Source organism: Acipenser ruthenus, chromosome 6 (genome assembly GCF_902713425.1).
Source record: "Acipenser ruthenus chromosome 6, fAciRut3.2 maternal haplotype, whole genome shotgun sequence".
In the NCBI taxonomy this organism is placed as follows: domain Eukaryota; kingdom Metazoa; phylum Chordata; class Actinopteri; order Acipenseriformes; family Acipenseridae; genus Acipenser; species Acipenser ruthenus.
The window spans coordinates 6,014,195-6,086,283 of NC_081194.1; the positions used below are offsets into that span (position 1 = coordinate 6,014,195).

A 72,089-nucleotide genomic window follows, 5' to 3' on the forward strand; every position below is an offset into this window, starting at 1 on the left:
TATTTCTGTTGAAATGTCTCATAGTAAAAATATACCTTTACCTTGTTTACATTTTGCTGTTCTGTAATCCATATACTACTACTGCTATTTGGTTTATGCCTGTGGTGTTCCACTTGAATTCATTATGAATTTCTATTGGAGCAGTGAATTGCATGTGTTTCCCTCAAACACCTGTTTTTTTTTTTTTGTTTAGTTTTTTTAACTCATTAAAAAAAAATCTCTGAAAGCTACGAGAGATGTCAACAGCAATAAAAAGAGTATTTTTATTTGTTCGATGAACAGGATTTATTTTATTTATATGCATTTATTGCATTTATGTAGCGCTTTTTATACAAAAGTATCGCAGGTATTTCAAGTCTTGCTCCTGTTTGCTACAAAACTACCATTTCATATATTATATACACGCAATGCTGATACTCAGCTCCTGCGTTGATATCCTGCACTTTTTTTTTCAGCTGTGATGTGAGTTGGCACTGCTGTACTGAGCCAACTGATTCTGAGGAGACACACTACAAATATACTGGAACTAAAATTATAAGCAAAATAAAACACATGTTAAGAGCCACCTCCTAATTCAAACTAAACCAAATGTATTTGAGCCACCAAATGTATTCAAGTACTGCAAAAGACACAGAATTTAATACTGTTTGTTTAAGAATGTTAGTGTGTTATATTTAGAGGTTCCTTAACCCATCAAGTGCCATTGTGCTTGTTTGAGGACTGGCTATTTTGTAATTTTGTAGAGCATTTTTAACTGGCATTTACCTGTTATTTGAATTTTCTCTTTAATTTATTGTTATGTGATAACTCCCTCAAATTGTGTTAACTGCAAAAGCTAAGTCTAAATATAATGTATCAAATTACATAAATACAGCTTGTGTTCTGATTTTTTCAAAGAAAAAAAAAAATACTACGGTACTTAATAGGTCTGTTTTAGAGTTTATTAAATGGTTCCTGGTTTTCATACCTAGTGGACAATGTGATTGACCTACAGTATACCCTGTGGGGATAAGCCACCCCTGGGTTTTATTTGAGCCCTTTATCACACTGGATTGCATCAACAACCTACCGGGGTTATCCTGGGATTCACCAGCGATGTGAAAAGCTCTAATAAACCCTAGCTGTGGCTTATCCCGGAGGATAAAAGGCAGAGCAAATCGGGCCCTTGGTTCTTACTCTGTGATTTCTGTCACAACAATACATGTTTAAGTTTAAACTGCATCATTTAGTTCACAGTCATTTTCCATACTGAACAATTAATCAGGTAATAGCTTGACTGGGATGGACTGGAGATGTTTGTCATCGTGAGACAGTTTGGAATATGCCAGAAACAGTCTGAGCAGCAGAGGAAGACAAGAGACGGTCAGTAGAGTTTCAGTAGCTGGGAAACAAAGCACGTAACAAACAGCAAGTAAACACCCAGCCACAGGAAGCCATTAACAGCAGTGGGGACCAATTAGGACCCAGCAGGTAGCCTCAGCATTGCCTGCTGCTCCTGCTCCACCACCCTGGCTTTGACAGAGCTTCTAGCCAGGGCTGAGGAAACAACAGGCTGTTTAATTTGCCCAGCAGTTTGTACCAAAGTTTTCCTGCTGATAGGCCTGTAAACTTTTTTTTGTCCACCTTTCAGTCGATGTCATTAGAAACAGCAATTACTGGCTACTGAAGAACTCTTTTATTGAAAGTAAGAGAAATTAATATGAGTCAACTTATTGTTGAACGACCAATGTTATTTCCATTGACTATCACATCTTGAGTAAGTTTGTAATATAATTTTACGTAAATATACTTAAAAACATCATAGTACTTTAAGTTTTTGGTAGTGGAAATAAATTCACTCAAAACTATTCTTCAAACAAGTAAAACACAAGTCAATGTAATGTTTCAGACATTATTGTCACATTATTGGTAAACTGTAACTACAGTACACTATTACGATAAAAATGAACCTTGAAAGTGTGAATAATAATGCAATGCATGCCAACAGCAGTTATGGAAACCAAACTAAACATATTATAGGATCACTGTTTAGAGCATTTATAGTTGTCTCTGTATTTTTCATTCACAGGGTGCTGTTTATTTATGATGAATTATAAATATGTACATAAAACCTCAAAGACTAGACCAGACCTTTTCAGTTCAGATTAAAATCAGTTCTCTAAAGAAATCACTGTTTTAACAGGGTCTCCGGTCCCAAATGAGTGTGTCCTAACAGCACAGGGATATGCAAGGACTCAGAGGCTCAGGTCAGTAATTGTTCTCCTAATGATCTAGGTAATATCCTTGTGTAGACCACTTCAGTCTAGCTACTGGAAAACATTTCCCGTTGACAGTTTTCTAATAACACAAAGCCAGGATGAGAGTAAGAGGTGCAAAGAATCCCTGGCTTTGTGTATTTGGACTCAGACGCTGTCAGGACCCTTTGCGCATACTGGCAGGATGAGGATACAGCACAGAGCCAGCCTCCACCCACTGCATAACCATACGTTGGTTAAAACAAGTGTCAGCTTAGACAGGTTTTCCAGTGCAATGGAACTAATGACAGATTTCATTGTTTCACAACTAAATTTCACATGCAATGTTGAACCACAGTACTGAGACAGGTTTTAAGAATCTATACTTAGCGGTTTGGAGAAATGAGAAATGTAGCAACCTGAAGTGCTAGAATGCTTATCTGATTGTACCAAGATTGTAATTGCAAAAAATTGCATTCATCAATTTTTATGAATTGTATTTGATGTAGTACTTGTAAACATCACAATGTTGAAAAATTAATCTCAACTAATCTAATCCTGATGAAGCAAAGTTTTTATTTTACATGCAATTAATTAATTTAAAAAAAATAATCAGTAATAACTTTACCGATATTATATGGGCTTTTTTTAAAAATTTATACTAAGTTGGAAACATCTCTGAAGGTGTGATTCTCTTGCTGTCTGTGCGGCTCAGAGAAAATTCTTCACTCTGAATCAATCACCAAAGTTTCAGTAAAGCAGGGTTCTACAGTGTGTGTTAGGTGAGGTCTAACCGGGAACAATGAGCATGAGAGTTAGTAGAAATGAAAGATTCAGCTTCACATTGATCAAGTGAGCAATTAAAACGGTTATACAGGGTAGGGTGCATGCATTTTGAGGCCTTGGAGACTATGCATCATATTTAATGTCTATTAATTGCAGTTTGTCCTACTTTTTTGTGAAAGGAAAATTGAACATTAAATTAATTTTCTGTGTTCATTTCATTTTGGCAAAAAGATCTTGATAAATCAAAGCCTTTAATAATTGAAGTTAATAAAACATGTTTAATCTTCAACTTGTTTTGTTGTTTTTGTACAATACCTGACTGTGCTTGTGCAATTTGTATTCAAAAGCAATTGAAAGATATACAGAAGTATAGATATTTATAAGGCGATATTTAGCAGATATATATAGACAGTATATACAGAGTCAGTTAGGTATGGGGCATTCATTTTATTCTATTTAAAACTTAGGATAGGATTATGTATGTGGTTTTGTGTCAAAATATACAATATATAAAATTACAGATTCCCTTTAATTTGACATCAAAACAGCAGTTGGAAAGGGTTAGATGCAGGAGAATATACCAAGTTCTAAAAACTTTAGAAGACGCATTAAATAAACCAAACCCTAACCCTAACCACACCTTAAACTTAGCCTTAGCCATAACCATAGGCTGAACCTTAACCTTAACCCTAACCATAGCAATAACCCTATCCCTTATTACCGATTGTCTCTGTGGTGCGATTCATTTTTGGCACCACTTTTTGTAACATTAGCAGCTAGAAAAACACCTATTGTAACTATGACACATTAACCCATGCACTCGTTCTCGAACATCTAACACAGAAACGGTTTCTCTTTTAAATCTAAAAACTAATATCATGATATTGCAAATATTTTTACTACACTAAAAACTGTTTTGAAGTTGATACCCGAAGCTAGAAAAGGCAGTGAAAGTCTCTCTCTGCCAACTATTTGTTTTGACAAAAAGATGTCAATCAATATCATATCACGTGTGTATATGAATAAACAAAATAGCATCCGTACCCTTTACTTTCCTTAGCACATGGCACCCCCTGCTGGCTACATGTTGTATTTCCTTGATTGCGTCGTGTTTGTCCCTGATTTGCTCTGACACGCAGTAGTTATTTTGGGGCAGCTGGGTATTCAGATGCGTTACAAACAAAAAGAGGTAACTTGTGAAACAAACATTGTGTCATCCTCCAAGTCCTTCGATTCAGCAGAACGATGGTTGCTAAACAACGTGTATCCACATATAAAGCAATTAATTACAAGGACATCAAGATAGACAGGAACGTGCAACACGGTGTCCGGATAACAGTTATGAAGCGTATTTACTGTTTGTTTAAAGGGCTAAACAACATTAAACTTTTCTTGACTATAGCTTATTCTAGTGACTCTCAGTATTTCAAATGCAATCTTTCATTATTCTGAAATGACAAGCTCATCACAACTCTCAATTTAAAAACACGGGCTGCTTTACAGCAAAACAAAGGTCTGGCTGCTCTAGTATTAACTAAATTAGAATAAAATGTAGACAGTTTGCCAAAATGAAATGTTAAACTTAAACTTTGAGGGGTACACAGCATACCTACCTCTTCTCGATTGTAATATGAACAACTCAGTGTGCATCACAAACAACGTAAAAAGTACTCAGCAAAGGTGCAGTAGATGCATTTTATAGTTTGTATATATTTTTTTTCAGCAAGCCCAAATTCAGACATGATCTCAAAGCAGAGCACACTGTGGAATCAGTTTGACTTGGGGAACGCTGAATCCCTCCTGCTTCTTTGTTCTTACCTGCCCTCTCTTGGTCTGTTTCTTATCTTATCTGCCGTCTCTGTTTCTGAACGTTTTTCATGTAACACATCCATGTAGTGCAAATGCATCGCGTCCCTGAGACGGTACATATTCTTATGTGCCTGTAGATGGCGCTTGAAAACCAACCAAAATTACAGGGGAGGAAGTAGCAGTATTCATTAGCAAAACACCAGAACGTCCTCTTGATGAGTTTTAAAGGTACTGAAGTATTCAGTTTGAAAATAAACCAGTTATATAAGATACTGCCAACAGCGTTTTGTAAGTAAGGCTAGTACGTTAATTATATGCATTCTGCTGGGGAAATTCATTCTCATGGTTTAAAATCTGACCAAAAACATTTTACAAGTACACATATACAACAAAAGTACCCGTCAAATAAAAATGGTATTTTTGAGGCGCCCGGAAATCAGTTGATATTTTTTAGTACTCGTATAATGGCATAATATGAAGAAGGGAGTTCATTCTAAACCCCCCTAGATGAACCTGCTGGAACTTTCACTCAGTGTCAGCACGGGGTCACTTGGGATATTGATATTAAACATGCTTGCTTGAGAGGCCTGCACTTTTGATCTTCTTTTATTTTCTATATGCAGCCACAGTGAACTACAACGATGCTGTCTGTCTGTCTGTCTGTCTGTCTGTCTGTCTGTCTGTCTGTCTGTCTGTCTGTCTGTCTGTCTGTCTGTCTGTCTGTCTGTCTGTCTGTCTGTCTGTCTGTCTGTCTGTCTGTCTCTCAGTCAGCCAAATTCCTTCAGGCTCTGTATCTCACAAACTAACTGAGTCATGGAATGCTCCGGGGACTTTCCAACATTTAATGGAACTGGTTCTGGCTGATCTCCAGTGGACTACCTGCCTTGTATATCTAGGTGATATTATTGCGTTGTTCAAACATAAATGGTTTAAGTAGAATCAGGGGACTAGATTCCCATCAGCCCTTGCGAGACTTGTACAATTTATTTTTGGAATTGTTTGTTGTTTATTGTGTTGTTGTTTTGTGTATGTGCGGTTGTGTGTTGTGTTTGCTTGTCTCTTGTGCCCCCGCATGCTCCCTTACATGTGTTCTCCTTGTGTTGTGTGTGACCGCCCCTGTTCGGTGGTCAGTCTGCGGCTGTGAACTCCCTCCCTTCTCCCTCTGTCTACATCTCTGCATCTGCCTGGTTCCAGCCCTTGTAAATGCTGCCATAAGCACATAAGCAGAAGTGCTGCACTAGCAACTAACAAAATAGCTTGCTGATTGCACATTCTGTTGTCTCAGCTAACTTTTTATTGTTTAAATGAAATACAAATGTTCAAACTAACTTGACTATTAAAAAGTAAATCTAACTCAAATGGATTGAGTTACATGAATATACACCTTATGAGTTTAGTCAGTCCCAGAGAGAGTTGTCTTTACAAAAACTAAATGAGTAACTAAACTTAATTATATTAAAGCAATGAGTTTACTCCATTTTTTTTTTTAATAAACTTGACTTATCAGGATATACAGTGTAGATCGGAAGCACAGCACAGACAGCAGCAGCAACTTTCCGAAACTAATTCCTAAATTCTACCTAGACAGCGGGTTCAGTCTCCATGCCTATCCAATCAAGGACATATTTATGGAACCCCTTTCCCTGCACATCTGGAATAACCCCAGATTTAGGGTTAAACTAATTTGCTTGTACTCCAGATACTTATATTTAATGTTCATTTCCTGCTTATGGCAAACACATATATACAGTAATTACCAGCACGTATTTGTGTGATACTAGCAGAAGGCACACCACGTTATCGTAAGAAACTTGTTTTAACTTGCATCTGATTGCGTCTAAAGGGCAGCTCCTCTGAGAGGCTGATAAAAAATGTAACGTTGAGCACCAACTACCAGTTTAAATAACAGTGGAACAAGATATCTGTGCTGCTGCTAGTAGCAATCTTACATCAGATAAGCTCAAAATGAAGTCGCTTTACAGATTTCAAAGATGTGCAAAATACTACAGCTCAAGATTAAAGGTGCCGCATTTATTCGAAGCAAAAATATAAATAAAAAAAATAATACCGTTTAAGATCAGAGAATTATGTCTCTGTGTTTATGTATTTACAATGCTTATAAAAGGCAGCCACATTTTCACAAAATCTCCAAACTGCAAAGCTGGAACCAGCTATTTGTGGACAAATGCGTTTTTAGTTTGTTCCTGCTTTTCGTCTCTCTGTCCGTTGGTGACTAATATCAACAAGTCCTTGAGCTCTGGAGTTGTGCCTTCAGCATTCAAAATAATGCAGTCATACCACTATCCGAAAAAAAAAAAAAAAGTCACTGATAATTTGGGTAACTATAGGCCTATATCAAATGTGCCTTTTTGTCTGATATTTTGGAATGTGTTGTGGCACAACAATTGAATAATCATCTTTCAATAAATAAACTCTATGAACCTCTTCAGTCAGGCTTTAGACTGCTACACAGCACTGTAACCGCCCTTGTCAAGGTTGTAAATGGTCTTTTAATGGCTTCTGACTCAGGTGCTCTTTCTATAGTAGTTTTACTGGACCTTAGTGCTGCTTTTGATACCGTAAACCATAACATTCTACTTGCTTGGTTAGAGAGCCTGTTTGTGGCACTGTCCTTAGTTCATTTAGCTCTTATTTCTCTGAGAGAAAGCAGTCTCTCTGGGTGGGTTTAGGTCAGTTACTGGGACGGTTTCCTCAGGGCTCCATATTGGGACCTCTTTTCTTTAGTATATATATGTTCCCACTTGGTCAAATTTATAGACATCAGGAGTCCCCGAGTGGCTCATCCAGTTAAAGCGCTGCCACTGGGAGTGCAGGATGAGTCATACAGTCTTGGACGGCGCCGGCTCGTGTCTGGGCTGTGCAAAGAGGCCGAACTTTGCTGGGGAATCCGAAGTATCACATTGGCTCTGATACTCCTGGGGTGGGGGATGGGAAACCAGCAGAGACTCTTTCTCCTCATCGCGCAACAGTGAACCCTACTGGCCAGACACAAAGCATATTTAGAGTGGGTAAAAAGCAAGGCTGATCTCTGTTCTCCGGGATCGGTAGTCCGCCCACCTCTGCTGTGGATTGCTCGGCGTAAAAGCGATTCTGGCTTTAGGCTTGTGAGATCGGAGGATGCTCACACGCACTCAGAACGTTTGTGCTGTGTGGGGACTCGCTGCGGTGAAGATAAAAAACATGATCGGACATTCCAAATTGGGGGGAAAATAAATAAAAAATAATAATTGATCACTCTAAAAATTAAAAAAAAAAAAATTCTTAGACATCATGGCGTGAATTTCCAATCACATGTCAGAGGGAGACTATTGCCCGGTGGTGTAAGGATGTTAGGGAAATAGTTCAATCTAGTTTTGCTCCTATGATGAGGTTTTAACCAGTCACAGGCCAGAATTATAAACAAGACTTTTATTTTTTAAATTCATATTTGTTCATTTTGGAGTCAAATAAAAGTGACTAAAAAGTATTGACTAAAGTGCTGTAATCTAACAGTAGACTGATGGGAGTTTGAGGGCATGGCACTTAAACATAATTTATAGCTTTGTAAGTGTTTGCTGGTTGAGACTGAAATGGGTGTTAATTGCCCTCGCATCAGGTGAAAAGAGGTCTAGTCCTGACCTTCACATGGTGTCCCATACCAGGGAGGTCTATCATTCCACTGCTAATCACAGAGCACCAAGGTACCTCTTTCAAGATCCTGCTCGGTGTTGGAAGTGTAGGCTTTCTCTAGCAGCACAATACCTCATAGAACAGGGCAGTATGTACGACCTCAGTGGCCACAGTAATATGGAGTGTAAAGGCCAACCCCCCCTATCTACACCCCCCAAACGCAGTTATCTTGTCTTTTTCTGAAGATGGCTGTGAATTACTTGAAGCAGCAGACGGCAGTCTGTTTTGTGAACTTGTGTCATTTGTGGACTTCCTTGTACCAGGCTGAGCGCTGATAGCTGTGTGGTGGAAAGCTGGCAGGAAAATAGTTCTCTTTTTTCTACATCTCTCTGTGAAATGAAGTACATTTGTCTTCCACTTTAAGTGCAATGCGATTGATCCTTAGTCTTTTCTGCTTCAGGAGAGGAAAAAAGAGCAAGGCCATGTTTCCAGCTGTAACCAAGACAACCGTCGCTGTAATCATTCTTCCCTGCTTTTCTGATGGACAGGCACAGTGCATGGGGGTTCGATTCTGTACACGTAATGATGTTGAAAGCAGATTATTAAAAAGAACAGCCCCCCCCCCCCCCCCCCCCCCCACACTTCCAACAATGGTGCCTTTATGTACTTCAGGGGAACTTGTGCTACAGCCCTAAACACCAACGTTAACGGAAAAAGTCCTATGGAACAAACTGACATGCAGTTGGCAAGCAGGCCTAATTTTTTTTTTTTTTTTTTTTTTTTTTTAAAGGCTTCAGCCCAAACACCATTTATTTGCCAATCTGCCAATTTTTCAGGGCTGTATAATCTGACAAAGTGTTCAAAATCATAGTGACACAATAAAGTATTCTTACACCTCCCTGACACTGCTTAAATCTTGTTTGCTCAACTGGCCAAACTGGTAAGTAAACGAAGCAATAGAATAAATTAAACCTATTCTCTTTCCTTTAAAACTGTAATAGCAAGGCTTATAATTATTTTTTTTTCTTACGGCTCATCAGGATAACAACAGATCCAGTCCCTTGTTGTTTTGCTGATCATCTTTTTGTTTTCCAAGAGGAAGGTTTTTTTTCTTTCATACCACAACCCCGTGCATACCTGTGGTGCTGCACAATGTGTTAAGTGTAGTGTGTAGTGCTAGCAGAATCATTCGAGTAAATCTTACCCAACTTTTTTTTCACAACTTTTTAATTCATGAGTTAAATACATAAATAATGTTGTTTTTTTTGTCTGTTAAAAAAAATTGAAATCAATAAATCAATAAAAGATATTTGTGAAAAACAGTTTTTTGGCTTCATAGGTCACTCCCCTAGAAATCATTAGCTTGCAGGAGGTACTAAGAAAATGAGCATGCAATGGACAGCAGACTCTTTCTGCAAGGAAAAATGGTTTTGTGATGTGGACTAATGTTCACATGGAGTTGAATTCAGATTTTTTTTCTAACCTAGGCACCTCGGATTCTTTTTGATTTGCACATGAAAATTACTGGAATACGTTAATTGCAATGATTTCCCCGAGTTGCGTGCAATCGATAGTGTAGCTGGATCTGATTACAACGAACTCTTTAGTCTCTGTTATATAGTATAACACCCTCGGATGAATGAGGAGTGATATACACATTGAGAGTAGTTTGCATTGCATTGGATTGTAATACATCCTTACATCTTAGAAAGTGACCTGTTGAAACAGTCAGAAACAGTTTTGTGAAGAATAAATGAAAAATGCATTGTTTCACTGATAAAGCTATGCTGCAGGTTTACTTTAAAGGATTCTGGCTTGTTCAGGAATCGTGTGGCATTTCAGATGGCATTCATCATCGTGAAGGTAGGGCAGGCACATCCTAACCTGTGTACAGTATTAAGATGTTGAGACGACTGAATTTTGGAGCGCCCTCTAGCGGGTATATGCTGTTACTGCAGTAGATTTAACAGCACTGTACATTGTGAGGTGAAACACCACAATATATATATATATCAATTATCATCTTCCAACAGGGGCTCATTTTGTTTCAATGCCTGTATGATGCCAGACAAGTTGACAACGATAAGTGTAGATTTTAAATAATTTTATTCCGTATAAACTACACTTTACAAAACAGCGTAAAATCGCAAAGGCACAACTTATGAAAACATTCTTGTATTTCATAATAAATAATATGTACATCACTTAAAACTTGAATTTACATACAACGTTATATATGTGCATTTTGTACAATGTTCCGTGTTACACAGTCACTGCCAGGGATTCCACACTGAACGGGAATGCTGGCAGGATGCTCATCAAAGCCGTTTTATTCCATGTCTTCTTTGTCTTTTTGTTATTTTGTTCAAAGAACCATTGGGATCTGTTACAGGAAAATGTGTTTCCAGAGTGGATTCTTCCAAGAGCACACACAGTTTTGTTTGCGTGGTGGAAATTAAAAATGTCTTGGAAGCCAGCTGGTTGCTAGCAGGTACTCAGATGAGGCAATGTCGCCAGCTTGTCCATTTTTTCTAAGGCAGCGGCGCTTTCCACTCCTTCAAGCCACTCTCTGCATTTCCACATCACGGTTTCATCCACATCACTGTCCTCCTCCTCGTACTCCACGTCGTCGTATTTATACCGATCATTCAGCAAAGAGATTTTTACAATGGTCTTTATGTCATCGGGGTTACACGATTTGGCGACGGAGCTGCTTTTTAAAACTTGCTTTATTTTGCCCGGAAAGATCCGCTTGTGTCTGAAACCCGAAGGGCAGGTGCTTTTCTGCTGGCTTGCCAACAGCTGCTTTTCCAAATTACGCTTCTGGATGACAAGAATGGCTTCAGGAGTCAGACTAAGGGAGAAACGTATGACTTCGCCGGCGTCTTCCTGAGAGGAAGCATTGCTGCCCTTCAGAGTACCAGCAGACCCGCCGGAAGCAGGCATGCTGTCAAAGGAATTCGACAGCTTCTCCGCCAGAGCGAGCCGGTAGCTCTTCGGCGCTTTCAATGCCAGATTGGAGCCACCTCTTTGGGCAAGTGTCAGATTGCTTCTCGGTTGAGGTTTGCGCCCCAGCTGTTTGATGGAGCTTGCAAAGCTTTGCTTTTCTGTAGTGTTCTCCTCCTCCTGAGCTTTGGTTTGAAAAGAGTGAAGAGGGGTTATGTTGGATTTCATTTTCTTAAAAAGCTCCTTTCCCGGAGAAGTCATGCGTTGATGCAGATTGATCGGTGGAAAAGGCATATTTAGACGTTGCTGTTTTTGTTCTGTGCAGTGCACACGCAGGCGATGGTACTTGTTCGGTTTTCAAGCAGTCATCCACGCAGGTACAAAGTGAGCTTTCTTTCTCCCTCTGTGTGTGCAACTTGCCTTCACAAATGAAGCAGAGTGAACCTGCGTATTTATATAAGCTTCCCAGGAGGCGGAGTCTAACCGGATTTGACTACAGTGCTTGTGAACGCACTTTACATTACATAACCTCCTAATCAAATAAATCTGGCAGAACTGTTTCACAGACATACAGACAATTTGGGATAAGGGCAAAGCAGTATATATTTTGACAACGACACATAAAAGCAAGTTTTCTGGAACTGTGCCAACCGAAAAATGTATGAAAATGGAAACCTTCCATTCAAAAATTGAAACTTAAAGCGTTTGGAAATATTTATTTGTAATAGCTTATTTTTAGGGAGACCAGGCATCGTTAACGAAGTGTTTAAATTGCCTGTATTGTAGGGTGGTCAAACGTAATTCTAGATTTAAACGGACAATCGTAATTGATTTTATTAATTAGTTTTAACCGAATTTAAAGATATCTGAAACCATTTTTTAAACCATTAAAAAAAGCCTTTTAGCGCGCAAAAACCCGCTCATTATCTAACTTTGAGTTTAAATAATTAAAAAATAAAAGTGATTATATTAAAATAACATCACAATTCAAAAGAAAAAGGTACGTCTTTTTGTTAAAATAGCCAATAGCCGACTGGGTTGTAAAATAAATGCCTCTAAAAACACCGTCTCTCACTGTAAACTTTAACCACCTGTCAAAAGTGGGACACCCACTGACCAGCTGCAGTCTGTACTGCAGTAAAATGCGTATCTGTCAACGTCATTTTAAAAGAGTAATATTTTGTTTACTGCCTATCGGAACATTTACATTTTTTGATGCAGAAAGTTTTACTGTGTTAAGTTTATTGTAATGCGTTTTGTATATATAACATGGTCTGGCAGGGGGCGCCGGAGCAGGCCATGGGGCACATTAGGTTACTGTCGCTTTAAGGAATTATCCCTCTGGGCCCCGCCCCTCACAAACGTGGGTAAATATTCTTATTAGACATCATTGTGGTGTAGTTCAGTGACAGAGCAGTTAACAAGCAACCCGGACTTTACTTTTTGGGACACTGCAAGTCTGTACTGTACTCGTTGCTTGTATTTCTGAAATATACGTGTGTGTATTTTTTCCACTGTAAAAAACGAGGCACGTTTGGTTGCTATTATTGCCGATTGCTTTTTCGTTTACAGACATTTCATTGTACAAGGGGAGACGAATCGATTTCAGATTTGTCCATTCATTTTTCATTTAAATGGATGCTGCCGATCGCCTTTTTAATTACTGATAGTGTGCAAGGAGAGACGAATATATTTGCGATTGGTTTTTCACAGGTGTCAGTTAACATGAAGAGAAAATAGATCAGACCCTAAGTGGTTTTAGCCACTCCGGGAAGAATGACACCACCAGCTTTAAAGTAGTTTTACCCCAGGAAAGTGACTAATCACGCTATACACAGAGAAGAATGACAACACCAGCTTTGTGGATTTAGCCACCTCAAGAAAGTGTTAACCACTTCAGGAAAGTGACTAATTGCACTCAAGAAAAAATACATAAAATCAGCTTTAAGCAGTTAGTCACCCCAGGAAAGTGACTAATCATACTATACATAGAAAGGTTACATGAAATCAGCTGTAAGTATTTTTAGCCACCTCAAAGTTTTAGCCACCTCAGCCACCAGAGTATTTTTGGTCATCTGATCCTGTACAGTAGATTGCTATTCTCACAAATCTAAAATCAGTGAAAATGTAATTCTCGTCGCTGTGTAAATACAGATTAAAGGGAGCTGTAATTCTTGTTGCTGCTCTGTTATCGGCATCATTAATGACACTTTCTTGTCAGAATAGAGCTGGTGCGCGGGGCTCCAGAGTGGCTCATCCAGTAAAGGCGCTCCACGTGGAGTGCAGGATGCGCTCTATAGTCTGGACGTCGCGAGTACGAGTCCAGGCTATTCCACAGCCGATCGAGGTCGGGCGCTTCCAGGGGGCAGCGCTCAATTGGGCGAGCATCGCCCGGTGGGGAGGGATGGTTAGGTCAGCCAGGGTGTCCTCGGCGACCCCTGTAGTCTGGCCGGGCGGCTGCGGGCTTGCCTGTAAGCTGCCCGAGAGCTGCGTTGTCCTCCGACGCTGTAGCTCTTGGGTCGCTGCATGGTGCGTCCGCAGTTTTAAAAAAAAGCGGTCGACTGACGGCACACGCTTCGGAGCACAGCGTGTGTTCATCTTCGCCCCTCCCGAGTCAGCGCAGGGATGGTAGCAGTGAGCCATTTCAAATTGGGAGAAAGTAATAAAGAATAATTGGCAACGAAAATTAAAAAAAGAACAGAACTGATGTGAATGGGTTGCCATGGTGAATAACCATGATGAGTATCCACCACTAATCCAAAATCATAGAAAAAAAAACGTGTTGCATACAAGATGTACTTGGTGAATATTTTCAACGAGATACTAAAATGAGGATTGGTGAGGCACCCGTAACTGCGATACCAATAAGAAATAAACTACAAACACATTGTAATGGCAGATAGGTCTGTTACATTAATAAAGTTAAACCCTGATCTTAAAAACAGACAACCACATCAAAACTCATGAGCGTTCAATTCAGAATTACACAAATGAACCCTTTAAAAAAGGTACAAGGGACATTTGTGTCCCCACAGACACAAATTATGTTAGCTTTCTTATTTTCACGACAAGGTGTATGAAACAGGGTTTAAATTTCTGACAGGTTGGATCTGGTCGTCTAAATTGTTGGTTCCTTTGAAGAAGAAACCGTTTGAACAACCACTCAATTCCTTGTGTACCCTAAGGGATTAAAAAGGTTCTATTTTTCAATATATATATAAAAAAAAAAATGTCACTTATTTAACTTTTGATGAACTTGTTTCACAGTTTATGTGAGGTAGTACAAGATTAGTGCTAATCAGGGTCTGTGTACCAGCTGAAATAGACAGACCTAATAACCGAGGAGGTTTTGAAATGTTACTTTCTATTACTTTAAAGCTGTAGATCCAAGCATCTTGCTGTTCACTTAACCTCTGAGACATCTTTACTTTGGTTTTACACATGGTTTTATTTGTCAATATTCTCATAGATAAAAAGAGATTTCTTAGTTTTATTTTTATTTATTTTAATGGAGTGATGTTTTGTAGTATAAATGCAAAAATAAGCCATTCTACAGTAAGGTAGCTGAATGGTAGTTGTTGGATGGCATTGATATTCACATTATTAACAAGGTTATATTCATGGTGATCACAAAGTGGCAAACATCCCTTTCTCTCACCATGTGAACATTCACTTCAATTTTATTTTTATAATGATCTCCAAACTTTGCAAGTGCAAATATTATACAGCAAACTGTTGGCATAATAATCATTATATTAACTACTTATTTTCTAATATCACCATTATTGTGTTAAGATTTTAACTAATCTTAAGAATTCAGATGAGAACATATATATATATATATTTTTTTTTACATATATACTGTACAAAGGAAACAAACAAACAAAAAAAACAACAACTGTGTGTTAATCTTCTGGCCTTGCTGAGTTGTCTGGAAACAGTGCTTTCATTTTGTTTTAAAATACTCTTGAGAAATGTTGGCTTTTTAATTTAGGCATGTCGTGCAGCACTTGATAATGGCATCCCTGAAAAAAAAAAGAAGAAATTTGGCTGAACTGAAGCACATTGGCAGAGTTCATACATTTCTGCAATAGAGTAAGTGCTGTGATTACTACCTCACCTCAGCAAGTAAAAGCAAATACTTGTGTTTCTTTTGAAATATATATTATATAAGAATACATTGGACCAAGCTTAAAAAGACCTAGATGGGGCAAATCTTAATACAACCACTATTTAAATTATTCACATTTCCTCCCTCCTTGTGCACACTTTTTCAGAGAATTATATTCAGCTTTCCAATATAGTTTAACATGGTGTTTATCAATTACATATCACAACAGTGAAGAAATACATTAATTAAAATGTTGTGATGCAATATTTGCAGCCACCCCTGCAAGAGCCACACTGTTGGTTCACTGCTTTAATATGTTGCGATGCAGCAGGTGCAGCTTATCCAAGAGACTGCCGATCACAGGAAGAGAATGAAAAGCGGACCAGGGAATAAAACTACTCGGAAATGCTTCTTTAGTCTCCTATTATTTCATAATTTGGGATTTTAATGGCATGGCACTACAGTGAAATTTCTCTCTTATCACCACCGGGGTCATTAAAATGGTTTAATTATTTATATGGTTCAATTCAAGGGAGGTCTTCAAATTACCTCCCAATTGATTGTAAATTGGAAGGGGAACAGGGAGGGGGTGGCAGGTGGAGGAGGAGGGAGTTGATGAGTTGTATTATTTTGTCATGCCAATAAAGTCTCTTTTGAATTTTTGACTTTGAATTGATATTGATAGGGGGAGAGAGAGAGAGAGAGAGAGAGAGAGAGAGACCACAGGGATGAAGTTTGCTGTGCTATGTGTACCATTAAAGACAGTAGTTGACATTTACTTGTTCACATCATAAACACTGCAAAAAAACACCTGTAGAGCCCAAAGCAGTGTTTACCAAACTTTTGGATTTGCGACCCAAATTAACACAGGAATAATGAACCCATGACTGAAATACTTCTGAACCAATCAAAAAGCGACATTTAATGTATTTGTAACTACACTAAACTATATAAGCATTCAGGCTTTGATGGTTTTACAGGTTGCTAGAATGTTTGCTTTTATCAAATTAATTAGTACAAAAAAATGGTACGAAACTAACATATTGTAATGACGAGGCAGACAAACCTGGGCGGGCACTTCTATGAACATTCTCTCACACGACAGCCAGCCCAGGTTTTTGGGTTAAGGGTCCCCTTCACACAGACAACGGGACTGCAGCCGATCGCAGACATGAATTTGCAGGAGCACCCCAATGGGGCTTAACCCTTTGCGGTCCATTGTCGGACTGGGTCCGACATTGCAATTATTCCTCTCAGGTCCTTTGTCGGACTGGGTCCGACATCATTATAGCAACGCAAAAAACGGGTTTCTAGTCGTTTTTTCTCCGGAAAAAGCCGAGAAAACCATTCAATTGCCGAGTGGGAGCGACAGGAGCCGAAACAAGTCGGGGGGGGGGAAAAAAAAGGCGTATCACATGAATAGTCATATATGGCCCTGGTATCAGATAACGGGGCTGTCATAGTAAACAAGCTGGCTGGGTGCGTCAGCGCACAGAGACTATCATGGACATTTGCAGAGCTTTTTTCAGATGTTATAGTAATAAAATAATGACTTTGATCGCAATATTGAGGAGTTTGGTGATAAAACGAGTGATCCGGAGATGATTGATCGGTATGTACGACTATTATTTTTATTATTATTTATTTCTTACATAAATGAAAGCGATAGCGAAAGAAAGGGTGTGGCGGGGCTAGAGAAGCCTAGTGAGTGCTTTGTTGATATGCAGGGCCATTTAAACCTGTTTGACTGTGGAAAAAAATACATTTGAAACAGCGCGTCTAAAATTAACTGCGCGTGTGAAAATAAATTGGACCTGACGCGCCTGACACGCACTTAATAAATGGACTGCAAAGGGTTAATGGACTATGTGGGTACATTAATATAATGGTTGGGGGGACGGGAATGCGTGCCTGTGATTGGGGGAGCACCTGGCAGAGGGAGGGGCTGGGTGAAGAGTGTGTTTTGGAGCTGTGGGAGAGAGCCTGCTGTTTTTTTGTTTTTTTTTTAATTACCGAGTCAGACACTGTTAGCTTTGTGTGTGTCACCTGACTGTTTATTAAGCCTGCATTCGTTTTTGTTTATTGGCAGCAGTGTGGAGTAGTGGTTAGGGCTCTGGACTTGACCGGAGGGTCGTGGGTTCAATCCGGGGAGGGGGGGGGGGGGGGGAACTGTTGCTGTACCCTTCAGCAAGGTACTTTACCTAGATTGCTCCACTAAAAACCCAACTGTATAAATGGGTAATTGTATGTAAAAAATAATGTGATATCTCTGGATAAGGGCGTCTGCTAATAAATAAATAATAATAAGAATAATAATTGCATTTCAGTGGTGGCTCGTGACTTTCACAAATCACAAAATAGATATTACCACCCCGACTCAATGGCTAACATACTAAAAGTAAATTTACTTTGTTCGGCTGATTGCATATATGCCTCCACTGAGAGCATTTTAATGCATTCAAATAATAGACTGCAGTCGCTGTGTAAAATACAAGTTTTTATCATCAATTGGCAAATAAGAAACTTAAAACCACATACTATTTAGTTCTACAAGTCATTAAGTGACACCAGCGTGGAACATTCACTATAAACACACAAATACAATATTGCAAAATCATTGATTCAAAACGAAAAAGGCAGCTTGTCATGTCGTGGCAAGAAATTGACAGGTAGGATACATTCATCTCCTTCTGAGACAGTGACTGATTTAAGAACATCTTGCTGTTTAGTTAATTGATCATCTTTCTTCAGCAGAAGACAGGTGATAAAACAATACATTGTTTACATAATTACTGCTAATGATTTGTATGCAAATTATATTTATTTTGAATAGAAGCACAAGAAGTTGTATAGTGAAACTAAACCTTAACAGTGTGCACTGAACATCATATTTTTTAGATTGTTTGGTGACCCATCAGAAACCTTGCCTCGACCCCCACTTTGGAAAACGTTGGCCCAAAGAACCAAAACCAATCAAAAACTAGGCTAGACTAAACTTGTTCAACAAGTTTGGTTATGAACCATATCATTATGTAGGCCTATACTAATTGCCCCCAAAATTCCGCTGCTCCTGTACACCCGAAGGCTAGATGGGTCACAGAAATCCCCCAAAAGGCAGGACATGTCAGTTTTCAGGCTGCTGTCATGCTAAATTTAAAATGTTTACCATATTTCTACACTATGAGTTTACTTCCTTTTATTAAAATGTACTGCAACACAGAATGTCTCCAATAATTTACGGCATATAACAAATATGCTTCACAGATATCTGTCAACTGCACCCAGCACACCGGATTAGCAAATTGTTCTAAATATAGAAGCAAAAGCACGACTATTTAAAGGGATTAAGAAAGAAGACATTACCATGATACACTGAACTTACCTTGCAAATGGAATGTAGGAAAGGCTGTACCTATAAAAATAAAAAGTAACAAAAAAATAAAAAGTGTTAGGACTCAAGAGTTGGTGCCGGGAGAACAAAGCAAATAACTTTTACTGTGACCAAGCATGCTTTCTCAATTCAGGAAAAACTGAATCGGCACCCCGGTATCTGGGTCCTTTCATGTTACGCAGAGGCCTGTGAAAGATGTTTTGTACTGTAAGAAACCAGGAATGTGAAGTTTTTGATCCCGAAGCTAAGTCACATGACTCGCATCTCCTGCACAACTGTCTGATTCAGTCAGCGGTCCTCTTGATGCAACAAAAAGAGCATTAGGAGCTTCTATTATGCTTCTTCACAAAGTCTAAAAATGCTGATGAAGATGACAGCAACAGTGCATCGACTACGACTGTGGACACAAACAGAGCCAATGACACACAAGACACTTTGTGGAAATACTTGTAGAAATTAGATAAATGCATTACAAATTATATGTGTTACTAGAAGTTAAGTATACAAATTAAATGTGAATTTGTCTAATAATTCTTGTTTAAGAAAAATCTATATTTGTAATGGCATTCCAGTATCTTCAGATTTAGGACTACGCTAGTGGCACTAGCCAAACACCAAAGATGCAGCTGAGAAACGAGACCGTTCGCAAATTGTACTAGTAGTATATTAGTTAAAATAGTTTGAGCGACATGTGATGCAGTTAGAAAAGTGCAACATTTGGACAGCGTTTTATAAGAAACACCTACAACTATAAGATGTATTCAAGTTCAGAATGCAAGACATTAAAAAAAAAACAATCAATTGTCACCACTTGGCTCAAGGAGTATGACTAATGTATATAAAATGAAAAAAGAAAAACCACAACACATTCGTGACGTGTTCTAGAATGCCCATTATTTATCAGGGAAGCACTTCACTATCTTTCCACATTTGCTGCAACTGATTTAAGAGAGACTTTCACAATAGGTGACCTAGAAAACATAACAAGAGCCAGCATCTCACAGCCCACATGTTCCCATTCAAAGTGGTACAGGTGGTTGCTACAACAGTCCTGGTAGTGCTGCAATGAATCCTACCGGAGTACAGCAGTGACTCACTGAGGAAATTAACAGCTCACATTAAACAGACAGCAATTGCATGGGCAATAAATCTTGGCAAACAAGCATGTGCCCGTTGCTTTTGTAATAGCCTGGAATTTCTGAGGACTATTCCAATCAGAACGGTGAAAGTGATGGCTATGGAACAAATACACCATCAACATTCGTACAACAGAGGGGCCATATTCACATTCCAGAAGAGTTAAACACAGTGCTGGGTTTAGAAATACTAAAATAAATTGAGAAGTTTGAAGACATTGAAAAAGGCTTCCAAGTTAGACATTTGTCATTGTATTTCTTTTTTTTTTTTTGCAGATTTATAATCAATCAATCAATCAAATGTATTTTATATAGCTCCTTTCATGCCAAGGCATCCCAAAGAGCTTCACAGTAAAATCATCAATACTAAAACATTCAAAATAAGTACTTAACCAAAAAAAAGAAGCAGAGTTGAATATTAGAGTAACTGAAAATACACGTGACTGATGGTGACACAATGGACTGGTAATATAATAGGGTGTCTTGTCAATTATATTATTTTACTAACATCTGCATTGCTCCATGTAGACAGGTGTAAAAAACAGCCATAACTGGATCTCATTTAAACCCTAGTCCAGTTCTCAGCTTTTACACTGGCCCCACAGTTGCAGGGTACATTAATAATAATGGGATGGGACGAACTGTGGATTGACAGGAAGTTAAACTTGTTAAGAGATGTTTGGGTTACCACAACCCTGCTAAACAAAGGATTGCATTTCTATTTAATCAGACCCACCATTTTGAATCCTCTTTCATTTGTATTTATTTCTTTTTAACATCTGCAGTACTATGGAGTTGTATGTCTTATTACAAGGAAGTTTAAAAAAAAAAAATCACTACAGTTCCGGTCCGTGTACATTCCGGCCAATCGTTTTTGCATTCAGAATTGGAAATCGGAAAAGCAGAAAATGACTCGTTCTTCATTTTACAATTTATGAGTTTAAAATACAAAAACGGATTCAGGCTTGTTTTGCCATTTTTCATATTGCTTTTTGCAACAAAGTATTCAAAATGGAATCATCTGTAATACAAAAATAAATAACAGACCATTATAAAAAAAATAAAAAAAAAAAAAAAAAAAAGTACTAAGGCGTGCTCTACTCGTATCAAATGTGTCCCGGTGTTATGACGTTTTCTGCATCAATACATTGATATCTATATCTGTGGATGCACCCCCCAAAGTGAAATAAATTGGGTACCTGTGAAAGGGGAGCTCTAAACATACGTGAGCGTCCTGGACAAATGTGCTATGAGGATATAATCCAGTTAAGTTTATAAAGTTAATTTATGTGCGTGAAGGCTTATTATTTTTAGTATTATTATAATGCACTGTACCTGAGTGATACAAGGATGATTATTATATTAACTTAACGTAGACCTACGGCTGCATTGTAATACAGTACTTTGTAACAACTGCTAAATTAATTAATAAATAAATAATGTTTGTAAACAGACAGTACACATCCACGACAATAAGCACAGACACGAAATTACTGCATCGTCATAACAGCGGGACACAGAGCTGGCCGTGTCTGACCACCTTCTTTTTAAAAAAAGGTCTTGAAGGAGATATAAATGTTGTGAGTGTTTTCATGCTGCAGTGGGGGGTTCTTTTGTAACAGAATATGGTGAAGGGTGGGGGTAAATTCTGGTTTACAGTTTTGCATTGTATCGCAGTTCCTTCTTTTGTAAGAGCTGCAAACCGCAGGGAGAGAGGAAATGTTAGCATCTTACAGAGCTTGCCATAGGATCACTAAAGGGGGCTGGCACGATTGGTTAGATTAGGTCTGTCCCTCTTCCTATATATTAGTATATCTATCATTGTTTAAGTGTGTACCTGTCAGAGAAGCATTAACAGATTTCCTGTGAAGTGTTGTCTCTCCAGAAAAAAAAAAAGGTGGTCAGACACGGCCAGCTCTGTGTCCCGCTGTTATGACGATGCAGTAATTTCGTGTCTGTGCTTATTGTCGTGGATGTGTACTGTCTGTTTACAAACATTATTTATTTATTAATTAATTTAGCACTTGTTACAAAGTACTGTATTACAATGCAGCCGTAGGTCTATGTTAAGTTAATATAATAATCATCCTTGTATCACCACGTGAATCCACGTATGGTTCTTAATATTTATATCCAGCTTTATAAACTAACTTTATAAACTTAACTGGATTATATCCTCATAGCACATTTGTCCAGGACGCTCACGTATGTTTAGAGCTCCCCTTTCACCGGTACCCAATTTATTTCACTTTGGGGGGTGCATCCATAGATATAGATATCAATGTATTGATGCAGAAAACGTCATAACACCGGGACACATTCGATACGAGTAGAGCACGCCTTAGTACTTTTTTTTTTTGTATTACACTATTTATTTTTGTATTACACGATTCATTTCGAATATTTTGTTGCAAAAAGCAATATGAAAAATGGGGAAACAAGCCTGAATCATTTTTTGTGTTTTAAACTCAAAAATTGGAAAATGAAAAACTGGTCGATTTTTGTTTTTATGAAAAACCAAAATATAAAAACGAGTCATTTTCTGGTTTTCTGATTCACGATTTAGAATGCAAAAACGATTGGCCGGAATGTACACGGACCAGTTCCCTACCATTTCAGAACTGTGTATGAAAAACCCCACTGTTAATACCTAAATATTTAGGGCTTAGGTTGGGTAGTTTGGGATGCACCTTCATTTGGAATCTCAAAAGAGGGACAGATAATACGAATGTGTACTCAAAGCTTACATCACCCATATTTAACTTGACACACATCTTGTACATCATGAGGCGAAGGCAAGCAGCAGCGAGAACTCCTTCAAATCCATTAACAAATTATCGAGTCGAGTGACAACCCTAGGAACTTGTTTTCTTGTCCTTGTTAATACTGGCCTCCTGTGAATTCATTTGGTCCACATCAATAACTGCTCCCTTACTGAGGGCTTGACATTTAAGTTTAAAAAAATAAAACAAACAAACAAACAAACAAACAAACAAACAAATAAATAAATAAATAAATAAATAAATAAATAAATAAATAAATAAATAAAAAGTCTTACCATGTCATTGCCAAAAACTGCAATATACAGAAAATAATGGCCAGTCCTTTTTTATGCCACTGGAAGGAAGAAGAAAAAAACCAAAAAAAAAAAACAAATAGGGTTATTTGTGCATACATTTCAAGGCCACACTGCAGGCCCACCATGCAGCCACCTCAGAGCTACAGCGTCGGAGGACAACGCAGCTCTGAGCAGCTTACAGGCAAGCCAGCAGGTGCCTGGCTAGTCTACAGGGGCCGCTGGTGCATGTTGAGCCGAGGGCACCCTGGCCGACCTAACCCTCCCCACCCGGGCGACGCTCGGCCAATTGTGTGCCACCCCTTGGGAGCTCCCGTCCACGGTCGGCAGTGGAATAGCCTGGACTCGAACTGGCGACCTCCAAGCTATAGGGTGCATCCTGCACTCCACGCAGAACGCTTTTACCGGATGCGCCACTTGGGACCCCCGCAGAATCTTTTTCCATACTTGACTGCACCTCATACCAACACAGCTCTGGGTTTGCCTTACTACTTAAAGTTACCCAAGAGAAGTTGGTGAAGGGAAAGAGGTGTGAAGAGATATGACAGAACTAAAACAATGTCTTTGAATAGGAATTTTGTTTGACTGTTTCCCCATTCTGTGTCCTCTATTAAGTAACCAGATGAAACTACCTTCAGGGAATGTAAAGCAATAAATCAGCTTTCATGTATGCAGACTATTGGAGAATGTGGAAATGTACTGTAAGATGTTATATTCTTACTGTACTGATAAACACTAAAAAATGTAAATTGAATGACAAACATTTTGACTGGAAGTCATTTTGAAGACATTATATTGAGTTAAGTTTCTTTTAGTATTTCTAAATTTAGCACTACTGAGTGTTCAGGAGTTATGGATGACTAGCGTATCAAGAATGCAACACATTGTCTCGTTAAAGTCAGTAATGCACAACTGTTTGTTTTACACCAGATAATGATTAATAGCAAATTACTTAAATGCACATACCCAGAATACTGCACACAGTGTCAAGGCAAGGCACAGCTGGGGGGGAAAAAAGATCAGAAAAAACAGTTTTATTTTAAAAACCAGATGACATTGAAAATGTAGACAGATTTGTTATGTCATTTCATTTAAGTTTCTTTAAAAATATATTTGGAAACAAAAACACACACCCTTTTTTTTTTTTTTTTTTTTTTTTTTAAAGGCATAAAGAATTTATTGTATAATCCACTGAACCCAATAACCTGGGGAGATAGTTACAGTTAACCCTTATAATGTAAGACCTTGAGGCTCTGAGCTTTTTACATCGCTGCTATGTTAAGTGGTTGATTATTTCACTTTACAGTTTATCAAAGAGCTATTGATAAAAAAAAAAAAAAACAGGTCATACAGTTTTCAGGAAGCAAACTCAACCAGGTCTAATATGCGCTTTTTCACAGCCTCTATTTGAAGGAAATAACGAAGTGGGTAAATATTGAACTTGGATTTAGGGGATTTATTCTGACCTTGGGTCGCTAGAATAAAGTGCAGTAGCATTACAATACACTGATAAAGTGTTCTGAAAGCTAATGTGTTACTGTACTAAATCATGTATAATCACCATTACTGATGCAACATTCTTATCATGTGTAAACCCCCTGCACAGAACATACAGCAGCATTCGGAAATAAAGAAAACTTTTTTACGCTGAATAGTTGTTTGCAAGTACAATCTTGTTTTTTGTGATTTATATTAAGTTCACGTTATTGTTTGAGTGTTACAAAAGAGACCCAAACAAAGTTTTCTTACAATAAACTTTGGATAATTTAAAAGGGAATATGTAACTGCGAGATTATTGAGTTGAGATTATCTACCCCTTCCTTCCTTTCTTCCTCACTTTAAACCATTACCTCAATCAAAAAAGAAACTTATTTACCAGCATGACAATGGTGGCAATCAATCGGTTTGGCTCAAACATCCTTTTAATTTGTTTAACTGGCCCCATCAGAAAGCAGGTGCTAAAACACATAACAGGATACGGAAATATTAACTGCAGTGCAGTCTGGAAAAACACAGGCAAGAAGAAATGTGCACCTTATTACTTACATACCGTATTCAAACACTGGCTTTGAGACATTTTCATGATTCTAATTTTAAAATACACTTATGGTTTTACTTTTAATTTTTCAACATATTTAACAACAATTTTCAACAGATACTATAAGCAATTTTATCAAGGTATGCCAAGTCTTTTTATCAAGGTTATGACAGTAACACTGGGGAAAATTATTTCCTTATGGGTGCCTTATAGGAGGCTGTGTGGTCCAGTGGTTAAAGAAATGGGCTTATAGTCAGGAAGTCCCCGGTTCAAATCCCACCTCAGCCACGGACTCATTGTGTGACCCTGAGCAAGTCACTTAACCTCCTTGTGCTCTGTCTTTCGGGTGAGATGTAGTTGTAAGTGACTCTGCAGCAGACGTATAGTTCACACACCCTAGTCTCTGTAAGTCACCTTGGATAAAGGCGTCTGCTAAATAAACAAATAATAATAATAATAATAATAATAATAATAATAATAATAATAATAGAAACAGATCACTGGGGAATCGTCGGCATCTAGAACACATACAGTACATTATACTCGATATATTTAACAATACAAATGCTGTGCAATTTTTCTAAAACGTTCACATTTACACAGTAGGGAACAAATTATCAAATTACAGTGGGGCAAGAGGTTCTGAAGACGCACTCTCAATTCCCAAACAATCAGAGGCCAGAACAGAAAAGCAGGCCCCAAAGTTCTAATGACCTAGATTGTAATGCCTGCACAGTCTAAGGAATGCCCACACCAAATTTCACCAAAGATGGCAGAGCAATTTTCAATATACACAGTAGGTAAAAATGTAAATGTAACACTGTTTTGAAAAACGGAATCTCGGCCGATGGGGATTGATCCCCTGGAACCTCAGCTTGAGAACTACTGTATCTAAGTGTCCCAACTTGACCCACCAAAATATCTTTCAAAAGATGTAGTAACAATGATCGGATGTACTTTTCCCACGAGAACAATATATATATATTATTATTATTTTTAAATCTGTTGTATTGGCTTGAAATTCATTAGCTGTTCTGCAGTTGTGACCAACTTTTACTGACAATGCTTGTCTAGAAGGAGGCTAGTTCGGAGCTGCCAATTGTGGGTCCCATGCAGTTGTGGAGCTCCATTACAGGACTTGGCGCAGGTCACGATTATCTTGAAACAAATCTCTCTAGCATTGGTTATAGGTCAGCAAAACCTTATAATAAATACAGGTGTGCTTTTCAATGTTAAATAAAGTGACGATGACTGGTGCTACAGCTGTTTTGAGAATATACATTTTTTTATTTATTTAAATAAAATGAACCATAAGTGCAATATTACAAACAAAGCTGTGCTTCACTGCCGAGGTTTGACTACACACACCACAGCACATTCAGTGGATTATGCAATTATGCAAATGAGTAACACAATGCATTTTTGACTTTATAAAAATACATACTTGAAAAACTGCCTTTTCATGCTAGCAAAGGACTTTGCTCTTGGACTGGACGCAGGCCCAACATTGCCAGGCATTGAAAGCCAATCTTATTTGCACAGCACTTCTTTACCCGCATTGATAACAAGGAATGATTCATTTGATCATTTAAGCATGTGCTTTACTGTAATTGCGGATGTCCTGGTACACTGTTCAGCTGCATGAATTGTTTTCAAGTGCCTGCAGCAGGACCACTGTTACTAGTGCTATAATGCTTTACCGTTTCTCTGAATTGTAACCTTATTGCAGCGCGCATTTTATGTTCCAATTTGAAAAGGATTTACAGTGCTTTGTTTGCGTTTTGTTTAAAACATCATAACAAGTAATTTTGCATGACAGTCTAACAACGTGCTGATGCGTCAGTGGTGTACCTCTCTTACGTATTTTATTTTGCTATCACATAACTGTGCGAAATCCAACAGTGAAAAAACAATAAACAAGTCATACTTGATTATTGCGATTAAAACGCATTGCGTCTATAAAATCATATATTCCCTTTACAGAACAGTTTATCCATTCTGCACTATCATTTAGAAAAAAAACATAGTACAAAATAGTGACCTGCAGGAACAGGGCTTAACCACTGCTACCTGTTACCTCCAGGTCCGTCTCTATATTTCTCCAGTTTTAATATGCTTTGCACTAACTCCTATGTAACTAAATAAAATTAGAACATTTTGAAAGTACAGTTTTAGCAGCAAGATATGTATATATTGTGAGAAAGCTGCTCTCAGTATCGTTTGCCCCTTTAATAACGTAGACCCGAGACTGACAGTTAAGCAGTTTTATGTGCACTTTTAATACAAAAATAAACAAAACCCTAACTCCTTTTCGAAGCACTAACTAAACATTTACGAAAAAAAAACAAAACCCAAAAAACCCCTAAACTAACCAAACAGGATGGCTAAGCTGTTTACTAGTAACACAAAAAAAAAGAGAAAAATTCACACATTGCTTTACACAGTACTCCCTACTGACTGCTCGGCCGCAGGGCACACACCTTCCTGCTTCCTTCTACTCAGCAGTTATGAATGAATTAGCTGTGGGGTTTATATTCCCCACCAAAACAGGTATATGGCGGGGAGGATTTTAACACCCTCCCTGCTCTGCTACAAAATATACATCCATCTATCTATCTATCTATATACACACACACACACACACACACACACACACACACACACACACACACACACCTGCATGTTTTGGGGATATATTTATTCAGAGATGAACAGTACTTCTAGATCCATAGATGAATATAAAAGGAAAAGTGTCTCTGAGAAAATCTGTCATTTATTTTATGCTTTGTTTTAATGAATGAAAAAAAAGTTTAATCAACCATCCAGTTTCAATTAACTATGGGCCATTTAAAAGAAGAAAAAAGTACTAATTACAATTTTCCTCCACAGTTTAACAATTACTCCGTTTCAACCTCCAAGATTTTCAGACTTGTCAAAGTTTTATCAGTAGTATGACTTAACACAAATTTTACATGTGAAAATGACATTTTATACGCATTAAAATAGTTACTTTTTTCATTTATCTACACATCCTACCCCACAACTTCCAAGTGAAAAAAATATTCTAGACATTTGTAGAAAATTAATTAAATAAAAACTGAAATAGCTTGGTTGGATAAGTGTCCACCCCCCTTGTAATAGCAATCCTAAATGAGCTCAGGTGTAACCAATCGCCTTCAAAATCACACACCAAGTTAAGTGGCCTCCACCGGTGTTAAATTGTAGTGATTCACATGATTTCAGGATAAATTCAGCAGTTCCTGTAGATTCCCTCTGCTGGGTAATGCATTTCAAAGCAAAGACTCAACCATGAGCACCAAAGCGCTTTCAAAAGAACTCTGGGACAAAGTTGTTGAAAGGCACAGATCAGGGGATGGGTATAAAAAAAAAACATCAAAAGGCCTTGAATATCCCTTGGAACACGGTCAAGACGATTAAGAAGTGGAAGGTGTATGGCACCACCAAGACCCTGCCTAGATCAGGCTATCCCTCCAAACTGGATGACCGAGCAAGGAGGAGACTGATCAGAGGGGCTACCAAGAGGCCAGTGGCAACTTTGCTTTTATGGCCAAGACTGGTCAAAGTGTGCATGTGTCAACAATATCCCAAGCACTCCACAAATCTGGCCTGTATGGTAGGGTGGCAAGAAGGAAGCCATTACTCAAGAAAGGCCACCTTGAATCCCGTTTGAAGTATGCAAAAAAACACTCAGGAGATTCTGTAGCCATGTGGCAAAAAGTTTTGTGGTCTGACGAAACTAAAACTAATAACAAAGCGTTATGTTTGGCGCAAACCCAACATAGCACATCACAAAGAACACCATCCCTACTGTGAAGCATGGTGGTGGCAGCATCATGTTATGGGGATGTTTCTCATTGGCAGGGACTGGGGCACTTGTCAGGATAGAAGGGAAAATGAATGGAGCAAAGTACAGAGAAGTCCTTGAGGAAAACCTGCTGCCCTCTGCAAGAAAGCCGAAACTGGGACAGAAGTTCACCTTTCAGCATGACAACAACCCAAAGCACACAGCCAAAGCTACACTGGAGTGGCTAAAGAACAAAAAGGTAAATGTCCTTGAGTGGCCCAGTCAGAGCCCCGACCTAAATCCAATCGAAAATTTGTGGCATGACTTGAAGATTGCTGTCCATCAACGCTCCCCAAGGAACTTGACAGAGCTTGAACAGTTTTGTAAAGAAGAATGGTCAAATATTGCCAAATCTAGGGTGCAAATTTGGTAGAGACCTATCCCAACAGACTCGCAGCTGTAATTGCTGCCAAAGGTGCTTCCACCAAGTATTAACTCAGGGGGGTGGAGACTTATCCAATTATGATCTTTCAGTTTTGTATTTTTAATTTCTCAATAAAAAACTTTTTTTCCCCTTAACAGTGTGGAGTATGGTGTGTAGATAAGTGGAAAAAAATCCTCTTTTAAATGCATGAAACTGAGGCACTGACACTACAAAATGTGAAAAAAGTTCATGAGGGTGTAGACTTTCTATAGGCACTGTATATTATATCTATCTATATACACACACACAGTGTCAAACCAGCTCATGCGACCACCTGGTCTAAGCGACCACTTTAAATTCCTCCCAATGATATTTGTGCTTTTATTTAACTGTTAGACCGCCTGTCTAATGCGACCAGCAACAGACTCAAACCTGTATTAAGCACCCTTACACAGGGCTATTGTTATAAGAGAAATATGGTTTTAAATGGTACGTCCTAAATTCAAAGAAATACGGTAACCATTTTAGCGGTCTTTTATCTGTAATCAATAAAACAACAGCGCTCTTGTAAAGGAAGAGAGAAAACGTGAAGAAACAGAAGGTCCTCCCTAGATGACAGAATTAAAGATAGTAAACTTGTAAAGACAGTAAGTGCCAGAAAAACTGCTGAAAAATTTGGCACTAGAAAGACGCAGATACAGCATTTTGAAACGGAAAGAACTAGGGCTTGAAGTTTTAGGTTTTTGAGCCGATTCAATATCTTAAACTTAATTACTAAACAAAGTTGCTTCTTTTTACTTTGATGTACTGATTGACTTGCTGATTCTGTTTCACCTTCTTCAGGATTCGAACACAAGAGCAAGCAATGACATTAATCATTTCCCCCAGATGCTACTTTAGAGCACTGAACAAAATGACGAATTGCTGCTACAGTAGAGTGTGTTTACTGGAGTGTCTCTGCGGTCCCGTTCGTGCACATGGCTCAGTTTCTGTTGCTCCTCCAGGTCTGTCTCTATATTTCTCCAGTTTTAATAGGCTTTGCACCAACTCCTATGTAACTAAATAAAATTAGAACATTTTGAAAGTACAGTTTTAGCAGCAAGATATGTATATATTGTGAGAAAGCTGCTCTCAGTATCGTTTGCCCCTTTAATAACGTAGACCCGAGACTGACAGTTAAGCAGTTTTATGTGCACTTTTAATACAAAAATAAACAAAACCCTAACTCCTTTTCGAAGCACTAACTAAACATTTACAAAAAAAAAAAAAACCCCAAAAAAACCCTAAACTAACCAAACAGGATGGCTAAGCTGTTTACTAGTAACACAAAAAAAAGAGAAAAATTCACACATTGCTTTACACAGTACTCCCTACTGACTGCTCGGCCGCAGGGCACACACCTTCTTGCTTCCTTCTACTCAGCAGTTATGAATGAATTAGCTGTGGGGTTTATATTCCCCACCAAAACAGGTATATGACGGGGAGGATTTTAACCCCCTCCCTGCTCTGCTACAACATATACATCCATCCATCCATCCATCCACTTCCCCCAGATGCTACTTTAACTTGCATTTCGTTCTCGCACTTGCCTGGGAACACAAAACAGCGTCACAAACAAAAATATACAGGGTGAGCGAGTGTTTAAATATTGTAAGTTCATAAATACAATCTTTTTATTTTATTTACACATTTATCAATCACCTTATTAATGACGTTTTGTTCCACAAGAGAAAAGCGGTGGATATTAAATTATATAAATATAGGGTCAGTCCATGTCAGATCAATCACCCTGGAAACCGAATGTTCATGGATGTTGATATAAATATGTATGTAGTGAGCTCCTGTGACAGGCTGACCGGGGGTAAGGAGACTCAGAGTCAGGATGTGCAGGGAAAATAAAAGACTTTTAATTAAACAAAATACACAAAACAAAAGGCACGATGGCCAACCAAAAAGACAAACACAAAAACAGCCTTTAAACAAACTATACCAAAAAGAACCACTCACTCTCTCACACAGGTCTTCTCACTCTCACCCACTAACATACCCAACCACTCCCTTTTATACAGGTGCCTGGGCTAATTGGGCAATTTGCACCTAATTAGCCCAGGCACATTCCACACATTCCTCACACAAACTCACTCTAAACAATACAAAAAACACAAAACCACCACAAAATAGGCTGCACCCCATCACAGCTCCCCAAAGTTATTGTATTATTTTACTGGGACTTCCATGTGTATGTATCGGTTATTGTTCACTCGGTTTCTCATTTTAGTTTAGTCAGCGAGGCACGTTAATAAATAACTTTTTTTTTTTTTTTTTAAATAAAACAAAAATGCTTCAAATTATTATTTATTGTATTACGTTTCATTTAAGAATTATTAAATGAAACGTAACACAACAAAGCATGACAACCTGAAACAAAAGATTATAAAAATAATTGTAATCATTAATTACTAACAATTATTTTTATAATACTTTGCTTCAGGTTGCCATTCATGTATTATGTTATATTTAATGAGTTAATAAACTTCCTGACATGTATTATCATTATTTTCTGTTATGCAGCATTATCAACCCTAGAGAATTAGGTATTCAAAAAAGCTTAAGAGAAGATTTCAGGCAGTTCAGACCAAGAGAGTGCTTTGTCAGATTGTGTGTGCTTTTGTCCTTTATTTAAAAATGGTTTCTGTGACGTGGTATTGTTTATATATTGGTTATGCTGCTTTAGTAGTGACTTCAATACAATGCATGCTGTATGTTTTGTAGGTTTGAAAGTGCTGTTGAAAAGTTAGACATTTTGTTGTTTTTAATTCTAAATAATAATAAAAAAAAAAAACATTTAAATCAGGAACCTTTTTGTGACTTTCTTCCCCCCAAAGAATGATGTTATTAGAATAAAATTGGGATTAAAAGTGATAAATCGCTCTTCACTAACTGAAATTGCTAATAAGAACAGGTCATTTCATTTGGCAGTAGAGCACTACATTTGAGATTACATATTTGAAGGGAAAATGTCAAACTTGAATTGTCACACATACTAGAGTATAGGGCAGGGAGTGAGCTTTTAAAAATAAAAAAACAAAAAAACAAAACAAAAAGAAAACCTTGCTGGTTGTTGCTATGGTAACTTAAGACAAGATGTAATGTACTGTGTTTTTCACCCCCACTATAAGCAAAGTTGCCTCATTAATAGTAAAATGACTTTTACAACTGGAAAATCCTCAGCTAAAAGGCTTAGAAATTAAAAATTAGCTCTAAAGTTGCAAGGAAGTCAGTTCCCTGTTGTAGCAGGTGTTTGTTTATTTTTTGTTTTACCGTAATGACTGATGACTAATACAGAGAAACATAATACAATCATTTGTTTTGATGGAGTGGAAAAAAAAAAACTGTTCTACAACCTGTTTTTAAAGTTAATACTATTTTTTCAATACAATTAAATAAAAAATGACTCTTACTCCAATGCACGCAAACGCAAACCAAATAGAAAAAATAGAATCCTGTATGTAAATTCATTTAAAATCAACCTAATTATATTGTTTAAAATGGTAAAAACTGAAATCACAAAATTCTGACAGTGCCCTAACTGTTCATGAACCGTTTTTGCTTTAATTCACTGTCAATGTTAATTTGTGATGTTAAATCATGTTAGAAATCACATTAAAAACCCCAATTTTTGTAATGTTAATAATACTGAATACTAAAAACTACCCCCCCCCCCCCCTCGTGCCTGTGCCCCCCCTGACTCAGAGGTCATCAGCTGCCACTGATACGAATGGACTGTAGTACATTTTAGGTAAGATCTGTAGGGATTGTTTGGTTTGCTTGTATTGTACTTTAACTTTGCTGCTGTTCATATCCTAAAAACAAGATCCTTAATTGAGGATGTTTTTATTGTGAATTGAGGCCCACTCAATTCACAATAAAAACATTTAAAAAATACATTTCTCCACATAAAACAGCCCGACACCAAATACCTCCATTAATCCTCCTTGATATTACCTAACCGATGAAAACAAAACAAACATGGAGCATGGAGCGTAAACACGTACAAGCATATCCAGAGAAATGCACACAGACCACAAGCAAGCTTGGTCTGGTTACTAAGATCATTAGCTCATTGTATTGGCCAAAGGCCAAAGAAACCAAACAAAAATCACCAAGTGCCATCTGGTATACAGTAACTGTGACTCACGGGCCAACTGACCTGCAAACAGGAAGTGGGATTTGGAACAGGTGAAGGCCCTTTTAACATATATCTTCTACCCCATCAACCTCCCTTTTAATACTGGCTACTTCCTTATTGCAACACTGCAAAATGACTTAGGTGACTTTACACTACTCTGCATCAGATCTTGCCAAACTATAACCAAGCCATAAATTCTTGACACTTGCGTAGATGTTTTTGATTTTCAAGGGACACCACAAAGAACGCTGTTATTGAACTTTTATAAAAAGCTCAATTTTATAAAAAGCTTTCACGAGGCAGGACGCGTAAAGGGGCTACTAGAATAAAGACAGAGTGCTTCTGACTTTAGCAACAGAATAGGGGTTTCCCCTTGACTACTCGGAGAACCGCCATCGCTGAGGTGAGGCTGAACTGATCGACCTCCAAGGGCCGGGAAGCGAGGAACTTCCCCCAAGAGGAAACTAAGGAAGGATGGTGGACGAACCAAGGTCTCCCTGGCTTACCGAGTCATCTAAATCGAGAGAGGTCAGACTTGGCTGACGCTCAAAGGCTGCATGGAAAGCCTCGTGATCTATGCAGGGAGAACAAAAGCGCTGGAAAAGAGAATAAATAAATTCACATACAGTGCCGTGAAAAAGTATTTGCCCCCTGTCTGATTTTCTGCATTTTTGCACATTTTTCACATTTTATTTGGTCAGATTTTTTTGTGGGTTGTAGTAGTATATAGAGGGAGTCTGAGAGATAAAGTGACACCAAAGATTGGTGCTTCTTTCATTTGTTTGGTGTGCAAGGTAATCAAACATGCAATCTTCAGGTGTGAAAAAGTTATTGTCCCCCCCCCCCCCCCCCCCCCGTAAACTCAACACAATTAAAGGGATAATTAGGGTCAGCTGTTTGAGTACTTTGGTTAACAACCAGGTCTGATTTGGGTCAGCCCTGCCCAATATAAATCTGACTCTTTGGCCCTTACCATCAGAGTGAAGTTGTCAGCACACAGGTTCTAGAGGCACATCATGCCACGAACAAAAGAAATTCCTGAAGACCTCCGGAAAAAATTTGTTGATGTCTGTCAGTCTGGAAAGGGTTACAAAACCATTTCTAAGGCTCTCAGGCTCCACTGAACCACAGTCAGAGCCATATTGTCCAAATGGAGAAAGGGATCTCCAGGCCTCTCTCGCCTCGGCTAAGGTCAGTGTTCATGACTCCACCATCAGAAAGACACTGGGCAAAAATGGAATTCATGGCAGAGTAGCAAGGCGGAAACCATTGCTCACTGAGAACATGAATGCTCGTCTCAAGTTTGCCAAAAAGCACCTGGATGATCCTCAAGAGTTCTGGAACAATGTTCTATGGACAGAGTCAAAAGTCTGGCGAAAACCAAACACTGCATTCCACAGTAAGAACCTCATACCAACGGTCAAGCATGGTGGTGGTAGTGTCATGCTTTGGGGACGCCTTGCCATCATTGAAGGAACCATGAATTCTGCTCTGTATCAAAAAATTCCACAGGAGAATGTCAGGCCATCCGTCCGCGAGCTGACAATGATCCGAAACACACAAGCAAGTCTACATCAGAATGGTTGAAGAACAAGAAATTTAAAGTTTTGGAATGGCCTAGTCAAAGTCCAGACCTAAACCCCATTGAGATGTTGTGGCAGGACCTGAAACGAGCAGTTCATGCTCGAAAACCAACAAATGTCACCGAGTTGAAGCAGTTCTGCAAGGAGGAGTGGGCCAAAATTCCTCCACGGCGCTGTGAGAGACTAATCAATAACTACAGGAAGCGTTTGGTTGCAGTTATTGCTGCTAAAGGTGGCAATTACTTTTTTCACACGGGGGCATTGGGTGTTGCATAACTTTCTTTAATAAATAAATGAAATATGTATCATATTTTTTTGTTATTTGTTCACTCAGGGTCCCTTTTATCTAATATTAGGTTTTGGTTGAAGATCTGATAACATTCAGTGCCAAAAATATGCAAAAATGCATAAAATCAGACAGGGGGCAAATACTTTTTCACAGCACTGTAGAGGGCCAGGGGTCTCCCCCCCAGCTGTAAGAGCCACCTTCGATAAGTTGAGTCAATGACTGGCTTGAAAGTTGGGAGCAAGCTTTGCTCTCCGAAGGGGGAGACTGGCACGGGTGCAAATGAATACATTTAAAACAGGAGAATGGAAAACGAAATGTAGTTAAAGTTTTGGCCGGGGGTCCCCTCTGACCAGCGGGAACCTTCCTCTTGGAGGGCGAGATGACATTGTCGGCCTCTAAGGTTGGGAAGTGAGCTTCACTTGCCCCCAGAGGGGACCATTGCAGAGGTGATGCAGCAAAGTGGAGGAGAAAGGGAGGATGGAGGAAACTGAAAAGCAGGATGAGAATTAGGAAGCTGGTTAGTTTAAATATGGTGACTGATAGGTAAATAAAGTTTGACTGACATATTTTAGCGGGATGACACAAGGGAGGAGTCCTGGCTCCAGCCCCCTGAAACAAACCAAGGTTCTACTTAAAGGAGAGACCGCCACCTCTACCTTCAGGCCAGGTCTAGAATAAAGCGCTAGAATGGGTTTGAATGAAGATCACCTAAAATCACTCCAACCAAAACTGTCTTTAGTACATTAGCTCTTGTGGCTGAAAGCTCAGATATTTCCAGAATATCAGATTCCAGAATTAAACAGACACACAGTTATAGAATAAAACGTCTTCTTTCAAAAAGGAAGAAACTGCTTGTTACTTATGCTGCTTGCAAGCTTGTACATGCTTTCTCAGGAACAGGATACGTGAACGAAAGCAGAAGAGCAGTAGCACACACGCAACCTGGTTTCACCACACGTGTATGGAGCACGGTTTATCAGTCATATATTTAGACATGTTTTCAGAGATGCAGCGAGGGGAATCCCACTACAATAGATAATTTAATTCAGGAATTATAGTACAGTGGTAAACAAAGCCCTCTGCTGCTCAGATTAACTTAATGACAGCACAGGTCAACAAGCAGAGGCATGGGCTTTGAACATGTAAAAAACATCCTCAAGCGAATCACTGATGATATATTTAATAGAGAAGTCAGGGCTCATAGGATCACAGTTCATTTTAGTGTTGCTCAACGGTTGATACAGTATGCTGATGGGGAAAATATTGTACCTGTAAATAGATCAAAATCTTACCTAAACAGAGCAGCAAGATTGCCTAGTGTGTAAAAAACTGCAAACAGTTTGGTTCCATTGGGAAGGAAGAGCAATCCTGTGCCCTGCAAAGAGAAAACCACACAATGAAACAAAGTCTCCAGTCTTGTTAATGAGTCACAAAATATAACAAAATTAAAAAAAAAAAAAAAAAAAAAAGCTCAACAAAATTGAAAACAAAAAGCCACCAATGTAGCTGTTCTGAATCACACCTTCCAGAGGTGTGTTCAGAGGTAAACAAACCACACAAGCTGCACAGATCACAGCTGCATGACACAGTCCACTGTAGGCATTTAATGACATTACAGTGCAACCTTGTGGAGAAACCAGAGGATTTCTGAAGCCACTGGATAGTTCTTGTTTTTAAATGGAGCAATGCCACCTGTTGGTTAGAATTATTATTATTTTTTTTAAAAAACTCAGCAACAGTTTATTTACACAAGTTACTTGTTCTCTGTCAGTCTCACACACACACATACATACATACATACACGCACACATACATACACACACACGCACACATGCATACATACACACACGCACACATACATACATACTTTGTGTTAAGTAGGGTCAAATAAAGACCTGAAAATTAATGAATGAATGACTTAAAGGCCCATAAATCTGAAGCACTTGAAAACTGAATCTGTCCAACAAACCCAATATTAATTTGTTTCATGTAAAAAAAGAAAAAAAAAAAAACACATTGTGATTTATCAATAAAAGCAATATATTTCTTTCATTTCCTCTCTATTGCACAGGAATAAAGATTCAAACAAAAGTCCAATTTTTAATACTACAACCAGATAATACAGGTAAGGCTCTCATGTATAGTGTGAAATCAATTGATCCACAAGATGACAATTACATTAGCATGAAGCACAGATTATTGTGCTGAATCTCGTGCTGGTAAGTTTCTGTTTCATGTAATAATGTGTTGATTATTTTAACTACTGTAGGAAATACATTTAAAGCTAAACCAACTAGAAACCTACCTGCAATACATGAAAAAAGCCATGTACTGTAATCCTCAAATAAATTTAGCCTTTTAATCTTGAGTGTACATTTAAATACAGTGTAGTCAATAGTACTACAAGTGAGAAAACCATAAAACTCTTTTTTTCTTTTTAATATCAATAAAACAGATACACTTACAAGAATGGAACACAAAATCCCAGCAGCGAAACAAATCGCAAACCACTTCACTCTGGTGCCGAAGCTTAAGGAGGAGGCATCCAGGACCTTTGGAGAAAACACAAAGGTATTCATGCTGGGGTCTATACTAAAGCTCTAAAAATCATACGCTCTCTCCCTGCATATTAATTCTTCCCTCAATACAAGAACAATGTGGTAGGAAACAAAAAAAGAACAGCTGCTTTTCAGCTAATGAGTGCAACTACCATACACAATGATACAGGGTGATTGTAGTCAGCAAGCCATGGCAGTGCTGCTGTGCAGGTACAGTTAAATATTGTAGAGTTGTTTAATTGAATAGGGTTGGAAGAAAGACCAGCGCAGGAAACTAATTGCAGCACTGTGTTACCCGATTACAGTAGACCATGCTAGTGAGTCTGATACACAATCTCTCATCCACAGAAAACAGGGTCAGTAGTAATAATGCTTGTGATAAAGGAATGGAATTTATAATCTGAAAAGTGTTTCTTTAATTATTATATATTTTTTAATCGAGACAACAATTCAACAGATTATTTTTAAATGTGAAGTATAACCTACAAGGACCAAAAGATATTCAACAGAAGAAACCAGTTAGGACTTCTTTAAATGCTGTGGGTAAAGCTCATTAAATTCACACACCAAACGCGGGTCAAATTAAATCTAGATTCACGCATTATACACCGATGGCAATTAAAAAAAACAAATAAACATTACTCAACATTTGTAATCTTAACTGCTTGAATTAATTCTTCTTCACGTTTCCTTCTAACTGAACTTGATGCACAGAATATTTATTAAAAAAAAAAATAATAAAAATAACATTCCCTTAGTAAGAGCGCTGACAAAAAAAAAAGTTGTCTTGTGACATTTGGTTTTCACAACCACTGCCTGCGTGTGGATTTTGCCACCTGCGGGAAGGAAAGAAACCCTGAGAAGCGACCAAGGTTGCATGTATTGTAGTGATAAAAGGCAGGAAAGAAATCTTATATCAGCTGTATTGTTGTACAAGCGAGTACAGCCACGTTCCTTTTTTATTAAAAACTTAATTTCGCATTTTTCAGCTCAACAAAAATAATTCAGGACTGAAAGGGTTAAAGTGTGAGGAGCCTTCAGTACATCTTGATAAACAATTACTAGCCTGTATCTCTTTCACAGCAGGCCTGCATGTGACATTGTTTTAAAAGAGTCACGGTTACAAAGCTCTCAATGCAAACAGCTCATGAGACCCGTTCGACTTTAACAAGCTTACTGATGAACAATTAGGCTCTACAGAGTGTATAGGGGTAGAGCACATTGCATGTGCTTATGCCACTGGCAAGTCTCGTTGTGGGACAATACCAAGTCTGACAATGGTCAGTGCTGAGTTTTACTGACTGTGTGAAACACAAAATTATCGCCCGACCAGTTCCTTTGTATGCATGTATTATAATGATCACATTAAAAAACTGAAATTGTAGCTTTTCAAAAAAAAAAAAAAAATTCTTAATTAGAAAAGATCATGTGACATGTGTGTTTCCAATTACACACATACCGATAGCCCGCCCTCCCCTCCCCTCCCCTCCCATGTTTTAAGGTCCACTCTTCCAGTTCACTAAGCACTGCTCTGTGTCATATAATACAGTACAGTTTCTACAGACACATTTTGGGTGTGTTTCTTACCTTATCAGTTCCAGACGCTCCTAATGCAAGCATGAAAGAAGTAATAATGCAAACATAACATTAGCATACAACACAAACAGAAGGTGGTGGCCACTTCAATCACGACCCTAAACATGTTAGCCAGACAGGTACAAAAAATATTAAATTGGGAAACTGTTTTCATATAGTAGGTATAATCAGAGGTTCTGGATGATGGGCTACTTAATTTAAATGATCTCATAGCATAATTAAAAATAAAGGGCTAGGCAATAACACAGGCAATAACACATGTGGGTCTCGGAAAAGGGTGTGTAAAAATAATGATCATTATTTTCTCTCAGAAGAATGGTAATCTTTTGTTTAACCTGTAGTTAACCGTAGTAACGTATGTAAGTATTGGTACTGACATTTTCTTGACTCATTTGGAAGAAGCCTACAAGAAATAAAAAATGCAAAATGACTTGTAAGTTAAAGCTTTGTGGATATGTTTCTGTATTCGTCCAATAAGAAAACAGTTTAGGCTTGTAAGGTTTTTGGAGCTGTGACGTGGGAGTGGCATTCTGGTACACATTAATTCCTACATGACAAATGTAGTTCTATATATTGACTGTTCAGTATTGACTGTGTCCAAATTACTTAATTATTTGTGGTATGGTTTAAATAAAAAAAAAGCACGATGAGCTGAATACTACATAGTTTATGCAGTAGTTACATAAATACAATGCCTATGGTTTGCTTGTTAACTTATGAGATGCAACACAGAGTAAATTTTGTTCTTCGGGACAAATCAAGTTAGCCCAAACCAAGAGAATTATGAGCTAATCAAAGCACTTCCCATAGTATATGATAAATTATACTTAAAACTTAACAGACGGCTTGTGTTTGTACATACTGAAAAGCATCTCTTCTTGTCTGCATAACGCTTGATACTAACATGCTTTGTTACCGACCTTTACCCTTAATATTCAACGCTCCTGTTTGTAATATATCGAGGTCACATTAAGTCACTTAAACATATGGGGATCAGAAATTAAACTATATGGTTGGAATAACCCTCTAGATTGTATTACCATTGACGTAGAACAGCATTTTATTCGTTTAACTTTTTTTTTTTACATAAAGAAAGTGAAAGTCAAAGGGGGGGGGGGGGGAGGGTTGTCGATAATTTGTCCCACTGCAGCGTTTCACTAAAGCACATGTGATGGTGACAGCGACAGCTTGAGACAAATCATGAATCATTAATTTAAAAAAAGAACACATTTTCAGCTGCCTGAATATGTCACGCTTTCTTAACTGCGTATTACTCCAAAGCGCTCGTGCTGTTATTAACACGTAAAGGAAAGCCACTAACAGGAAGTTTTCCAAATGGAAATGTATCAACAGGAAATACTTTTTACAGAGTGCAGCGCAGACAGTAGTAAATCTGAACAGCCGATATAGCTACGACTATGGTACTGTCTGAAAAAATGAAAATATTAACAACTCATAAACGGTGATAAAAATTCGTTTGAACAACAAAGAGATTAAAGGCTTGTATGGTTTCTATTTCAATTAGAGACCAAACATGATTAAACACGTATTTAACACAAAAGTCGTTATGAAAATAGTAAACTGTGTTCCTCCATCAACGCATTGTTGTGCAAAAGAACAAAATCGAATGCATATGTACTGCGTTGCAAGATCAAACTTTGATCGTCCATGCAACACAGCTATACTGCTCACTAGTATCGTCATGATTAAGTCGAAGGAATTACATGTGCATCTACCTGAGCAGTTAACCCTTGCTCTTCATCCTCTGCACCGCTTAGTACACGTCGGAGCTTTTCCATGGTGTTTGGCAGTAATTGTTTCAAACAATTGTTTTGTTTTTTTTTAAATTTAACTCTTCACCCTTTATCTCCCTCCTGCCATTTAGGTGTGTCGACTTCTGGTAGAAAAAGTTAAACAGGAAGTCACGAGTCTATTCTGCACTCTCATTGGCTTATTTTGGCCCCTTCGTGAATTTGCATTTCTGACCAAATGACGTAGCACGTTGTGACCGCAACGAAAGCCGTAGAATATCTTTGACCAAATTACAGAAATGGAAAGGGTGTCTTAAAAAGTCAGCGTTGATCGCCTCAATTTAGATTGCACCCTGTTACTTTAAAACGTATGGAGTATAGTGTTGTTTTCTTACCCAGTCGTTTTGTCATTGCAACGAATATGCAAACAAACGGTTCATAAACTCAGCAGGTGCCACTCAGCAAACTGGGCCAAATTATTTGGCAAATACCGCCAGGAAAAAAAGGTGATGCGTTTCAGTGGCAACATGGCTGCGTCCAGGTACAGAACATACCCTAGGGAATTACGGTAGGAAAGCAAGTGTCGATTCGCAGATTGCTCCCCTCACTAAAGTTTACATTAAAGCACATCTACAAAACAAGAAATCATCAATGTCCTAATATATTTAATACAGATAACCATATCTACAGAATTTTGATGGGACAGAACCAATCCATCTTTTAGGACAGAGATAAACAATATGTTACAGCACCATCATGGGTTATGGCGTCTCTGTAGCCTAATATTGCAGGGAGGAGACAGAAGGACCTGCCATGACGTCATCAGAGGTTCCATCACACACCTACATACACTGTCTATGAACCACAGTTCTGAATTCCAATGCCAGGCTAAACCCTCCTGATCCCAAACTCTACACACAAACATACTGTGGAAGATGCTAGTAAGTTCATCTTGGCCTTTAGGTACGTAACTTTCCTGTATAGAGAGCACGATATTGAGGTTATTCCTAGAATAAAGAATTCCTATACTTTTATTTAATATACACACATTAGCCTGGGTTATTGGTCAAAACTGTACGAAGCCTGGGTGTACTTCTGGACAGAAACCTCTCTTTGATGCCCACATCTCCTCTGTGGTCAAATCTTCCTTCTACCACCTTCTACACATCTCCAAAGTCCGCCCCTACCTTTCCCTCCTGGATGCGGAGATACTCTGTCATGCATTTGTCTCCTCTCGACTACTGGTCTTCCGACATGCACCATCAACTGACTGCAGCTAGTTCAGAATGCTGCTGCCAGGATCCTTACCAGATCACCCCGCCACACCCCCCCTCCCCCCCCCCCCCCCCCACCCCCCGTCTTGCCCTGCAGCACTGGCTACCTAAATTCAGGATTATTTTCCAAACTCTCCTGCTCACCTACAATGCCCTTCATCACACAGGTCCTGAGTACCTCTTCAACCTGCTGACCCGCTATGTCCCTGCCTGTAAGCTGAGGTCCTCCGACTGGCCTACTTGTTATCCCCAAACAAAAGTGCACCACACTTGGAGAACGCTTGTTTAGCTTCATGGCTCCAACTCTCTGGACCTCTCTCCCAGCTTTGGTGCGTGATGCTCCCACCATCGCTCACTTTAAATCAACTCTCAAGACCCACCTGTTCTCTCTTGCTTTCCATGCTCTTTAAGCCTGATATCTGTTATTAGCTGCTGTGTCTTTGCTACTTGTGATCTTTCACTGTATCTTCTTATGATTCTATATGACAGACACATCCACAATGTTTTAGAATTTTCACATCCTAGCCTTATATTTAATGTATAATGCTTTGTTTTTCAATGTATTTAATATATTATGCATTGTTTTATACTGTATCTTGTAAAACGCTTTGTGATGGTGGTCCACTATGAAAGGCTGTATATAAAATAATGATTAATTGATTGATTGAAAAATGTAAATATGTGTCAGTTCATAAATTATTTATTAATGAATGAGATATACTGTATATATATATATATATATATATATATATATATATATATATATATATATATATATATATATATTGTGTTCAAATGTTATGAACACATTTGCTTCCTATGAATGAATTATGAATTATATTGTATAAACTTATTAAAATGATCAAACCCTGACTTCCAGATGTAAAAGGTAAGTGAGTTAGCCCACCTAACTCTCTGAACTGTAATTTTTAACAAGAAATGCAATCTTAGGACTCAGAATGGCAGATGTTAGTTACTCAATACATCCATTAGGTCTGAAAAATATATTCTCTTAACAAACAATAACTTAGGCACCCAGCGCCTACCTTAGCGTTTGTCTATTTTTACATTTAATAATTGTTTTATTAACTTTTGTCATCTTTTGGCTGCATTTCTGAAATAGCTTTAAAATCCAGCAGGTGGCGTTGCCCTGCAAAATTGGATTGATTCAACATCTGGCTGGTTTACTGACTGGCTTTTGAAACCCACATAGATTGAAATACCAAGTCTGCACACATGAGCATACAGTTGTAGAAAGAATTAACAAGTAAATACATTTGCAATACCCAGTCAATATTAACTAGCTGATATGTGTAATGGTTTTAATTAATTAGCACTCTTAATTATTAATTACTTCCATTCCAACCAAGCTCAAGATACGGAAAATGAAACGGTGTCGAACAATCACAACGCAACACGGTTATATAGTCTATACTATATTCCTCAATGTTCATGGAGGCTGTGGGGTCCAGTGGTTAAAGAAAATACCTTGTAATTAGGAGGTCGCCAGTTCAAATCCAGGCTCAGCCACTGACTCACTGTGTGACCCTGAGCAAATCGCTGAACCTCCTTGTGCTCCGTCTTTCGGGTGAGAAATTGTTGTAAGTGACTCTGCAGCTGATGCATCGTTTACACACCCTAGTCTCTGTAAGTCGCCTTGGATAAAGGCGTATGCTATATATATATATATATATATATATATATATATATATATATATATATATATATATATATATATATATATATATATATATATATATATATTTGTCGTTCTATAATAATACCAAGGTTTCTTAAATCAATAATCAAATAGCATAAATAAAACGTGTAAATAGATAACTGTTTGAATACAGTGTATGTATATAGAGAGAGAGAGAGTCAGGAAAATTATTAAAATACAAACTCAGTAAATTCTAATCAACAGGATATTACGAAATTATAATCATTTATTAGCAATCTGTTGTTTATATATATATATATATATATATATATATATATATATATATATATATATATATATATATATATATATATATATATATATGCAGTGCCTTGCAAAAGTATTCAGACCCTTGACCAATTCTCTCATATTACTGAATTACAAATGGTACATTGAAATTTCATTCTGTTTGATATTTTATTTTAAAACCCACGCTACTCCACTACTCCGCTCGCTCCACTGGCTCCCGATCACCGCTCGCATCCAGTTCAAGACTCTTGTACTAGCCTACAGATGCCTTGACCAGACTGCACCCAGCTACCTCCAGACCCTCATCTCTCCCTACACCCCCACTCGACCTCTCCGTTCCGCCTGCACTAGAAGACTGGATCTACCTCCGCTACGCTCCCCTGCCTCCAGAGCCCGCTCCTTCTCCACCCTTGCTCCGCAGTGGTGGAATGACCTTCCTACAGATGTCAGGACTGCCCAGTCCCTGACCACATTCCGGCGCCTCCTTAAGACTCACCTCTTCAAACAGCACCTGTAGAGCTCCTCTGTTTGTATCCTGGGACACTATCACCTTCATTTAAATGAGCTTTATTTTGCTCTTATCTGCCCCCTATTTTACTGCATTTAATCCTGTACTTCAGAATACTGTAATCTGCCAAGTGTTTAACCTGTAGTATTTTGTATTTAATCATATCCTGATGTAACTATCACTATTTAATCATATCCTGATGTAACTGTCACTATTATCTGCTGTATTATTGAATTGTGGTTTGTCACACTTGAACAAAAGTTATTGTATTTCTTGCTCTTATTGTATTACTTGTATTGTAACACTTGAAATGTATTTGCTTACGATTGTAAGTCGCCCTGGATAAGGGCATCTGCTAAGAAATAAATAATAATAATAATAATAATAATAATAATAATAATAATAATAATAATAATAATAATAATAATAATAATAAAACACTGAAACTCAAAATCAATTATTGTAAGGTGACATTGGTTTTATGTTGGGAAATATTTTTAAGAAAAATAAAAAACTGAAATATCTTGCTTGCATAAGTATTCAACCCCTGTGCTGTGGAAGCTCCCAGTTTACACCGATGAAAGAAATTGCCCTAACAAGGACACAATTACCTTACCATTGGCCTCCATCTGTGAACCATTAAAGTTGCTGTCACATTTTTTGGATTTGGATAAAAACCCCACTGTTGAAGGATCATTGGTCAGGCTGTGAATCTGAAAGAAAATGAAGACCAAAGAGCATTCTACAGAAGTTAGAGATAAAGTAATACAAATGCATAGATTAGGGAAAGGGTACAAAATAATATCCAAGTGTTTGGATATCCCAGTGAGCACAGTTGGATCAATAATCAGGAAGTGGAAGCTGCATCACACCACCCAGGCACTGCCAAGAAAAGGCCGTCCCTCAAAACTCAGCGCTCAAACAAGAAGGAGACTTGTGAGAGAAGCAACAGAGAGGCCAACAATCACTTTGAAGGAGCTACAGAGTTCAGTGGCAGGGAGTGGAGTAATGGTGCACCAGTCAACCATATCAAGAGCTCTGCATAACACTGGCCGATATGGGAGGGTGGCAAGAAAGAAGCCGTTACTCAAAAAGTACCATCTGAAAGCACATCTGGAGTTTGCCAGAAAGCATGAGAGTGACCCAGCTGCAATGTGGGAAAAGGTTTTGTGGTCAGATGAGACCAAGATAGGCTTTTTGGCCAAAACTCAAAGCGCTATGTGTGGGAGGAAATTCACCTTTCAGCAAGACAATGATCCCAAGCACAAGGCCAAAGCAACATTGGAGTGGCTCAAGAACAAAAAGGTGAATGTCCTACAGTGGCCCATTCAAAGTCCTGATCTCAATCCCATTGAGAATCTGTGGCACTATTTGAAAATTGCGGTCCACAAGCGTCACAACCAACCTGAACAACCTGGAGCAAATCTGCCAAGAAGAATGGGCCAAAATCACTCCGACACTGTGTGCAAAGCTGGTACATACTTACCCCAAAAGACTTAAAGCTGTTATTGCAGCGAAAGGTGGCTCTACCAAATATTAATGTGTGGGGGTTGAATACTTATGCAAGCAAGATATTTCCCAACATAAAACCAATGTCACCTTACATTAATTGATTTTGAGTTTCAGTGTTTTAAAATAAAATATCAAACAGAATGAAATTTCAATGTACCATTTGTAATTCAGTAATATGAGAGAAATGGTCAGGGGTCTGAATAATTTTGCAAGGCACTGTGTATATATATATATATATATATATATATATATATATATATATATATATATATATGTTGTACCCTTGAGCAAGGTACTTTACCTAGATTGCTCCAGTAAAAACCCAACTGTATAAATGGGTAATTGTATGTAAAAATAATGTGATATCTGTATAATGTGAAATAATGTATAATGTGATATCTTGTAACAATTGTAAGTCGCCCTGGATAAGGGCGTCTGCTAAGAAATAAATAATAATAATAATAATAATAATAATAATAATAATAATAATAATAATAATAATAATAATAATAATTTCAAGTAGATCGCTTTAATTATTTTCACTCTGTCTGACTGTTAAATTATTTCCATCAGCTATTACACTGGCCCCTGGTTTATACAGTTCAGAGACTTATGGCCACACCATGTTATGCTTTATAACTCTCTCACTCTGCTTATACATGTATTACATTCCCACATATAGATTCTGTTAAATCTCTTTTAGTTTAACTAAATAATTGTTGTCTTTCAGTCGATGCAGGGTATGATTCAGTATTCTGTGGTTCCACTTGTGTCAGACGGCCAACTTGCAGTAGAGTTACTCTGTATTCCTGGTCAGTCAGACAAACCCGTCTCGCTCAGTGTCTGATGGGAATCTATTGCTGTAAATGTGGCCAGTGCCAGTAGGCCAGATCAGTTAATTAATTATTGGTTCAATGTTTGTTGACGTTTCCTCTTTCTTCGATGGCGATCCAGTAGGCCCTGTTCTCTTTACATCCTTTTTGTATTATTTAAGTTTCTCACAATTTTAACCACATTCTGGGGTGTTCCTTTTGAATATTGCAAAGAGGTAATAGGTTATGCTATTGTCCGTTGCTCTCTTCTTTCCTGACTTTGCTTGCTAGATGTTTATAGCACACTCCTTTTTTCTGACTTATTTGTTCACGTTTGTAGCTGTTGGTTAAAGATGTTATATGCACGCACCCTTTTCTCTGACTGACTGTACACTCCTGAACAAAGAAGAGATTCTCCCTTAATTATTCCTATTGCAAAATCCAACCTTGAGAACCAGGTGCATCCTTGCTCGCCTAGCTCTTATTTATTCAGAGGCCTATTCCAGGCTTAGGAATTCAGAAGAGCCTGTCTCCCCGAAAACTTATCAGTGTTACCATGGTGACCAGGCCATTTCATTATTTATAACCTCAAATTGTCATGGTGACCTGGGGCCTACTTCTCTCCAAACTGTAATGTTATGAATTTTTCAAATCCCTTTCCCATGCTAGAAAGTTTAACCCTTTTAATACTCTTATGATCCTACACAGTAGTTGTCTTAAAAGTTATATATACCCGTCATAAAGTATGGTTATGTGCATGTACAGGGCTAGTAACACACATGGATGACATTATAAAGACTTGCAGTTTAAACATTTTTCAAAGAATTGCAGGCTTATTCATAATTCTCCACCAAGTCCACTCTCATGTACAATATGTAACCTTGATTTTTTGGTATTTCAGTCAACAGAGACAACTCCGCTGGTTCGAGCTTTTACAGTTGTGTACCCGGAACAGCACCAAGGAAAGACCAGATCTATTGAATTAAGTGAGATTTTAGAACATAGAATGGAATATAGAATGAAGGGAACAGCCCTTGAAAAAGACGCTGCTGCCTGGATTGTTATTGTGGTTCCACAGTAAAGATATTCTTCAGCTGGAAATAATGACTGAGCAGTTGTTTTATAGCTGGAAATATGTATTTATTTATTACATTTATGTAGCACTTGTTATACAAATGTATTGCAAAGCACTGTACAGTACATAGCAGAAAAAAAGAAGAAACCACAATACATTTCTACAGCATGTCACACATACAACTGCCACAATCAAACCATTTAAATAACATATTTAAATAACAGTATACATAATACAAAAGCAGCAAATTTAAAGTTACATTAAAACCCACTAAGATAAGAAAGCCAATTTATAAAAGTGTGTTTTTAGTCTTGACTTGAAAACTGTAACAGTCCCAGATTCCCTGACAAACACAGGCAGAGCATTCCATAATTTAGGAGCTGTACAAGAAAAACCCCTACCTCCCGTGTTGCTTTTGTTGACCTTAGGAATAACCAGCAGCCCCGCATCCTGTGATCTCAGAGTGCCGTTTTGAAGATACGGGGTCAGTAACTCCTGCAAATAACTAGGTGCTAAACCATTCAGGGCCTTGTAAGTTAACAGCAAAATCTTAAAATCAATTCTACACTGCACAGGGAGCCAGTGTAAAGAGGCCAAAACAGAGGTAATATGTTCACTTTTCCTGGTTTTAGTCATAATTCTAGCGCCGGTATTCTGAACAAGCTGCAAGCGGGATACCACACGTTTTGGGAAACCAGAAAAAAGTGCATTACAATAATCAATTCTAGATGAAACAAAGGCATGCATTAGTCTCTCGGCATCAGATACGGAAATAATTGGTCTAAGGTTGGCTATATTTCTCAAATGGTAAAAAGATACTTCAGTAACTTCCCTAATATGAGTCTCAAACGAGAGATCAGGATCAAAGATGACCCCCAAACTCTTAATGTCTAGTTTAAGTTTTGATGAGAGACTGTAAGGGTCGAGCTCATGTAATCCCACATTTCCGTTTAGTTGGTTCTGTGATCCCACTAGCATAACCTCTGCTTTATCTGAATTCAACTTTGGAAAGTTCTGTGACATCCAATGCTTGATGTCTGTAAGGCAAGTAGCTAATAACACAGAGGCAGAAGAAATTCCTGGGTTTAGGGACAAATTTAGCTGCGTATCATCAGCATAGCAATGGAAGTTCACACTGTGTCTGCAGATGTCACCTAATGGTTGCATTAGATAATGAACAACAAGGGAGCTGGAATGGAGCCCTGTGGAACACCACAGACAACTTCCGATAATGCCGATTTTACCACCCCAATATAGACAAACTGATATCTCAGAAAGATAAGATTTGAACCAGGATAGGACAAGGCCAGAAAGTCCCACTGTACTTTCAAGACTATTCAGCAGGATGGAATGGTCTACAATATGAAAAGCAGCACTTAGATCTAGAAGAATTAAAACTGATGGAAAGCCCGAGTCACAGCTTATCAGCAGATCATTCACAACTCTGACAAGGGCCATCTTGGTGCTATGTGCAGCACAAAAACCAGACGGAAACTTTAGAGTTAGTAGTTAGAAATGTTTGTAATTGAATTGCAACAACTCTTTCTAGAACCTTATCTAAGTTGGAAGGTTGGAGATTAGCCTATAGTTATTGAGGACTTTATGGTCCAAATTGTGTTTCTTAAGCATAGGCTTTACCACAGCTACCTTAAGTTGGTGGTTGTTTTACAGCTGGAAATATTGAGTGGGCGGTTGTTTTATTTTTATTTTGATCCTGCAATCACACACCTCGGATGTGACAAACGTTCCCCTGGCTATTTAGAATTTAACAGCGCAGTCTTATGATGGGATTATGTGTCTGTACAATAAAAAATAAATTAAGACACTAATTCCAACCCTGTGTGTGTGTCTAAATTTTCTTTTCAAGGTGTTTTTTTTTATTAAATATATCAAGCCCTTACAACTAATTGTCTCGAAATTCTCATTAAAATTCTCACAAGCCTGCAGACTTTATTATTGAGATGCCCCACTTTAAAATTACTGCCAGAGAAACATGTATTAGTCCTGATCTTCAATACTAGCAGCACGCTAAGTGAATTTACAGTGCGTTGCAAATATATTTATTTTGAGAAAAGATAAGTCTGGAAAACTGCAGCAAAATGATAATGGAATACTGAGAATGTTGTTATTATTATTATTATTTGTTTATTTAGCAGACGCCTTTATCCAATGCTTAACCATACTATGCTTTATCACACATTGCTATGCTTTTACTGTGGAAAACTTTCATAAGGATTGCTTTACATGTGGATTTGGGGCGGTATAATGACCGCAGGTAGATAAAAACATAACATTCTCAAGTAATCTCACAGTGAAGTGGTTCTGAGAAGTATTCCTCTGATGTGGGGCTGATTTAATTTAAACATTACCGGCTCTGACAAGATACAAGCAGAGTTGTAAGTCGCCCTGGATAAGGGCGTCTGCTAAGAAATAAATAATAATATAAAGCAAATCTCCTCATTCGCATTTTGAAAGTGATGTTGGGATTGTAGGATTACATATTAAAATACTCCTTACAAATGCTCCCAGCACTGCACTTGTATATAAATTAGTACCAGCATGGTCATCCCCTTAATAAAAAAAAATACAGTTTAAAAATCATGTGAAGCTACTCCAGGGCATGGTGCTACGGAATAGGTTTTGGAAATGAAAGACAGAAAGAATGAACTAAAATAAAAAAATCTCCATTCGGCACACAACCCCTCACCCAACTTCGTCATCAGTCAGAAAGTAAAAAAACAGCAGTTTTGTTGCATTTTTGACATAGGTGCAGATAGACGGGCCCGTGTAAAACTGGAGTACATGCTTTAGATTAGGGTTAGGGTTAGGGCTGATTTAAATCTTGAGCTCACTTTTCGGATATTCTCAGCTTGCCCATCGCTGAAAAGCCTGACTCATCTTTCTGCACCTATGCCTCAATATTTATTGTATTTGCATAATTTCATTTACAAAATAATGTCCTATAAACTTCAGAAAAAGACTAAACTGTGTTAAAATGAATATATGAACATCTGATTTAAATACAGACAGAACATAAGAATAGTTTGGAAACGAGAAGAGGCTGTTTGGTCAATCAAGGCAGTAGCTGGGTATTGCTGTATAGTGCACCTTAATGTTGATCACTGCTTTTGGCATGAACTTCACCAACCTCATTCAAAGCTCTGTGCTCTCTGTGTTCTCTATGCTTAATACTTTATCACACGCTGAAACAGAAATTCTGGATTTAATAGTCCACTTCCTTTTCTGTTACTGAATACAACTTTCTCTGCAAGTTATTGTAGTTAGGTGTTTAAAACTGAGTTGCTAATAACTGTATTATTGACTGGTACCTCCCTACAAAGCACAAAATAATAGGTATGAAATAAAAGGATAATTCCTACCAGCCAGCATTTGCTTCTCCCACAGAGGCGAGTGGTGAATTTGTATATTAGTTTTCTATTAATGCTGGGCAAATGCTCTGCTTCAGTATTCTTAAAGCAGTACAATTACTATGCCAGTCCAGGAGTAACCATTATTTGCAAATGATGTGAATGAATACTATTGTTACATAGCAGGAAATCTCATCCTAATTCCATGTGTCATTATTAAAGCTCAGCCCCCCCATGCAGCTTATTAATAGGTGTCAGTTGTGTAGGGACTTCATTACAGCAGTGAATGGAGGTGTTATTATTTCACGTTTTTTAACAGAAAAAAAAACCCTGCCACACAGGTGAAAATGTTTTCTTGAGCCAATTTATTTTTTACAAGTTACATTCGTTTTCTAAATCTTATGCAGCAGTCAATTATTCCCCCCTCCCCCCCCCCCTTCTGGGATTTTAAAAAGACACACAATTCAGCCCCCACTCTATGGTACACAAATGCTGCCCTAAGCCTCATGCACTTTTTATCTAAAGTTAATATAATAAAATGATCATCAAACAGTTCAATTTCTGACTCCCAAGTGTCTGATTCTGCTGGAGTGGTTTGAAGCAAGGCTCAAAGTGATTTGCTTCATAAGAAAACAGGACATGCGATCAGCAGTATAAGCACAACTGGATGGCATCTAATGGATCGCAGTTTCAATCTGTTCACTTTAATTGTATTTGACTGTTAGTTTCTGTCTGATGCATCTGAAAGGACAACAAACTCAAAATCCAATAGCAATCAACCTATGTTTGCTTGAATCAAACAAATAACTTCTTTTTTTTTCTTCATTCGATGTTACTTCTAATGGAATAGCGAACCTTCTGAAAGATATGTCCCATGAACACGATAGTCACTATAACAGGAGTTTTGTGCAATCAAAGACATGCGGTCATCTCACCACCACAGGGATATGGCCAAACCGAACCAAGCCGTGACCCTAAGGGACAGTGACTAAAGGAGTGCTAAACCCATTCAAACAAATAAGAATTCTGGTATCTGTGTATGTTGAAGCAGTAAGTGACTACGATTCTTGAGCACTTGGAACATTGCCTATGATTACTATCCCTCCAAAAATCCAACTGCGCCACCTACTGGCACCCTATAACAAGACAGTAAGGCCCAACTATATGAAAGAAAATTAAATTTATTTGTGAACATGTTAGTAAGCTAGTTGGTAATAGGGATGGGAATTTCCATATATTTTAATCATCAAATACACTTCATTTACTAAACGATTACACTATCAATGTGCCACTGGCTAAAAATAATGCTTATATAATACCAACATTTACGTATTATGTAATCCTTCAATAAGTAGCTCTTTTTATTAACAGCAAGTGTAATACAAGTACTGTATGTCTTATTGCGCAGCTATTAAAAAACGTACATTAACTAGAATAATGGAGCAGCTCAATCCATGAAATTGTCATTGTCAAAACTCTTCTAATTGGAACAGTGTCTGTTTCTGATGAGCTTATGCAGTGTAATTTGTACATACAGCTATGGCCAAAAGCTTGCCTCACCTATAGAATGAACTAATTTTAATTCATAAAGTCACATGAAACCTGCTGAATAATGTTATCTTAACATATTGAATTACATACTGCTTTGTAGTTTTCATATACTTAACGAAAAACTGACAACATTTGAAAAATGTGAATGTGGCAGAGCCCTGCACATGAAGAGGGTTTTCTGTGTAAATCTATATTGTAAACACTGTGTATTATTGCAGTTATTGTAATTAATGAATGAAGTACCTGATGCTCCTAGGAGAGCCTTCCTGCTGTGTGATTGCCAGCTGTGGAATCTAATCAGCAGGTAGGTGTGTTCCAGTGGGGCGTCCGGTATAAAAAGGTACTGTTTATTGCCCCGATTCCAATGTTTGTAAAACATCAAGTCAGAGTAGGCATGGGACCAAGTAAAACAATACACATCACCTAAAAAATAAGGTTGTAGTGAATTAGGTATACAATTTATTTCAATATAAATTAGTCTCTAGGCACCCTGTTTAGGAACGTCCAAATGTTAATTATTATTATTATTATTATTATTATTTATTTCTTAGCAGACGCCCTTATCCAGGGCGACTTACAGTCGTAAACAAAAATACATTTCAAGAATCACAGTACAAGTAATAATACAATTAAGAGCAAGATAAAAATACAATGACTTTGGTTCTAGTAAGTACAAGTATAACAAAATACCATTCAATAACGGAGCAGATAAGTGTCAGTGATAGTTACATCAGGATATAATTAAATACAAAATACTACAGATTAAATAACGCTTGTGACAGATTACAGTAATCTAAAGTACAGGATTAAATGCAGTAAAATAGGGGGCAGATAAGAGCAAGTAAAGCGCATTTAAGGAAGAGTGATAAGTGTCCAGAGGGAAAAAAGAGGAGTTCTACAGGTGCTGTCTGAAGAGGTGAGTCTTGAGGAGGCGCCGGAAGGTGGTCAGGGACTGGGCAGTCTTGACATCTGTAGGAAGGTCATTCCACCACTGCGGGGCGAGGGTGGAGAAGGAGCGGGCTCTGGAGGCAGGGGAGAGTAAAGGAGTTGGAGCCAGTCTTCTAGTGCAGGAGGAGCGGAGAGGTTGGGTGGAAGTGTAGGGAGAGATGAGGGTCTGGAGGTAGCTGGGTGCAGTCTGGTCAAGGCATCTGTAATAACTGAGACATACCATAATAGTTCTGTGGGATCATGTTGAACTCGGATTACCTTAGACAGTAACCAACATACACACAACGTGTCAGAAATATACAACAATAGTTTATTTAAGAATAAAAAGGGGTGCACAACTAATCTAATATTACAGAAAGGAAAGGCTATTGGTTAGAGATATGCATGAATAGCATACAGTTCATTGATCTCATAGTCAAACGATTACAATGGCCATAACATCAATAGCATACATGGTTAATGTACTAATATTAAATATGGCTTATCACACAAAGTGTCTACTTTGCATTAGTATTTGCAATACCCATTTCTCGTTGTAATCGATCACGTCAAATTGCACGAGAATTAATTCAACTTCCCATTCAGAACGGAATCCAACATTCCAGTACCTAATTTATCAAATGAGTTTTACCGTGTTAATTTAGTTTAGACGTGATGTACCAAACTATTAATATGTTATCAACCTCAGTTGATTATATATTCAAATTAACTCAGAAATGGGGCAATGATCAAATTCTCTGCATTTACGAGGCAACTCCTTTGAGTTGCACATTTCAACAAACAAAATACATTTCTTACACACTCTAAAACAGGAAGTTATATTCTATTCCTAGAACAATGTATCCACTTGATAGCATTTGCTTCAGTTACTTTGAGTCATAAAGTATTTAATATATGTTGAATACTTATCGATTTCCATGTAAAGAAGTCAATCTGTGTTGATGAACACTGCAGCTCTTTGGATCTGGTCCCAATGAAAGAAGATGGTACTTTGCTTGAAGTACGGATTGTTGCGTAGGCTTGCAATAAACAAATAGTTATTTTCAAATGGAGATCAGCTTGTTGATCTCCAAGTCCTGCAGCATTATCGTTGTTGTTGGCAGTTTTACAACTGGAAATAGTTCAGTTCAGATAATGCGTTGCAATTAGAAAGTTATGTAGTTCGTAGAATCTCGTTGCAATTCTTCTGTATGGCTAGTACGTGACCTTTGGTCCAGCTGCTGGCTATGCTTCTGTTTACTGTTTCAGTCTCTCGTAGGGCAAAGAGCTACGGCTTTCAAAGCTGATTTTAGCCACTCTTCAGAACACTGGTTCTTACTTGCCTTCTGTGAATTCGAGCACTTTATGCTCCCATGACTTCAGGAACTTTCTTCAGAGCAGTTTAGCTTCCATTTCGTTCCTCGTAACTCCAAGCCAGTTCTAGCGGGTGGAGCTCACTTCTTTCTCTTGCCTGCAGTGCTGTTCCTTCTGTGGGGCACACTTCCAGTGTGGGGAGATCATGGGAAGCTCTCTCATGGGCAAACTCCTACATGGGCAAACTCCAGCTCTCTCATGGGAAAACTCCAGCATTTCTGAAAGTCGCGCGGCTGGTTTTGTTGTCCTGACTTCCACCCTGTGATTGGTTAGTTTTGTTATTTTGGGCTGTGCCCGAGTCCACGTGGGGTGTTTCTCATTGGTTGTTCTCGTTCAGAGACAGCCCATTGTTCTCAATTGGTCCGTGGCTTCGCCCCCTGTCTGCTGGATTTATCAGATGGACTGGTTCCTGCCTTAGGTGTCAAAGCACCCCAGAACCGTCTGGCTTGCGGCGCCGAATTGTCATTCAGCGATCGTGAAGATAAGCCATTTGTTCAGCAGTTAGTTTATGACTCTTTTAAGAAGCATTCTTTGTCAGTGATGGAGTTTGTGACCAGAAACCAGGAAGACACTGAGAATGGTTTAAGATTCTCCTCTGTATATTTAAATTCTGTTACATTCATACACAGAATGATATTATGACCCCCCACTGACGCTACAAGGTGAACTTTGTGAAAATTTAAAAGAGCAAGATACACTAGGATGAAAAATAGAAAACTTTATTTAAATTACAAATGTTCTTAAAACATTTTAACATTTCAAGCATTTAAGAATTAGAGTAGTAGACTAAGTCTCAATATGAACTGTATTTAAATCACAAATGTTTTAAAATCATTTTAAGCATTTAGGAATTTGTGTTAAGTTTTATCATGAACCTTGTCATAGGCCATGAAATGTTTCTCACTCAATGCATAATTCACATATGAAACCATCACCAGAGACAGCAGCACAATCCATGTGTGCCCATCTATGACATGTTTCACACTGGATCCATTCTCCACCACTGACAGAATATACTTATGTACAGTATAAGCATTCTGCATCATCCTCTACCCTGTCAGCTGCTGTCTGCTGTTCTGATGTGGGTATGTTTTTGTTTTCCTTTCTTTGATGTTTCTTTAGTTTTTTCTTCTTCTGGGTTGCATCATTTTGAGTGTTGATTTGGTTTCCTTTTTCTGTTTTTTCTCTAGGTCAGTGTTTTTGCTGGCACACTGAACCTGATCACCATAACTACCATGTGTAGATTTTCTCTTGTACTTTTTCACCGTCTTTGAGTGCATTGCGCAAAGTGCTTTGCAGCCAGGATGCAAAGTGTTCAAGAAAAAATATCAAATTATGCATGCATATATCATCCATGCATTCATCCGCCCATCTATCCAAAGCCAATGATTCGATGGCATCCAAAAATATCCAGGTCTGTCTCTTATAATGTATGGACATTACCTGTTTTCAAACATAAATTATGAATGTAAATAATGTCGTCTTCTGATTATTAGCCTTACATTAAGTGCTCATTAAGGGTACAGTACACAATTTGGGGCAAGATGCCCCCAGGGGCGTCTTTCCCAATATGGGAGGGGGCAACTTGCCTCATAAATACCAATCAAATGTTTGGTCAGACTAAAAATCCCCTGTTCTCACCCTGTGCTTTAACTCTTGGATGTATACTCGTAAGGCTTTACTATCACCAGCACATTGTCCAGAACAAACTGAAACTATTCATGTATGCCTGAAGCCGAAAAGTTGACAAACTTGCCCAAACACGGTTTTGACGCTCAAGCTTAACGTGTGTGTTGCTTCAGGTCTAGATATTGAAAAGGAACAGTAGGGTGCGAGGATTGTGTTTACAAGAGATTTGGCGGTATTAATTGTTAAGAACACGAATTAGGTACCCGAGTTGTAGCACCATTTCATTCAATGCACGCCTGCCCTTAACAGCTACGTTTCTCGAAGCACGAGCTATTTAATTTCACTGGACGTGTAGTTCTCCCGCACTAGAGGAGTTGATGTGTCAGTGACGAAAACGACTGGGAAGGGTTGAGTTTTTTTTTTTTTTTTCCTAGGACGCTTAGGAAACCGTGCCTATTGTAGCACTTTCTCAGTGTGTTTGCTTTGTGTACCACAACTTACTGCTCTGCCTCAGTATAAAAAAAACAAAAACAAAAAAACAAAAACAAAAAAACACACGCACAAAGTCGCAATGATTTCAACATTTGTGTACGTTTATTTTATCTTAAGTGTTAACATCCGTTCCTCCTTGACGACTTTGAGTCTCGTGTGTCCAGATGTCTGTCGATGTACGAACAGGACTCTAAGATGCAATGCAGAGATGGAGGCGCTTCTTCCAGCTACAAGAGACGCATATAGGAGACTGTAAGTAACAAGTACATTGAACACAGATACAGGCGGTCTTCTATACTGTCTCAGGTATGTGTAGGATAGGAGTGTACAATGTATCTAAATGTGTCGGGTCGTAATGCTGTTTAATTATTGTCTGTGTTTAAAATAGATTGAAAAACATTGGATACTTAAATAAACACTTAATAAATACATATTTGTCTATCGCATTTGCAATTGCTGCTCATATAGCTGAGCTAACAACTCACAGAGGAACCCATACAGCTGGATGGATGCACTTTTAAATCAACTCACAGAGGAGGAACCCATACAGCTGGATGCACTTTTAAACCAAACCGCGGTTTACACTTTGTGAATTATATTTTGGGACTGTGCTTTATTTTGTAAATTTGTTAGTGAGCAACTAGCTAGGTAATGCTTACATGGAGACGTTCCATTCAACTGACACATTTCTTTTTCAAAGAGACACTTAATCCGCATATCTTTGTTATTATTATTATTATTATTATTATTATTATTATTATTATTATTATTATTTTATGAATACATTCGGTACATTCGTTTCTGTATAATGATGTGTTCTGTCACCAGTGGCGGACTGATATTTACATTTAGCATGAAACGTGGCTTCAGTCACTGGACTGTCGCATTTAATTTGTCATTGTGAGCACAAAATGTTTTTGCTTTTAAGACCGGCTCAGTTATTACCACCCTTTTGGTAAATAATACTACATAATCTGCTGCATTAAAACAGGGAACATTGCTGATTCATTTTTTCCATTCATAATTTGCTTGCCATGCTATTTTGTGCTATCAATAGGGTGCCTTTTACAACGTTACAATATTATTTTCTTTCCACCAATGATATACATACAGTTATGGCCGTAAGGTTTTAATCATCCTTTAGAATTAACTAATTTTGCTTCATAAAGTCGAATGAAACCTGTTGAATAATGTTACATTAACATATTGAATTACATTTCAAAATCTAATATTAAATACTGAACTAAACTTTTGCAATATCATTTTGTCGTTCTTTGAGTAAATGATGTTGAATAAAATATCTAAATTATGCAAAACTTTTGGCCATAGCTGTCCACTAGTACGTTTTTAAAAATGTAATTCCCTAGTGAATGTTGACTACATTGACAGTTTGGTATTGTTTGCTGAACTGTATCAGTAACCAGACCTTGCCAAACGGACCCTTCAGCTTTTTGTACACTGTCACTCTATGAACTAAACAACCAAATGAGAACACATGAGGCAAAGTCCTTTTCCTGTTTATAATAATAATAATAATAATAATAATAATAATAATACAAGTCAGCTGGACTATATGCAAGCAAGCTATTTACATTCTGTACCTCCAGGCAGTATTCTCAGGGCAGATGTCATGACATGTGCATTGACTTGTAGAATTAAAAAACAAGTTTGCTTCATTGGTCTACTGAACAGAGCATTGGCAACATCAGACGCACAGTACACTTGCTCTGAAATGTAAAGTCAAGAGAGAAACAGAGAGAAGACATCTTAAAAGTGGTGACTCTGTGAGGCTGTTCTTAAGAACAGTGCCTTCCTGGTTGCTTATGGTAGCCCTTCACCAAGCTGACTTAACAACGTTTTTTTTTCCAACCCTGCAAACTGTATTTATACATACTCTGAATATGGACTGTCTTCAAATATTAAGATCTTATTCGGACAAAGGGTGTTCCAAAACTGTCTGGATATTATTTGTGGGCAGTGCGTACTATATGTTGAGATTCTGTAGTAATAGTAAGCACATAATCCTTAGTTTTATTAGGGTCTTATCAAGAATACTGGCCCTGACCACTGTGTATTTTGTTAGAGAGGCACCGCAATAATTGTTAGCTATGAGCTCCCTGCCTTACTAGTCTGGTTTGCATGTCATGTCACCACCCTGTGATGTTGGCATCAGTGCTGCAACAACAGATGCTCTTGTTTCAGTTAACAGCGCATAGCCGCTCTCAGTCTGAGTACATACCACCTTTTGGCTTTGTTGTGTTGTGCTGCACATCTGCAGAAGTTTATGAAATGCAATTTAACATAAGGCGATCTACAGAGAAATACAGTCTGCTCGCCTTTATGTGTATCTTGCAGTTGATTTGACAGCTCATTGATAAGACTGGAATCAAAGAGCAAATATTCTGCACCAGGGTGTTCTGTCTGAGAAGATGTGCTCTATGACAAGATATATAGCTATGACAAAGTGGTAAGTAGTGCACAGGTGCAGAGGCGATGCAGTGCTCAATACAATGACAAACAACAAAGTACTGGTGAAATGATGATGTTTATTTATAATCCAAATGTCACTTGACCACAGCAATAATAAAGGAGGACTGGCAATACACAACAATAAGTGTATGGCTCAGTGAAATAACTACGGGTTTCAGTCCCGAAATAAACACGCACAGAACACAAACACGATCACAAGTCCAGAGTGACTGCTGAAGAGCAAGTGGTGCAATACAATTTATTAGTGAACACGAGTGCAGTGAAGTCTGAGTTGGGTGCTGGCCTTAAGTGACAGCTCCTGGATTGTGTTAGCCGTCTATCAAGAACAAACAGAAACAGTTAGACTGACAAACAAACAAAACATGACAACACTCATGATTATTAATTGCACCTGTTTTCAGACGGGTCCTTTCAGTAACCAACCAAAGGAACAGATTGCTGGGCCACTTCCCCTAAATACTCTCAGTCACGCCCTCTTTCGGTGTCATGGCCAATCACGTATCCTCCAGTCCGTGACTGGCACATCACGTACTGCATTAAGGCGATGACGTCTGGTATCGTGGCCCCGCCCCCTTCCTGGATGGCTGGCTTCCGACTGACCCTGGAATGACAAACCATCCATTACGGGTCACTCTGCTCTGGTTATACAGCGCCCTCACAGGTCGGAAGGGAGACTGTTGACTAGGATTCATTCGCTCTCTGTCACAATAGCACATGGCATTTTTTTCAGCGGTTGCCCACCAGCTCGGTGTCATTATCCCAATAATGGCACTGGACACATACTATAAATCATCTCGCACATGGTGTCGTCTTCATAATTACTATTGTAATGGGTTGTGATGAGTTTGTGAAGCACAACTGTTACTGATACTACTGAACCAGGTGTGTAAAACCAGTTGATGAGATATGAGTTTCAAAAACACAGTTTTTAATCATTGAAACAGAGCCCTGTATGTGAAAATCAAACAGTGCCTGCAAGAGATAACATCAGAATCTCTTGTTATGTTCTGTTTGCTGTAAGCACCTTGTTTGCTACTGACGATAGCTAAGTGAGAACTACGAGTACTGGTCACATTTCATTTCTTGTTTCATTCACTGTAGTCCTTTGACGAATGTAAGGATTTGTTTTCATAAGCTATGTTATCTTGTGCAGTTTGGGTGAGAAAACTGCTCAAATGTGCAAAATTATGTCTCTTGTATTAACCCTACACGCGACGTACTAGCTTGTTCTAAAACACAAATAAACGACGATTGTACTCAGATTGAACTACTAATAAACATAGAAAGAAAATGTTTTGGAATTGTGTTGTAGGTTCTATACAGAGGGTGATATCTAGAAATCTAGAATCTAGAAAAATCCTTAACTATGATTGGTTGAATTTTCATATACTATTTATAATCACTGTTTCCTGTTGGCTCTTCCAGAACTATGACATCCTGGCACGGACAACGAGTGGTTAAATAGTATGAATGGCTATAGAATCAGAATAATTAGTGTTGTTTCCCAGGACCAAGACATTAAGTGATGTGTATCTGGAAGTCCTAAGGTTAGACAGTCATTTAATCAGCTACGGTACAATAGGTTCTTCTCAGAGCCGCTCTTTTTGTCATACCGTTCCTCCTCCAGTGTTGATTAAAGTACAGACATACATATCACTTGTAGGTAGGTTTGCTTATCCAACATTTTTTTTGGATTGGTTTCCATTGCATGATATCTTTCTGATGCAGTCATTTTTAAAATCTGTTATATATGAAAGAATACGAACATGGTAATATTTTTCCAGTGGATACTATTAAAATAAGCAGAAAGAGAATGCTCAAGATTTATCCCACATGATGCAATACATGTGATACTTGCATAAAGAAAGAGGTGTTAGCATCTGTGGGTGGAACAGCAAGAGACAAACGATAGCAATTTATGCTGGAAATCTATAAAGAGCTAGAGATCGTTTTTGTTCAGTTTTGAATTACATCAGATGTCATTAGCAAGAAATAACAGGTGATACAAAATAAAGAGCAGGCTCGTGAAGTATATTTAGCTGCAAAAATGAATTCAAGTGCAACCTTTTTGTAATAAATAAAACGATGTGGCACAGAAATGCGGTATGTCCTGTGTTGACGCAGCTCTCTGTAATCACTTCTGATTCATTTGTCTTTTCATTTAATTAGTGCCTGTAGAAATTTCAGTCATCCATGGCAATTAATTCTCCTAAAGAATGTTCAGGTTTTCTCCTGTCAGTAATATGAATTCCTGGGTATTAAAAGAAATACAGTTTATACTGCATTTCATTATCAATGGAAAACTTTGAATAATAAAGATTCAACAGTTTTGTTTTTCAAATTCTTTCCGAGTGAACCGCATCACCAGCCTAAGCCATTTCTTGAAAAAAGCAAAGCACATGTTGTTCCGGACCCCTTTACTGCCACACACTATTTCCATCTTAATGAATTCATTAGAAACAAGTGCTTCAAAAGTAAATAAGTAGTCTGGTCTAAACAGCTTTCATGAGAGTTAGAGGCATCTTATACTTTAACCTTGTAATCCATAACCACAAAACACTCATTGTAAGATATGTAAAACAAAAAGAAACTATTACTATTGTAAAGCTAGTAAATATGTTTAGGGTTAAATCTGTTCTTTAACATTGTCCAGGTGTAGCAGTAATTTGGTACACACCTTGACATTATTTAATGCAAGCTCGTGTATAAACAAAATCATTCGTATTAAGATGATAAAGCCTGTTTGATGGGTTGGTGAAAGCAGTGCCATATAGGCTATGTTGCTATGGGCAGGATAGTCATCCATGTGTTGCTTGTATGCTGACAAAGAGGTTAGATTTTGTATTGGAAAGCTCTATGCCTAGACTCCTTATCTTAACAGATGTTCAAAGGTGTACTTTCAGTACTTTCACATATCAGTATCACTCTGTGCTTCATTGAGCAGGTTGTGATAGGGTTTGTTTGCAGTAAAGGCCTTGAATGAGCATGCAATCTAGTGAATGGAGTCACAATACTGGAGTGTGTGGCTCGTTTTACATAAGATTTATGTGGCACTGCTGCAGTTCTTTTCTCTGGAGGTCCTGGTTTTTATTGTGTGAAGTTGGTCATAACTGTATCGCTTCACATTTCCATGTTAAAGATTAAAAATCTACTGCATCCATACTGCTTATTAGATATTTATCCTTTTACTCAATTTCTTAATGTCAAATTATTTCACTGGATGAAGCATGCTTGGAGCTTTGTTTTTTTTTATTATAACAGAGTCCTTAAAGAGCTAATTACAGGTCCACTGACACACAACATGTTTTTGGATTATCCAGTGAAGCTGCTGAGCAGATGTTTAAAATCTAGATTGTGAATGGAAGACAATAGAAATGATTCCGTATATAACACATAATTGGTTTGAAGAAGATGCTGTGGGGGAGAACATGACTGATGTTACTTCAGATGTATCTGTCAGAACAGCATAATGACTCGCAATTAACTTAAATACAGAATGAAAATTAAAAAAATGATTGTGGTTGCAAACAACAGAAAGGTGAACTTCATGATGTCTAGAGTAGAGACATGCAACATGAAAACCCTCATGAAATGAACCATCTTCCTAGATGCTGTTATTAATGTATGTATCATGTAATTACATCATAAACTACTTTCTGGAACCTCAGAACTTTTATCCACCAATGAGGAAGCTCTATTAGCTTTCATTACCTGACATGGCGAATTAATGACCTTTCAATGACCTAATTCCTCTTTAATGAAGTCACTCTGATGTTAGGTAGCCTGGTAAAGTTCTGTGAAATCTTATGATAGATGGTACTGATAACAGATTTTAAAAAAAGAAAGGCATTCCAGATTAGTACATTACAATTATAACTCGCAATTCAGTCTCTGTTTGAACGTTCCTCTTCATCTTGGTTAGGGCTTCAGGTTAATGAGTCCTGAATCTTTTTCAATGGCATTAGTTCATTTTGCTCCCTGGTTGTGGAATGCACTGCCACCTCATAGCAGAATAAGTCAAAATTGAAAACATACTTTTTTTATATTAGCTTTTAAACTGAATTCAAAACTCAGTTTTTCTTTAATTTCTGTACACATGAATTGTATTTAGATTTTCTTCTGTTTTGTCCTGTACAGCACTTTGATATACGTTTTGTATGAAAGTGCTCTATAAATAAAGTATTTATTGATTGATTGATTGATTAAAAACAATTCTGCCATGAGTGAGAGCCAGCTAATCATAGCATCTGATTCACAGACTGCAACTTCAATTAAGAATACAAGGGCTGCTGAGTCCTGCATCTTTAGGAGTGGAAAAATATCCCCATAAAAACAACTACAGTCAGAAGCAACTGATAGTGATAACCTATAGTGAAAATGTTTTCACAGTATTCATTCGATTGTCCTGTTTACAAAACATGCTAGAGAAGCCAACCACAGACTAGCCCTGTCTCATGAATTTCAAACCGTATATATAAGACTAACATACATATTATGGGTTTTAATCTTGACATTTTCTATTGCTCGATTAAATCACACCTGTTTGCTGGTGATATGAAATTGTATTGAAAGACAATTACAATTGCTGTTTACTGCAAATGTTTCATGATGCCAGCTAATGTTTACTTTACATATATTTAGTTACATGTATAAATACCATCATTAATGATAAAAAAAAAAAATGTTACCAAGCTTTTAAATAATAGCAGGATTATGGTATTTCAAAAAGTATGAATAAATAGTCTGAAAAGCGTGACTAAAATGAACAAAACCCATGAAAACATCACAATGATTAATAAGAGTCTCTTTCTACGTACTAGTCCTTGCTCTCTAGAGTGGTTTAATTAAACGTCCATTGAGCTGACTGCTAGCAGGTTTGTTCTACTGAAAATCACTGTATAAGTAATGCATTGTTTTCACAGTAAAAGAGAAACTACCACCATAATCTTATTGGACTACATGAAAGATCAAGATTACAGTTCACAGGATAGCTATCTTATTTTTTTTATTGAGAGGAAAATACATAATTATTTGAAAGAATGCGAGATACAGCACACGTCTTCAGTCACAAGCTAGAAACGAGATGGAACTGGATAAGGTGGAACAGAGTAACTGCCTCACAGCACACATCTATATAAGGAGATCATGCTTACTTCTAAAGCACAGTCAATAACCAGTCAGAAACAACACAGTTAAAAATAAAACTACTTGATGGTCTTGTGGAAAACAATAAGATGTACAATTAGTCAGTGACTGTTGTTTATTTTCCATAAAATAACTAAATAAAAGATATGATGAATCATACTCAGTTAGACTATTACAGTGGTTTCTTATTTCTGCTGTTCTCATGTAGCACAGGTATTGTAGGAATGGATATTCTTTCCAGGTCTATATGGTGTGTCTCATCCAGGTTACTGGGATCAGGGGTGCTGGGGGTGCGGTAGCACCCCCTAGCTTTGCATGGCTTCCATCATTTACAGGGGTTACAGTTTTGTTCAATGGCTTTCAGCACAGCCACTTTAAAAATTCTTCCAGTGCCACTGACTGGGATTTAGATTGTGAGGATTCAGGCTATTGACATTATCCCAATATCATCATGTCAACACAAAACCAGGAATATGTCAGGGGTGCTAAATATTCCTGAAGTCTCTTATTATCCCCAGTAAGGAATGGAAAGACAGTGAGATAATGGTTATGCAATTGTGATATAACTTGGTATTAACATTACTTGGCATGAATTATTGAGGGTTTTATATCTGGGGATATATGGGGGGGCCTGTCAGCCTGTTCATTTCCACATCTGTGTATCACATGATGCTGAGAACACGTATTTCAGGTACTGTAAATCAGTCCTTTTATCTAATGACATCTAGGTGTTAAATACCAACTCTCCAATTTTCTATTGAGCTTCTGGTTTCTGTCCACCATGGTTATCCCGGTAGTAACAGCAATTAAAATCGATTTTCTTTGCGTGGTATGAGTGAGTAGAGAGCTGGGGTACTTGTCATTGCAGGACCACATTAATATGAATACATTTAGTGAAGTGCACAAAAAAGCATATCTATCACAATTAAGTGTTGTCTTCTGTTCTGTTCTTTTTTCCAGAACATTCACTCATCTCTCTTTAAAAGTTATCCCTAGTCTTGCTTTTGAAGGACTAAGCAGCGTGTTTAGAATGTAAGTATGTACAGTGTCTTTCATGTGTTTACTCTTGTGCAGTGAATGAAAGAAAATTTTATTGAATGTCATGATCCCGGCACTACCTACAGGCACCCACTATCATAATTAAATACCAGCTAACTCAACTTTTTCGACTGTGGTGCTTAAGTCTTTAATAGCTTTAGTAGCTAGCTTTTATAGATTGAAATGTAGGTTTTCAGTCAACAAACTGATTGAGGAGTTTATAATTTTAGTTGGAGGAGAGAAAATTGCTGGTTAATTTCCATAACAAAGCTAGCAATATGAGAGAATAGTGCCCTCTAAGGGGAGGGGTATGGAATAAGGGAGATGTGATACTATTTGGTTTTATGAAACCACTGAAAACACATTTTTAGCCAATTAGAAAATGATCAGAAAGTATGGAAACTATAACATTTGTAATAAAAGCATAACCTGATGCGTATCATGAAACTCCCCATTTTTTGTTTAAAGTCATTATTTTAGATGAGGTCTAATCTGACTCGAGCGTGGTGTTGACTGCAAATACTAAATTAATTCACATTTCAGTTATTTTCAATAGCACAGCAAGGGTAATTGACTGAAATACACAGTGTTGCAAGTTATTAGACTTATTATTGTGCCTGTGCAAGAGAAAGCAAAGAACCCACTCAGACAAGAGAGGTACTTGTTTTAAATCTGCATATAGATGTGTTTCTATAATATATTAATAAGGGGGTATATTAAGAGGGGGGAGGGGGTCGCAGCATACCAGTCACTTCAGAGGGGGTCCCAGGTAGAAGGAGTTTAAGAACTACTGTACTAGATTAAGTTGTTGTGGGTGCCTAATGTTCATAGTGTTAAGATGGGTGTGAGATTCTATAACATGTACTAGCGTAGGATAGACATACAAGTTTCCTTTAGGATCTTTACAGGGCTTTTTGTGATCTTAATGCTCTCTGTTCAGTTTTATTAATAGTTACAGTTTTCCTAACTTAATGCAAGCACCATAGCAACCTTGTTTGAGGGTGGGAGCTGACACTGAATTGGAGCCAATCGACACAATGATATCAAATAACAACCAATCAGCATTACAGTCAAAAATCTTTAATAATGACTAATATTCGTAAGTAGAAGAAACTTTGAAAGTAAATGATAAAGAAAAAAATTCCATCGTCTTTTGGAAAGGAACTCTCTCCAGTACAGTTTAGCAATAATAATAAAAAAAACACAACACTGTCTGTCTACTCCACTAACAGAGACGGTTCTTCTAGCACAGCAAACAGCATGTGGGTATCTGAAGCTGGAATCACAACACTAATATCTCAGATAGCATTTGGATTGCTAAAAGCCATTTAACAGTTCAGTGGTGTAGTGTGAAAGTTGTCTTCTTGTTTTATTCTGATCATTTTCTGCTTTCTAATGTAAAGAAAGAATACACATGTAGACTACATCGTATAATGGCGACTCCAAAACAAACTTGCTAACTATGCAACTGCATTTCAATTGGTTTCAGTGAGATCTCTAACTATACAACTGCATTTCATTTGATTTCAGTGAGATCTCTCAAAGTGACTTACTTGAAAGAATAGAATCTCGTGCCTTCAGTAGCCTTCACAACCTGTCAGAAATGTAAGTAAGACCAATCGTGTATTTAATATTACTTTGACTTGAGGGAGGAAGTATAGAGTTGCCTCATATAAGTCATATAAGTCTACCAACATCTAGGAAAGCATCATGTCATTAGAGGGTTTAGTATAATAAACATGTTTCTTGAAGAATACAACATTAGTCACTCTCCCAGTATCTGGGAACTTGCCATGTGTCTGCACTGCTTGCCAAGGGTATATGTTGAAACATGTTAATCTTGAATGAATAGTGTATCACTTCATGGATCATCCCATAGATAATACAGTGGATAGGGGAAATGACCAAAACCTTTCAATAGTTGTAATCTTTATTCACAATTATGTGTTTAAGCTAATACACCAGTGACACATTTTAGTTACATATCCCACACATGTCATAAAAACCTCATTTTTAAAATAAATGCTTCCCCTGCTTCAGCAGCGTCTGCTTGTCTAACGGATATTGAGGTCTGGATGTGTAGAAAGATCATGCAATGTGACACGTCCAAAACAGAGCTAATTCAATGTCAGAGACTTTCAATATCCCATGCAAAATTAACAAAACCAGAGCTTTCATGATGTTCACAGTCGCTTGCAGTGCCTGGTAAAGATGGCACGTTGAACTGGTGAATGAACAGGTACTCTTCACTGCTATTCATTCTCTTTTCTTTTTTTTCAATAGCTCAATCCAGAATACTAAGAGCCTGGTGGGAATTACTCAAGAAGCATTCAAGGATCTTCCGAAGTTAAGATACCTGTGAGATAATCTGAACAGAAATTATTTCATTTTGAGACCTTGTTGCTATTGTCATTTTCAATAATCAGAATTAGCAGATTCAGAACCGTTCACCAAAGGGAATTTGTAGCAGCAGATACTTTGTACCTCTCTTGTTTATTTAAATATTTCATTTCTTACTTGTTTAATATGCTATTATGCATGGGATTTTTTTCCCTCTATTTCTCTGGTTGGATTATTTTTTCCAGGCTTAATAAAAAAAAAAATCAACCACACCACTGTAATTTCTGCCAACTCTCCAACTGTAAGTTAGTTCATGTAAACCTCTATTGAAAAGCCAGTAATGTGTCTGCATTCCTGGAAGGAACAGTAAGCTTCAGCCTTCAAAGAGAAAAGTCACTAGTTATCTCCATTTATGTATTTAAATGTCAGTCCGAGAAGGAATAGTTCAATTCTAAATGAAACTTTGATAGCAAACAGCTCTGCCGATATTTAAAACAAGCAGTCTCCATGGTCTTATAGGACAGTGGTTCTGATGCCTGCATGCCCACCGGTATTATGAGACACAGAGTACTGGAGACTGTCTTAAAATAAATGAATCTATTTGTCTACATTTCTTCCAATTAGTCTGCTTAATCTGGGGGCTCTTCTGGTTTTATTTTCACAGAAGCATCAAGCAATACTGAGGTGGAAATAGTGATTGAAACAGACCTACTGGGTGTTTATATATATATATATATATATATATATATATATATATATATATATATATATATATATATATAGACACACACACACACACATACACATGCACACAGTACCGGCACAAATTATGGCAATTTTAATGAGCAAGACATCTAACAAGTAGAACAGTACCTTGAAATGTTCTCCTTTTTCTAGTATAACTGGGAATGGGAAGTTTGTTGTCAGATAACTTCACTCAGACTACTTGCTCACAAAATATATTGGTATCCCTGAATAGCTAATTGTCTAGAGAGAGAGAGAGAGAGAGAGAGAGAGAGAGAGAGAGAGAGAGAGAGAGAGAGAGAAAGAGAGAGAGAGAGAGAGAGAGATTACAGAATACATGTCTAGCATTATAAATAGACTGTCGCGTGAGGGATAGTCTATTCACACATAAGTATGACATTTCTTTCTTTGTCCAACCCTTCATAGGTTCACGGTACAGGTACAGGTGTTCATCATAAACCCTTTTTTATTCTACAGGAGCATTTGTAACACTGGAATAAGAACATTCCCTGACCTAACAAAGATATTTTCTGCTGTGCCTAACTTTTTTCTGTAAGTGTTACTTTTGCATGTTACATTTATATTTCTGCCAAATTACATTATTTACAAAAATGCCTTTTTTATTTATTTATTTTTTCTGGCAGGGAAATTAGAGACAACTTACATATAAAAACAATACCGCCCAATGCCTTTTTGGGACTGGCCAAGGAGCGTGTAACAATGTGAGTTATGCATTTCTATTGTTTTCTATGAAAAAAGTATGAATAGTATTTATGTTCCTTAAGCAGTTTAAAACAAAACACTTTTAGACACTTTAGTGGGGTCTATTTTAATGGTTTAGAATTTTAAAGGCAGTGTTATAAAGATTATTAATAGAGCCCAAAATATCAAAGCTTTGCATTGAATTTGCAGACAAGTTATAATGTATCTGTGTTTCTTTTGTTTTCCATAGGAAACTATGTAACAATGGCTTAAGAGAAATACAAAGCCATGCCTTCAATGGGACAAAGCTTGATACATTGTACGTATGCTTTCAAACTATAGTTCCTTATTTCTGTATTTAATTGTCTTTTGTTTGCTTTCAGAACAATATATAAAGAAGGAATTTCAACTATGTCATGCTGTGAACAAAAAATATACCTCAAACAATTGGCATTATCTGTAAATAAAAAATGGTTTAGTGCTAAAGTTTTTTTGTTGAAAGTTTGGATGACTTTTTTGCCAGCTTGCTTTATTTTTAGTAAGTCCTGTGACACACACTTCATAGATTGCTAAAATCATATAATGAGTCGCTCAGTACTAGTGTTACAACTATACTGTTTCCACAATGTGTTTATTTGCTCCTGAAGTTGTGGAAATGCTAAAATAATATTGCAAAGTAAACTATGTGTGGCAAATCCTCTTTTCACAGGGAGCTGAAAGATAATAAACACCTCCGAATATTGCACAGAGAAGCGCTAAAGGGGGCCACGGGGCCAGAGATATTGTAAGTCAAACAGATTCTTCTTCGTTTGGTTGAAACATAGGATTGTTGTTTGAAAAAGAAATATCAAGTATGTGTTGTGCTTTATTTGGAGTGTTTTTGTACTTTGCAATTATACTCCATAAAGTTAGAAACTGTCTTAAACAATGCATTAACCCTTCTTGAAGGAGAGGCAGTGGTCACGGAGGAACAGTCACATGTAATTGTATACATTTTTTAAACAGTGACTGTGTGCCCTGTGTATATCACACATGACTGAAGACCCATGGCTTTGTCCCTTGTACAATTTGCAATGCTTGTATATAACACACAGAAATATGCCCCAAATGTGTAAAAGGGTACACGATTTATTCTAAAAAGTACAGCATATGGATTTGTTCTACATCCCTTAAAATGTGCTTGCTTTCCTGTAGTAACATCAAAAAGTAGGCATTTCCACTGTTTTACAGAGATGTTTCCTCGACAGCACTAGAATACCTTCCAACCTGTGGACTGGAGTCTGTCCATATACTGATTGCTCGCTCTTCTTACTCCCTGAAGAAATTACCGCCTTTTAGTGCATTTGTCCATCTACACGAAGCTCATTTAACATACCCCAGCCACTGCTGTGCCCTTCAGAATTGGAGAATCAAAACGTAAGAATGCTAACCAGTTATTCATCTTATAAATACTTTTTCTGTCCATTTTTGTGCAAAATACAATACGTCTTTTATATACAGCTCTGGCCAAAAGTTTTGCATCCCCCTATAGAATTAACTTATTTTGCTTCATAAAGTCGAATGAAACCTGCTGAATAATGTTATGTTAAGATATTGAATTACATACAGCTGTGTAGTTTTCCATATACTTAACGAAAAACTGACAATAATTTAGGAATTTGCCGTTTCGAAATCTAACATGAAATACTGTACTACTGTACTGTTATGGCTTCAAGTAGACCGTTGTGATATCTTTTTGTAGTTTCTTAGATTGCACAATGTTAAATAAAATATCTAAATTATGTTCA

At 37.8% G+C, this 72,089-nt stretch overlaps 3 protein-coding genes across 4 annotated transcripts in view; 1 reads left to right on the forward strand and 2 right to left on the reverse strand.

Moving 5' to 3' along the window:
- Positions 1-10,548: 10,548 nt before the first annotated feature.
- On the reverse strand, positions 10,549-12,007 carry LOC117411562 (proline-rich protein 18-like). The gene has a single exon (XM_034019206.3). The coding sequence runs from the start codon at positions 11,697-11,699 to the stop codon at positions 10,944-10,946; it is 756 nt and encodes a 251-aa protein (XP_033875097.1). The 5' UTR covers positions 11,700-12,007; the 3' UTR covers positions 10,549-10,943.
- Positions 12,008-14,893: 2,886 nt separating this feature from the next.
- Positions 14,894-41,528, reverse strand: LOC117411171 (vesicle transport protein SFT2A-like). 2 transcript variants are annotated; one of them, XM_034018409.3, is made up of 8 exons: positions 41,338-41,525; positions 37,913-37,999; positions 36,740-36,822; positions 24,996-25,077; positions 24,086-24,121; positions 23,102-23,160; positions 18,899-18,928; positions 14,894-15,430 (listed from the first exon to the last, which is right to left on the reverse strand). In XM_034018409.3, exons 1-8 carry the CDS (start codon positions 41,398-41,400, stop codon positions 15,391-15,393), a joined length of 480 nt encoding a protein of 159 aa, XP_033874300.1. In that variant the 5' UTR covers positions 41,401-41,525; the 3' UTR covers positions 14,894-15,390. The 2 variants fall into 2 exon arrangements, with proteins under 2 accessions (XP_033874300.1, XP_033874301.1); XM_034018410.3 differs by lacking the exon at positions 37,913-37,999 and having other exon boundaries at positions 41,338-41,528.
- A 16,280-nt stretch (positions 41,529-57,808) lies between these two features.
- lhcgr (luteinizing hormone/choriogonadotropin receptor) overlaps positions 57,809-72,089 on the forward strand; it is a 16,686-nt gene continuing 2,405 nt past the window's right edge. The window contains exons 1-9 of the mRNA XM_034018708.3: positions 57,809-58,095; positions 66,439-66,510; positions 68,047-68,121; positions 68,800-68,874; positions 70,078-70,152; positions 70,245-70,322; positions 70,553-70,621; positions 71,012-71,086; positions 71,533-71,718. Coding sequence (XP_033874599.3) covers positions 57,923-58,095; positions 66,439-66,510; positions 68,047-68,121; positions 68,800-68,874; positions 70,078-70,152; positions 70,245-70,322; positions 70,553-70,621; positions 71,012-71,086; positions 71,533-71,718 — 878 coding nt within the window. The 5' untranslated portion in view covers positions 57,809-57,922. The remainder of the gene's footprint in view (positions 58,096-66,438; positions 66,511-68,046; positions 68,122-68,799; positions 68,875-70,077; positions 70,153-70,244; positions 70,323-70,552; positions 70,622-71,011; positions 71,087-71,532; positions 71,719-72,089) is intronic.

What these genes read in the sequence shown, in the direction of transcription:
- LOC117411171 (XM_034018409.3), bottom strand. Translation starts at nt 41,400, where the DNA reads ATGGAAAAGCTCCGACGTGTACTAAGCGGTGCAGAGGATGAAGAGCAA. An exon ending in GGATTTTGTGTTCCATTCTT is followed by an intron (nt 36,823 to 37,912) that starts GTAAGTGTATCT and finishes TTCTCTTTGCAG; the next exon opens with GGCACAGGATTGCTCTTCCT. An exon ending in TCCTACATTCCATTTGCAAG is followed by an intron (nt 15,431 to 18,898) that starts GTAAGTTCAGTG and finishes TTTTTTTTTCAG; the next exon opens with GGATGCCATTATCAAGTGCT.
- LOC117411562 (XM_034019206.3), bottom strand. Translation starts at nt 11,699, where the DNA reads ATGCCTTTTCCACCGATCAATCTGCATCAACGCATGACTTCTCCGGGA.